The following is a 60,948-nucleotide window of genomic DNA, read 5'->3' on the forward strand; positions in this document are numbered from 1 at the left end:
CCAAGCAGCAGTATAACAACATTAAGAGTTCAATTTTTAAAACATTTAAAAAACAAATTAAATTACAAAATGAAATTTAAAAAGTGTTCAAAATTGTCTAAGCAATACAGAGTCACTTGGAGGTCCTTCACAAATGCAGAACAATTGGCTTCAACCGCAGGCCTTAACTGCTCCAGTTGGACATTACCTGACCACTAAAGCCCTTTGGATGAGCCAGTAATGTTTAAATAATCCACATCCAGACACTGTCTCACACCTTCCTTGGTGGACTGCACTGCAAATGCCTGGTACAATTAATTAACATTGGGACCAAAAACAGAGTCTCCAGCTTCCAAAACAAATGCTCAGTCATGTAGCCAAAAGCACAGCTCCGATGGCATAAGCCAATTTACTCCCTGTTTTATTAAACTTCCACAGTGTTTAGAATCACTAAGTCACAGTAGGTCTGGCACTTCATGTTATGAACCTTGGTGAGCATTTCCTTACCCACCCAAATAGAAATGTAGCATCTATTGCTAACTCTGCTGTCTGAGGCATTTCTATTTTACTGCAAATCATATGTAATGATGTGAAATTTGGCAATATATGTAACGTACATGCCTGAGCCCAATTAAGACATGAATCTGCCTGCATATGAGGATGTGTCTGCTTCCCTTCCAAAAGTTTGAGCATTATTTTGTAGTCTGTGTGTTTCTCATGTCGCTGCCTGTGATCACTCTTAATATACAGGTGGCTATAGAAACTTTCCCATGCAGCCACAATTCACCCTCATTTACTTGTAGTCATCTGAAAGGAAGGTTTCAAACATGAGTGGATTTTCTGGTTTTCCTCTATGTTCAGCAGACTGATGTAGACACCTCTAGGAGGCAATCTGTCCTGCCAAAAGTTAATTGTCAAGGAGTGTCATATGCCCTGAAGTGGCTCATCTCTCTCTGCTGAACATTGATGTAGTCTAAGCACTACCTTACAAATAAACAGACTTCTCAGATAGCATGAATCTCCTGGGACACATCCCATCTCTGCATGCTATTGGCTTGCAAATAATAGCTCAGCTTTGCAATTTCAGATTAGTTTTCCTTCTATAAATAGGAAGAGATTGAAGAAACTATGAAAAGTACATTTCAAAAGTGTTCAACTACTGTATACAATTTAAGGAGAACAACTGTCCTGGTTTTGGGCAAATTTGGGTGGAAACTTCAAAGGGGTCCCTGTAGAATGCAGATTCAATTGGCCCCTTCCCAACTGGTTTGGGAAAAGATTTTTTTAGAGAAAAGTGGAAAAAACTGTTTATTTAACAAGAAAGTATTCACGAGCATAAAAAAATTAATAATATTAAACAATAAAATGTCTCACTGTTCTGAAGAGATGGCAAATTCGGAAAGTCCTTGCCATGGGGTGTAGCTCAGCTCACTCAGCCTCTTATCAGTCCCTCTGGTGCTGGAATGCAGTGTCCCAGGCCCTGGTGGGCCACAGGTGTGAGGTCCCGGTGCTCTTCAGGGTTTTCAGTCCAGAGCAGGGCCAATCAGTTCCAAGTAAAAGAAAACCCCAACTATGGGTAAATTCTGGATATCGGCAAAATTTTACTGGTTTTTACTCTTCTGTAGATGTTCTTTACAGAAATAAGTTTTATTGAAATACTTGTTGGACTCCACACAGCCAGAGGTAAGACCTGCTTGTTGGCCTCTCTTAGCTCTATTCATTCCCTCGATGGGAAGAAGTAATTGTTCCCTAGTCTCCATTGAGACATTTTTCCTTATTCCTCTACCTTCTCGCAAGATGCAAGTGTAAAGAGCATTTTTTAATGAATGTAGAAGAATAAATTTCTTACAAGTTTATGGATCTTACAAGTGTAAATTGATCAAACTTGGAGTCTTAGAACCAGCTCCCCAGGGAATTAGTGACTCCATCCTTGGAAGGGTTCAAAAAATGAGTAGACGTGGCACTACATGATATCGTTTAGTGACCACAGCTGTCAGAGGTTGGAACTAATGGTCTGGGAGTCCTTTTCCAACCTTAATGATTCCATGATTCCATGAGAAGAATGTTTGTATCAAGAGAAGAACTCAACATTATGACTAGCATTAGTTAGATTTCAACACCAACCCCTAGTCACACAAAGTTCCCTTGGCACCTCCTTAGTAGAGAAAAATGAACACTTTCATAATGTGATTAATCTGATATCCTTTAGACTGAGATGAAACTTTGGCCTTTGTAGCAGCAAATTTTTCTCTTTTGATGACAAGGAAGGTTATGGTGGCCAAATCAGCTGTAGAGATCTTTAATACAGACAGAAACATTTCATCCAATCATCTGGTGGTCATGGGAAAAGATCAACATCCTCCATATTTAATCACTTCCTAAATGCATTAAAGCAAATTAAAATTGTAATACCCACCAAAAAGATTTTCTCAAATAGTGTGATTTACGTTGCTACTATTCCTAATCAGACATTCATCTCAACAGACCAGACTATCTACTTTAGGGTGAGCTGATTGGTATTTTGCACTTCATTGACTAAATTGCTCTTTAGGCTGCATTGCCCACTGACCAAATCCAACCTGTTATCTGGGATTGCCTAACAATTTTATGTCAATTTATTTATGTCAAGAACGTTGCAAGATGCAGTTTTCTGTTTCTAAAGCACAGACTAACACAAGAGCATTTTTTTTGGTTCTCTGAATGTTTTAAATAATTAAAAAATCATTCCACCCTCCTAATCCACTAGCCCTTTAAAGAACTCTTTCTAGATTTGCAGAGTAAAAATATGACTCTTAGTTCCCATATATTTAGAATTTTACAGGTTATTGAAATAGCATAAGCTGGAAATAATTGCGGTCAGCTGGCTTGGTGCAATAATTTCATTTTAGTTCATTTCTAGCCTGTACTTGTTTTTAAAGCATCTTGTTGTTTTAACATCTGTCGCTTTTGAGATATAATTATCACTTCAGATTTGTTTTGTTTCAAAATAATCTTGAGCAACAGAGGTTGTTTGTCCTTCTCCTCCATTCATAGATGTAGGTGATTTATAGTAAATCAAATTCTTCCGCATTATCTATCCTCACCTAAGCCAGGTCCTCTGGTTGCCCCATTCTGACAGAACAGCAAGGTCAGAATCTTTGTTTCTGCTGTACAGCTTGCCAGGTGCACTGTCCTGGCATATTTATAAGACTTGGCTTTCTCCTTTAAGTATTTCTACCACACTGTCTTTGACAGCATTTACAAATGGTATTGAATGATTCTTTAGAATAGTAACACTCAAAAAAAAAAAAAAAAAAAAAAAAAAAAAAGAAAGATACTAAAATCTTCCCTGTAGAAGATATCTTTACTAACAGAAGTTGCCTGTTGTTCTACTGGCAAACTTCTTTTATGATAATAAAATATCTTTCTAACAGGACATGTTTCAAAGATTTTGCAGGCACCTCTAATGCATATTTAATGCAAATTCTCCCATCATTAAAACTGCCTTGATGGTATTCCTGAAAGTTGTGTTGGGTACCTGGAGAAACGGAGAAAGTAGGAGAAGAGAGGGAGAGAGTTGTGTTGATTTCTAGCTAGCACCTACTGCAGAGTCCTAAAAACATCCACCGGTGTTCAGATTTCTTGAGAACATGAGACAGTCTTGTAGAAAGCAGAGGCGGGTTGGCTCATCATGCCTCATTCCCTTTTCCATCTACACCATGATGTCTTCTAATTGGTTCTTTAATGACCTCAGTGTTTTTGCCTTAACTATCTTGCCTAGTAAGCCATTCCACACATTTATGATTCGCTGCTTGAAAAAAATGCTTCCTGACATCTGTTCTGAATTTGTTTTTCTTTAATTTTCATTTATGCCCTCTCGTTCTATCATCTGTGTTGGGCTGAAAATAGGAACCCATGTTGACATTTTCTGAACCATTTAAATTTTATGTTCTTTAATTAAAAAACTCCTTTTCAACTAGACAGAAGTCTAACCTGATGGTGGAGAATATAGTACTGTATTTAAAATAAAATAATACCTTTATAAATATAAAAAACCAATAATATGTATAGTTAGTATTCCATAGTTCAACTCATCAATGTCTCCTAAAGAGAAAATTCAAACATTTGCTAAGATTCTCTCACAAATATAAAGAGGGAATGAAAGGCATTGAAAACATAAAAGGGGCCAGGACTTAAGGAGATTTTTTTTTCTGGTTTTGTCTAAGATGTCCTTTATTTTAGGTTTTTATTCTTCTTTAGATGTCCTAATTATATGCACATCAATGGAACTGAAGATTCCTCTTAGTAGGATTTTCACATTACATAACAAATTTTCAAAAATACTAAACATTTTACATTTTCAAAATTAGATTTTTTTCAAAGATATCTCAACTTGAACTGCCACAGATTGGAATTTCCTCCCAGTTCCTCTTAAAAGACGAAAAGAAGAGCTGTCAGTAACTTTAATTACCACAGCTTTGTGGTGCTAATGCTCCAATCCAAGCTCAAATTTTAACACTATATGCTTCTCCAATTCATCGATGCTGTGAATTTATTTAAAATCAGGCTTTTCAGTGTGTTTTTACTTCCGTTCTGTTAGTCCCTCCTCTAATTTTTCACTCATTATTTTTCTCCTCCCCTTTTGCAAAACAGTGACTAAAGTGTCAAGATGACCCTAATTCTCTAAAGTTTCAGTCACCATAGTCAAGAACAGTAGTAGCACTAAAAGTGATTTTAGTTTCAACAATTTTATGTGAGTAATGAACAAATTTCTTTTTAGTCCTTCTGCTTGGCATTCTTAGGCAAATCTTTCCTGCCATAGGTTCGGAGGACCATTGCCTATTCTAATCTGGTATGCAAGCAGCCTCCTTGGGAAGAACAAAACAATAACCCAAACTCTAGTTGTGAAAAAATGTAGATGATCATAGTTCTTCCCTGGGTCTGAGTGGAATTTTGATGCCTTGGAATGTTCTCAAGAGGCAATACTCTACTAGGTAGATTTTATAGCAAAAATTTTTCTTTTTAAAAACATGGCTATTCCTCTTAATACATTGAATACAGAAAGAAGAGAAGAAAAACAGGTGAAGATTGTAAAGTTAAAAAAAAATGAATGAGAAATTTTACCATTCTGAGTAATTTTAAATGGAGTTTTAGATCCCATGCCAATTTTTTGATACCATGCATTTAAACAGTATTTCTGGGAATGTAACTGACTTACAAGAATCAAGTTCTGTCACTTCCCTGGGCGCAGTATGGAAAAGGACCCCTTGTTCTTTCTACGCACATCAGAACTGGCTCAAAAGGCAAAGCATGTGCCATTTGCCTTAATCTGAGGGCCATAGGGGAGAAAATGGGCAGCCACTAACCTCTCCCAACCAACTTAAGCAATAACTTTTTTCTGCTTCACTTTGGTACCTTTCTGCTTAGATCTTAGCTTCCTTCTGCCAAATTCTTATTGCCCTTCTTTTTTACCTTCTTAAAAATATTCTCTGATTTTTTTTTTCTGCCGATGCTCTAAACATGTGTTCAGATGAGGTCATATATTACTATCCAAGCAGATAATAGGACCCAGGAGCTTTCAGTATGCCATGTTTGAGTGTCATATATCCTCCAGAACTTTTCAGTTTGTACTGCTTTTTGGGTCAAATGCTCAGCTGAGCCTGTATCAATAAAATTTCAGAAACAAACACAGAAACAAAGGAATGCAGAATTGGTCTAACAGAATAACAAAAGATAGCCATCTCAAGAATTTTCCAGGGTAATTTGGTTTGATGTTTATGCCTAAAATTCATTTTGTTAGAGTGACTGATCTTCAGGAGAACTGTGTAATGAATGGACAGCTAGGTTAATGTCAACGTGCTGTTACAGGCAGAAGCCAAAAATTCCCTTTAATGTTGTCTCATTAGGAAGCCCCTGTGTAAGCATCTTTCCCGGAATACTGTGAGAATCTGTGTGCCAGAGCTGGTGGGAGGGAACCTCCACCAGCTGCCAAACATGACATTTCTGGACAGGCTGCTGAACCCTCAGCAGGTGACATCTGTGAAGCAGCCTTTCATCTTCCTGTCTCTCAATGGCTGGGTACCTGCATGGGGCAGGGATCCCAGAGAGGCTCTATGAATGCAGCCTGTCTCTTTCTCCCAGCTGGGTTTCCACAGCCACAGGCTGAGGATCCCTGAATTTGAGCTTCCAGTGTCAACATCTGCTCTCAGAGCCTCTTTTGTCCATTTCTCTCTATATGTGCTGACAGCTAAAGCCCAGTCCAGCCAATATAAACTGTCTGTAATCATCAGAACACAATCTACTGACTGTTTACAGCTTACAAGCAATAGGTATATCTTTTCATTTCTGTGGTGTATTTAACTGAGTAGGAGAGTGATTAACCAGCAGAAAGGATTGAGCAGTTTAGAAATTTTTCAATTGCTGTAAGAAATGAAAAGCTTAAAAGCATGATCAGAGTGAAAAGCTACATAGAGATCATATTAATATCAGAAGCATTTAATTTTCTAAAACATTGGTACACAGCTTGTGGTTTCCTAGAAGATCTTGCAAAAAAAACCAAGTCTCTGAGATGAGAAAAATAAAACAAAATGGAAAAAATAAAAAGTGTTTCATTTTTTCCTTTTCACGAAGTCCCCAAAAGGCAAATGTTCTTTTCAAAAAATTCCAAGTGTTGCTAAATGTAATTTATTCATAACAATTAATGTTATCACAATGAATACCAAATGAATTGCTAATCATTGGCCACCCCATTTTAAAGTGTTACCTATCCATCTGTCTGTTTTGCTGAAGGTACTTTTCACAACATATGTTTCTTTTGGCTCTTTGAGTGCCACTAGCAAAGGCACAGTCACCCATCAGAAGGACATTCAAATACATAATAAGCAGAAAGTTGTTCAGAACATTTCCGTGTCTTACATAGATATTTCTGGTTTATTTTTCTTTATGAAGGAAGAAAGGTTTTACCTCAGTGCTGGATGTATGCAGGTGAGAAGATTATTTCTTGTGGCTAAAGGATAAGGATGTAATGCTAAGACATGGTGGAATGGTCTTAAGCTGAAGGAGAGTAAGTTTAGGTATTAGCAAAAATTCTTTGCTGTGAAGGTGCTGAGGCACTGGAACAGTTTGCCCAGAGAGGTTGTGGAATCTTCCTTCATCAAGGTGTTTATGACCAAACTGGATGTGGTTCTGTTGGGGGTTGGGTTTGTTCCTTCTTTCTCTGGGGAATTTTTTCCCCACGGGTTGCCAAGGGGACCGGGTGTTGGATACTTGAGAGTGCTTGGCTGAAACAAAGAGATGGACAAAAGGTGGAAGGGGGAGATAACGCAGGTAAAAGACACAGCTTGAGGCAGCTGCGTGCTTTTCTGCTTCCGGCGTTCGGGAGACGCGTGTCGGCCGCTCCTCGAGGATCTCAGCCGCCGCAAAGCACGCCGAGCAGAAGCTGGGCCGGCTTTTCTGCCTCGCCTTCGGCTCCTTCGGCGCTGCTCCTCTTGCTGCAGCGTGACCCTGCACCCCCTGCCCTGCCGGGACATCCTGCCCGTGCCTGCCGGGACACCCTGCCATCCCAGCTACCAGCCCGGGACTTTTCCACTGTTCCAGCTTGGTGCTCTGAGGATCCTGCAGGGACACCGAAACCAAACTGCCCTGGGTTTTGTGAAACAAAGCCCTCAAGGTTCTTGGTACTGTTGTCGTTTGTCATTAATGCTGTAGTTGTTTGGTGGGGGGGGAGTTTTTTTTGTGTTTGTTTGCTTTGTATTACATACTAGTAAAGAACTGCTATTCCTATTTCCCAAATCTTTGCCAAAGAGCCTCTGATTGTAATTTTACCTAGCAGATACCTGTCTTCCTAAACCAAGACAGATTTTGGCGCCCAAGTGTGGGGCTTGAGGGCACTGAGAAAAGAAAAGGGAAGAGAAATAGCAGTTCTTAACTAACCTAGTACTTTCTTTTGTGTGCGTTGGATATAAAAACCTCATTAGGCTGCATCATGTGGTCTAACTTAGCCTGGTTTGGGTGGCATGTGGTTGTGGCTGTATTCCTTCCATTTGCAGGCCCTTATCTAAACATGGGCCCTATAACTAAGGCTACTGTGACTGTCATCCAGTTTATTTTATGGCTTAATAAGGTGAAGAACTCATGGATTTTTAATTTCCTCTGGAAGGCAGGCACATGGATTCAGGGCTATCGTACACTAACTGTGTGTTTTTGGAGTTACTTTAACAATGGTACCTACTGTGAGGAAATGACACCGGGGGAAGTTTCTTTTTCCCAACCCTTTACCCATCTCTTTGGGTCTGCCCCACCAGTTTTTGAAGGGTTTAAATCCTCTCTGAATGCTAATGATATCATACAATGGCTGGTGCTGCTAATATGCGTATTCTGTTTAGCATTCAGAGATAAGGGAAGATTGACCTGGATAACCACCCTGATACCTAGCCCACAGAATAGGGATGATACCCCAGAGCCTGACTCTGCCCCACAGCCTGCCTCAGAAAGGACCCACCCGGATTGGGTTGAGGCTCTGGTAAAAGAGATACATGAGATGGGCCAGATGCTGAGGGAGTACATTTCCCCAGCTCATGAAAAACCCTCCCCCTGCCCCGAGAAGGCAGAGACTGATGGTGCAGCAGTGGAACCCACAGATGTTACAACTGTCCAGGTTCCAGCTGAACCACAAGGGCAGCCACAGCCAGCAGCAGTCGCCCCTGTGGAAACAAGGAAGTGTAAAGTGAAATCGTCAGATCCTGATATTAAGGGTAAGAAAGGAGGGTCCTCACAGCCCACAGAAGAGCCACAGGTTGAGATCATCACTGAGTCCCTGACATATGAAAGTCTACGTAATCTGCAAAAAGATATTGCACGACGAGGACGTGAGGCTTATACAGCCTGGCTACTTCGAGTCTGGGACCTTATGGGTACAGGTGTGCAACTGGATAGTGCTGAAGCAAGGAATTTGGGACCCTTGACCCAGGGCTCAGGTATAAATCAGGTATTTGTAAGAGAGCAAAGGCCCCTTCCCCTTTGGGAACGACTTCTAATGAGTGTGAGAGAGAGATTTGTCCACAGAGACAGAATGCAAGAGCACAACAATAGAATGCGATGGAAGACCCTTGAGGAAGGAATCCAACAGTTGAGAGAAGTGGCAGTATTGGAAGTACTTTTTGGGAGGACCGGACAGCATGATAATGACCCCGACAAGGTTAAATGCACAGGGCACATGTTGTGGAATCTGGCAACTCATGGACCATCCCAATACGCCACATTCATCGCAACAATTAATGCCGAGGATAACCGAGAGACAGTGGGTTCTGTTGCCAACAAGCTCAGAAATTATGAAAGTATGATCAGTGGCCCAATGCAGGCTCATGTCTCTGCGGTGGTGAAGGAACTCAAAGAGGAGATAAAGGAGGTGAGAGAGGAGATGAGAAGGAACAGTTCCCATGTAGCACCGGTGCGAGTCACAGGCCCCAGAATCAGAGCCCAACATTCCCCAGCAAGAGAGAGAGGGTACACCCCTCGAGCTGACCTGTGGTTTTATCTGCGGGACCATGGGGAGGACATGGGAGCGTGGCATGGGAAACCTACTTCTGTCCTGGCAGCACGGGTACGTGAGCTCAAGGAGAGAAACGCTAACAGAGGGAGTTCCACTAGAATGAAGGTAGCCTCAGCCTCCCATGAGCAAGCTGCCAGGTATTACGGAGGTGGGAATGCTGTGTCAGATTCCCTCGAAGGAACCTCTACCATGTATGTCCAAGAAGGGAATAATAACCAGTGCTAGAGGGGCCCTGCCTCTAGCCAGGAAGAGGCACGGGAAAATCGGGTTTTTTGGACTGTGTGGATTCGATGGCCTGGCACATCAGAGCCACAAAAATATGAAGCTTTAGTAGATACTGGGTCGCAGTGTACTCTAATGCCATCAGGACATGTGGGGGCAGAACCGATTTCCATTGCCGGGGTGACGGGGGGATCACAGGAACTGACTCTGGTTGAAGCCGAGGTGAGCCTGACCGGGAAGGAGTGGCAGAAACTTCCGATTGTGACCGGCCCAGAGGCTCCATGTATTCTGGGCATAGACTTCCTCAGGAATGGATATTATAAAGACCCTAAAGGACTCAGATGGGCTTTTGGAATAGCTGCTGTGGAGACAGAGAACATTAAGCAGTTGAACACCTTGCCGGGACTATCAGAGAACCCATCTGCAGTGGGACTCCTGAAGGTAGAAGAACAACAAGTACCTGTTGCCACCTCGACAGTGCACCGTCGGCAGTATCGGACAAATCGGGACGCCGTGATCCCCATCCACAAGATGATCCGTGAGCTGGAGAGCCAAGGGGTGGTCAGCAAAACCCACTCACCCTTCAACAGCCCCATCTGGCCTGTGCGCAAGTCTGATGGAGAATGGAGACTGACTGTGGACTATCGTGCATTGAATGAAGTGACTCCACCCCTGAGCGCTGCTGTGCCGGACATGCTGGAACTTCAGTACGAGCTGGAGTCCAAGGCAGCGAGGTGGTATGCCACTATTGACATTGCCAATGCATTTTTCTCCATTCCTCTGGCTGCAGAATGCAGGCCTCAGTTTGCTTTCACCTGGAGGGGCGTGCAGTACACCTGGAACCGGCTGCCCCAGGGGTGGAAACACAGCCCCACCATCTGCCATGGGCTGATCCAGGCTGCACTGGAGAAGGGTGAGGCTCCAGAACATCTACAGTACATCGATGACATCATTGTGTGGGGAAAGACTGCAGCTGAAGTGTTCGAGAAAGGAGAGAGGATCATCCAGATTTTGCTGAAAGCCGGGTTTGCCATCAAGAAGAGCAAAGTCAAGGGACCTGCCAGAGAGATCCAGTTCCTGGGAGTAAAGTGGCAAGATGGACGGCGGCAGATCCCCACTGAGGTCATTGATAAGATCACAGCAATGTCTCCACCGACCAGCAAAAAGGAAACACAAGCTTTCCTAGGAGCCATAGGTTTTTGGAGGATGCACATTCCTGAGTACAGTCAGATCGTGAGCCCTCTCTACCTGGTTACCCGCAAGAAGAACAATTTCCACTGGGGCCCTGAACAGCAACAAGCCTTTGCCCAGATCAAGCAGGAGATTGCTCATGCAGTAGCCCTTGGCCCAGTCAGGACGGGACCAGATGTGAAGAATGTGCTTTATTCTGCAGCCGGGAACAACGGTTTGTCCTGGAGCCTTTGGCAGAAGGTGCCAGGGGAGACCCGAGGCCAACCACTGGGATTCTGGAGTCGAAGTTACAGAGGATCTGAAGCCAACTACACTCCCACAGAGAAGGAGATCTTGGCCGCCTATGAAGGAGTTCAAGCCGCCTCAGAAGTGATTGGCACAGAAGCACAACTCCTCTTGGCACCCCGACTACCAGTGCTGGGGTGGATGTTTAAAGGAAAGGCTCCCTCCACGCACCATGCCACCGATGCCACATGGAGCAAATGGACTGCCCTCATCACACAGCGTGCCCGTATTGGAAACCCAAATCGCCCTGGGATTTTGGAGATAATTACAAACTGGCCGGAAGGAGAAAACTTCGGTTTCACGGACGAAGAGGAGCAAGTGACACGAGCTGAAGAAGCTCCTCCATACAACCAACTGCCAGCAGAAGAAACACACTACGCTCTTTTCACTGATGGTTCCTGTCGCATCGTGGGAATGAACCGTAAGTGGAAAGCAGCCGTATGGAGCCCCACACGACAAGTTGCAGAAGCCACTGAAGGAGACGGGGGATCAAGTCAGCTTGCTGAACTCAAAGCTGTTCAATTAGCCCTTGACATTGCTGAAAGAGAGAAGTGGCCAAAGCTCTACCTCTACACTGATTCGTGGATGGTAGCCAATGCTCTGTGGGGCTGGCTGGAAAGGTGGAAAAAGGCCAACTGGCAGCGTAGAGGAAAACCAATCTGGGCTGCTGATGAATGGAAGGACGTTGCCACTCGTGTAGAGAAGCTGCCTGTGAAAGTCCGCCATGTAGATGCCCATGTTCCCAAGAGTCGGGCTAATGAGGAACACCAAAACAACAAGCAGGTAGATCAGGCTGCCAAGATAGAAGTGTCAAAGATAGATTTAGATTGGCAACACAAGGGAGAGTTGTTCCTAGCTCGATGGGCCCATGATGCCTCGGGTCATCAGGGCAGAGATGCCACCTATAAGTGGGCCCGAGACCGAGGGGTGGATTTAACCATGGACAGTATTTCTCAGGTTATCCATGACTGTGAGACACGTGCTGCAATCAAGCAAGCCAAGCGGGTGAAGCCCTTATGGTATGGTGGGCGGTGGTCCAAATATAAATATGGGGAAGCCTGGCAGATTGACTACATCACCCTTCCCCAAACGCGCCAGGGCAAGCGTTATGTGCTAACCATAGTGGAAGCCACCACTGGATGGTTGGAGACCTACCCTGTGCCTCATGCTACTGCCCGGAACACCATCCTGGGCCTGGAAAAACAAGTCCTGTGGAGACATGGCACCCCTGAGAGAATCGAGTCGGACAATGGGACTCATTTCAAGAATAGTCTTATAAGCACCTGGGCTAGAGAACATGGCATTGAGTGGGTGTACCATATTCCTTATCATGCACCAGCAGCCGGGAAAGTTGAACGGTGCAATGGCCTGCTTAAAACTACCTTGAAAGCACTGGGTGGGGGAACCTTTAAGAATTGGGATACTAATTTAGCAAAGGCCACCTGGTTGGTGAACACTCGAGGTTCCACCAACCGAGCAGGTCCTGCCCAATCTGAGCCCATGCAAAAGACAGACGGAGATAAGGTTCCAGTGGTACACATGAGAGGTATGCTGGGAAAAACTGTTTGAATTAATCCTGCCTCCAGCAAAGACAATCCCATCCGTGGGGTTGTCTTCGCTCAGGGACCAGGTTGCACCTGGTGGGTGATGCAAAAGGATGGAGAGACCCGATGCATACCTCAAGGGGACCTTGTTTTGGGGTGAACTACCCATGACAATGTGGCTGCATCCATATTTGCATATATATATATGTATTTTTAATAGTTAAAACTCAATGTAATATGTTTGTATGGGAAAAAAATTCGGGGTGGATAATGTTGGGGGTTGGGTTTGTTCCTTCTTTCTCTGGGGAATTTTTTCCCCACGGGTTGCCAAGGGGACCGGGTGTTGGATACTTGAGAGTGCTTGGCTGAAACAAAGAGATGGACAAAAGGTGGAAGGGGGAGATAACGCAGGTAAAAGACACAGCTTGAGGCAGCTGCGTGCTTTTCTGCTTCCGGCGTTCGGGAGACGCGTGTCGGCCGCTCCTCGAGGATCTCAGCCGCCGCAAAGCACGCCGAGCAGAAGCTGGGCCGGCTTTTCTGCCTCGCCTTCGGCTCCTTCGGCGCTGCTCCTCTTGCTGCAGCGTGACCCTGCACCCCCTGCCCTGCCGGGACATCCTGCCCCTGCCTGCTGGGACACCCTGCCATCCCAGCTACCAGCCCGGGACTTTTCCACTGTTCCAGCTTGGTGCTCTGAGGATCCTGCAGGGACACCGAAACCAAACTGCCCTGGGTTTTGTGAAACAAAGCCCTCAAGGTTCTTGGTACTGTTGTCGTTTGTCATTAATGCTGTAGTTGTTTGGTGGGGGGGGAGTTTTTTTTGTGTTTGTTTGCTTTGTATTACATACTAGTAAAGAACTGCTATTCCTATTTCCCAAATCTTTGCCAAAGAGCCTCTGATTGTAATTTTACCTAGCAGATACCTGTCTTCCTAAACCAAGACAGGTTCTCAGTAACCTGGTCTGGTGAAATGTTCCCTGCCCATGGCAGGGGGTTGGAACTAGATAATCTTTAAGGTCTCTTCCAACCCAAACCATTCTATGGTTCAATGGATTGAAAACATAAAGTCTGGATACTTCTCTTACTTCTGCCACAGGCAACCTGGCCCTCATGATCTTTAGAACAGAGCAAGAACCTAAGTGGATGTTTACAAGTTGAAATGGTATTCAATTTCAAATTGAATTTGGATCCTAAATCATCTGGAAATAAATCTACCACTGCTTTTGAGTATTTCGTGTTTGATATTTGTAAAATAAGCATCCCAGCAAGCCTGTAATTGTGATAACTGATTTATAGATATACACATTGAATATTGGGAGCCTTACACTTAAAGGAGAACAGTAACTATGTGGTATTACCACCATCATGAAGTTCATCTTCTGCCACTGGTGAAACAGTGCAATCATTTTTTGCTACCACTTATTTTCAGGTGACCAGTGCCAAAATTTGCTAAAACATGTAAAAAAGTTAATATGGACATGGCAGTGCTTGATAGGGAGCATTGCCCTATGCACCAAATGTGAGATGGACATGGCTGAACACCTGGCCTAGCTCTTCAGCAGGGGCACCACTCTCAAACCTTTGTACCTACAGCCTGTCTCAACAGCCACTGAGAGCAATAAAGATCTGACTTGCAGCCTGAGGGGAGATAGAAGCCTGAAATATACACCTTAGAAGCCAGCTGTGAGCAGGCAAAGGACCAAGAGATATCTTCACTACAGGAAAATAGTGAGTTTCTACTTCAATATAGTTTAGAAAGCAAGACCAAACCACTGGATGACGTATTCAATATGAATATGTGACAAGATTTGTAATCCTAACAAATAATTTAGATTTATGTCCTTGGTGGAACATTCAGAAATCTTTTTTCAGTAACTGTATATGTATATATATATGTATATGTATATGTATATATGTATATGCATATATGTATGTATGTATGCGTGTGTGTGTGTGTGGATAAGTATTTAAAAATTAATTAAAATTTGAGGGAACTCAGAGTACCTGGTTGTGGATGTAGATCATGAGCACTTCTGAGTCTGTACCCACTGAGGCTTTCTCTGTGGGTACAAGGCATGGGTGAAAGTTGAATAGTGTGTTGTGAATAGTACAGCATATAAACACAAATAATAACTAATAGCTCTACACTTAGCTACTTAGTTGTCATTCCAGACTATTTTAATTATGAATTAATCTGCCAACCAGAATTTTAATGAAATGTCAATGTTACTAGATCCTGAGAGTATTTCCAAAGAACCATCAACAAAGAGCCAAAATAGACCTGATTTTTGTCACTCTAAAAAAGTAATTATTGCTCACAGTAAAGCAAGACCTCATAACTCAGAAGGAAACACAATCACTCTCTGGATCATCATCCTGCACTTTGCCAGGAGTGTTTGCAAAAAAGACCAAAACAACAAAACACAAAAAGCAATGATGTCTCTATCTCCAATACTGTGGGGAACACAAACATTAAAGAATAAAGGTATAATTCTGTCTTCTTTAGCAATTATATCATGTAGGTAGCCTAGAAAAGTGTCATAAACCTTTCTAAATTATATTGGTGAATCAGTTATTCGATACTAATAAATTAATGTCATCCTCCAGAAATGTACACAACTGAGTCCTCTTTTGTATCGGTATTTACATTCAACCGCATATATTTAATGTCAGATGTCTCTTAAATTTCCAGTTCACAAAACCAATATCGTGGTTCATCTCTTTCTAAGTGAACAGATTCTCTGGAGAGCACTGACAGTTTTTTGCATAGTGTTCACCAGCATGAAGGCAGGGAAACCACCTGCTTGTGTTTGAAACTCTGCTTTTCAAAAACTGTCATTTTAAAATTATATCATCTCAAATTCTTAGAGATTCTTGGAATGAAAATACTCTAATTTGCTGCAGATTTATTTTCCTAATGACAGGTATGCAATTATTTTGTCATTTCAAAGAGCAGAAAATCAATGCTGTACTAAAAAAATTACAAAAAAAAAAAAAAAAACAAAAAACAAACAACAACAACAAAAAACCAAACAACGAAACCCAAAAAAGAAACCAAAAACAAACAAAGAAAAAAAAAAAACCAAGCAGTTAACCAACCTGAGAAGGAGGAAAAACACCTAAAGAACAAAATTATCATTTGTGCAGGATAATAAATAAACTGCATTTTAAAAGTGCTGGTTAGTGAAGAGCATCCTCTGGCCAAGGACAGGAATACAAATTGAGACATATGAGCCTTGAACAAAATTTCCCTATGAATTTATTGGCCAAATGTACACACGTTTTTTAAAAGGTTTGGGTTTATGTTGTTTGGGGTTTTTTTCTGTTATTGTAAAGAATTGTTTGTACTATAATCTTTGTGGAAATAATGATACCTTCCATATGATTCTAATTTACTGTCAGAAAAATGTGAAGGAAGAAGGGCAGAATCTTTTAATGTTTATTTCTGCTGTTTGAAAACGCTCTGAAAAAGGCACTGTGACTCTGGTGGGGGCTCTTTGATGGAAGTTTTTATGGAGTTAATGTTGCAGAGAGATGGTCGGAAGCCCCCAATAAGCGGACTGTGGCATGTCGGACGGTCAAACGATTCCATCTGTAGTTAAATCTGCTACTGGAAGCATTTATCAACCTCCCAGTTGTTTAATTTGGGATCCTGCTGCTCCCACACTCTATCTGGATTTTGTCATTTACTAGAGCTGCACCCTTGTTAGGTTTGGAAAGAAAAGCAAAACCATACAAATGTTTCAGCTGCTTCAGACACTCTTCAGAAACCAGAAATATTGAAAAATCAAACACTCTTAAAACTTTTCTCATATAATCTATTTTGTAGATAAGTGAGCAAGTTTTGAATCAGGGATTCTTTGAAAAATTTACTTCCAGTGTTATTTAAACTTCACTAACTTCAGTCTAAGCCCAGCTTTTTTTTTTTCTTTTTTTTTTTTTTTTTTTTTTTTTTTACTGAAGAGACTCAAAGCTGAACTGCAAATGGGAGCCATCCTCTCTTGAACTTGTAAAAATCTAAATCTTGATTTTATAGCTTCATCCTTCTTCTCCAAACAGCTCAATCTAGCAGACCACATATGACTATTTAACACTTCATTTTTCTCTCCCTCACCTGCACCATTCTTTCAGTGCCACTGCTGGCCTGTGATATTCTCAGTACAAGGGCAACTTAGAGCTTGTGCTCTCAGACCATTTCCTTTCTGCCTATCAGCTTATTCTAAAACTGCAGCTGAGATGCTGAGACTTGTTGGCCTGAATAATTAACATATTATTCTTAAGCATAAGGGAGTCTGGAGCTCCAAAGAGCAGTCTACGGTCTACTCCTCATTGCAATATTCCCTCTCCTTTAACATATCGTGAACCTTAAGTAGCTTAGCTGGAAATTATCTCTTTGTTATGTTCTACCAGTGCACTGCAGCCATGCTGCAGGATCCCTCCTAAGGGGAGAAAGTTTCATTACAATTTGCATTTCATTCTTTTCCAAGCAGAAAGGGGGCATCACACAGAGCACTTAACTGTGAGGAGGGTCAGCACACATGAGGGGGATGTAGAGGTGGAAGGAGCCAAATTTTGTTATCCAAGTCATGTTAGCCAAGAACTCCAGCTAAACATTCCTGCTACTGGAATCAATACTTCTAGTGATGCTGGATTGGCAATGTTTTAGGAGAGCTGCAGAGACCAGAAAGAAAAGACGAATAAGTCAGTGGACACTTAATAAAAATGAACACGTCATCCCAAAAACAGCAGATGAATGAGAAAGAGGGAAACACAACAAGAGAGGAAGTGGGAAAAGGTACAAAATACAAACCCATGTACATGACTTCTGGGGGGCAACCATACCAGGTATGGTTTAGAACAAGTACATTTTTTGTTCTAGTGTTGGCAGTGTAGTTAGAATATCCCTTTGAACAATGTGATCTGAATGCCCATATCGTACTGTTGGAAGCATCTACAATAGGAGCAGTTTCATACTATTATTTTATTGTGGAACTGATAGTAGCAAGAATTAATTGCACGAATAACCTGCCTTAGTGTCAATTATGTTTGATACACTTCTTCCATTCAAACTGTTATAAAGGGAAAGAGAATAAGACCAAAGAAAGCTGAAAGGGGAGGGAAAAAAAAAAAAGAAAAAAAAAAAAAAGAGTGAAGAGAGGAAGGAAAGAAGGAGAGAGAAAAATTACAATAAAATACTATGGTGAACTTACCTCAGCTACCACCCCAGAACCAACCAGGCACATGCTCACTCACCCCTTTCTCTCCCATACACCTGGATGTGGGAGGAGAGAGAACGAGATTGAGAGATTCCATGGGTCAAGGTGAAGGTAGTAAAATCACTTGCTAAGTACTTTCACAGGCAAAACAAACTCAATTCGAGGTATTTAACTTATTGCAAATTGCATAACTATTTAATTAGTGGTTAGAGCGTTGCAAAATAAAATGAGACAAGCATTAAGCTCTTAGGGGGAAAAAAAATCATCTTTTCTTCCACTCTCCCAGGAAAGGAAGATTCCTGTCCTTCCTCCTTCCTTGCTTCCACTTTACTCATTCAATTCAGAGTGCTCTCCCCCCTCATTATTGATACAAGTTACACTCAGTCCCTGCAACAAGGTAACAAGCAGCACCAGAGGTGGAGTCAATTACACAGAAGCTTTCTCTGTTTATCACCCTTTGCCTATGCTCCACCGTTCTCTCAGCCACATACCTGCTCCCCTCCTCTGATTTGGCTGTTCCCTCTTGTTTCTCATTCTTTTTTTGCCTCTGGTGCTTTCTGCCCTTTCTTATATGTGTGTTCACAAAGGTGCCACCAACTCAGCTGATAGGATCAGCTGCACCCTGTGGTAGGTCTGCTTTGGAGATACTGGTTGTATCTGACAAAAAGTCAGTCAGTCCCACGTTTCTTCCCCCAAAGACCACCCCCACAGCCCTCTCCACTGCCAAAACTTTTCCATTCATACCAAATACATTTATGAGACATTTAGATCTATACTTTCACTGATACTTTTGATGGGAGTGTCAATCAGTGTCACAAGTGAGAGAAGACCCATGCCAGTCTATACTTTCTTCATGTGTGGAAGGATGCAAAAGAGGTGCAGAAATCTCAGTGGATAATTCCCTTTGTTCCAAATCAGACTCTCTATCCCCGAAGGTGCAAGAATTACTGTAGATTAATACAAGATATGATGGCAACTTGCACTATTTGCAGTTGATAAAATCAAAGAATATGCTAAGTTGGAAAGAACCCACAAGGATCATCAAAGTTCATCTCCTGCCTCTGCATAGGACAGTCCTAAGAGTAACACCATGTGACCAAGAGCATTGTCCGAATGTTTCTTGAGCTGTGTCAGGCTTGGAGCTGTAACCACTTCCCTGAGGAGCCTGTCCCAGTGTCCAAATACCTTCTGGGTGAAGAACCTTTTTTTAATATCCAACCTAAATCTCCTCTGACTCAGCTTAGGTTGTTCCCTTGGGTCCTCTCACTGGTCACCATGAAGAAGAAATTAGTGTCTGCCCCTTGCTTCTACTTGTAAGGAAGCTGTAACTTCAATGAGGTCTCCCCTCAGTCTCCTCCAGGCTGAGCAGACAAAGTGACCTCAGCCACTCCTCATACAACTTCTCCTCAAGGCCCTTCACCATCCTCGTTGTCCTCCTTCGGCAGCTTTATAGTAGCTTTATATCTTTCTTGTATTGTGGCACCCAAAACTGCCCCAGTATTGGAGGTGAGGTTAGTCCAGTGCAGAGCAGAGCAGGACAATCCCCTCCCATGTCCAGCTGCCTGATGCCCACAGGAGAGGACTGGCCCTCCTGGCTGCCAGGACAATGACATCAGCCAGGACCCCCAGCTCCCTTTCATAAGCACTTGTCTCCAGTGTCTCATTCCACAGCATCCAGGATTGCTGTATCAAAGGAGCAGAATCCAGCACCTGCTCAGAGCTGACCATGTGTAAAAAAAAAAACTGCCTGCCTTACAGAGCCTGATATTTCAGTCTCATATATTCAGTGAAGTCACACATGAAATTAAATTGACTCAAGTCATCAGAGCTAGAAAAATGTTTGTATTTCCTTCAGTTGCCAGATCCTATTATTTTCCCAAATCAGCTTCCATTAAGCAACCTCTATACTAGAAATGTGTCCCTCCTTCTCCTTTTTCTTCCATATCTCTACTTTATCCTCTTTCAAGCACTAGTCCAGGTATTTCATATGTGTTCTACTGGAACTGATTTGACTCCCTATGAATCCAGCAGGTCTGCCAATCTCAATCTACTTCAGAGTAGGCTGTGAATTTGCTTGCTTAATTTTCAAACATGAAAATGGCTAGAAAGCCAGTTACCAATGAAAACTGAAGCAATTTGAATTTTCTAACATTATATTCAAAATACCCTTATGAGGTTTGTATCCCCAGTTGTCTGTTGGGTCTCCATTGGATATAGCCCTTTGTGCCTTTGGTGTTGGGTCTGGGAGCAGGGGGAAGGGAGAGGCACGCGGTTTGTTTTCAGAAACTTTCCTCCGCTGGCTGGCCTTGAAAGTCAGATTCAGCAACACACGGTGAGGGATGGAGAGATTTTTTTTCCTTCAGTAGTTAGTTAGCTAGTTAGGCAGTAGCTAGCAGAGGAGGAGAAGCTTCACTATTTTTCCACTCCTCTTGTTTTTTGGGGTTTTTTTCTTCTTTTTTCTTTCCTGTTTTTTTTCCTTTTTTTTTTTTTTTTTCTGTCTTTCCTTGGAACTGTTAAAATCTCTCTGCATGAAGGACTTGGGGGAGTGCCATGGGGGCCCGCACCTGGAACCCACCAAGATCCATCCTGCGCAGCGTGTCCCAGCGCCAGAGGGACTGAGACAGAGCAACCACCTCCAGGAAGGACTTCTTTTCTTATTCTGTTATCTCTCCAGAGTGGCACGAAGTTCTCGTCATCTGGTATTGTCGAATTTTTTGTGCTGGGGAGTGTCTTGTCTGTTTAATAAACACGGTTCTTTCCACTTCTCTCAGAGGAGGTTTTTTATTCCCTGAACCAGTTGAGGGAGGGCCCCCTTAGGAGATGTCCTCCCAAAAAAAAATCTGCCTTAAACTTCTACACCTTTTTATCTAATGCATAGCCTAATACTATGAGCCTGGTTTACAGTGCAATATCATCCTTAGCTCAGACTCCGGTTAAGTAAAGAAGTGAAAATGAAGACCCATTCCCAGATCCTTTTCAAAATTAAAGCATTAACGCTGTTGCAAACAGAGCTTATAGCTGCTTTGTAGCTGTGGAAACAGCAATATAGAGTAAAAGCCAGAGAGCCCATATATTAGGTGCCCCAAGACAGAACCAATAAGTGGTATAAATGCATTCTATATGGCCTTTTGTAATTAGTAATTAAATGCCTGAAATAAATCCAAAGCCTTGCAAGAAGTCAGCTTTCCTTAGAAAACCTGTTTTCAAATGGCATCATACTTCAGCATTCTTCAACTTTGTGAGTTCACAGCATCTGCTGCTTAAATATAACAGCACATATGGCAGCATCATTTTAGAGAGCAATGTAAAAAAAGACTGAAGAAACTATTATGAGGACTGCTGTCATGCTCTTGGGGCACAATTGCAATCTTGTGTTCCCATACGGCACCACTGGAGAAAGAATGTGAAGTTTTAATAGGGTAGATAGGGTCAAATACTGTATAATAAACTGACTCAAATGTTCCTTTTTGTACTTACATTTTATTAGCTCTAAATTAAATACACAATATAATCTAGGTCCTGACCTTTTTTTCTTGGACTAAAGGATGTTCTTAAAGTTTAGACTGAGCCTAAGTGCTGTTTTGAAGCCTAAATTAGCATTCATGTAAATCCTAGCAAATGTTGACACTCTAACTCTGGCAATCCAAGTGTGTAATTAATTTGTAGATTTATACATCATACACCACTTTTGTGAACTGGTATCACCATCTAACTGTACTTCCAGTGGGCAAACGTGTGACTTTTATCAAAGATGTTTTTTCTGTCTGACTCATAACAGAGTTGTGTCTCTCAGGGACTAACACATGCATCTGGAATTCTACTGATGTTTCATTATTAACAGACTTTTATAACATGAAAATGATGAGGGTGAAATTATGCCAGTTAGGGTCATCCTGAAACCAAAAGGAGAAGCATGCCCAAAAGGCTTCTGAAGATATAATTATTTCATGAATTTCTGGAAATACTATTGCCATTTAATGCTATTAAAGAATGGCATTATCCCCATTTGAGGGGTTGTGTATCTTTGGGAGAATGTGAAAGAAGCTGACCCATCTCTTCTGTAAATAGTCACTATAGTGTATAGGGCATAGTTACAATACAGGGATGATGCTTTCTTTCTGTCCCGAACCACACATAGTAATCTTCAAGGGTGTGGAGAAGTTTTGAAAGAACAACTGGAAGTTCAAGGTCCTAAGTGAGCTGAGAACTGGGAATCTTTAGCAGAACCAAGCAGAAATAACCCATCCCTTCTCTTGGTCCATGGAATCCCATTCGATTTGTGCCGTGATGGCTGATATCACTTGTGTTCTCCCACAGCAAATGAGTGCACAAAAAAATATAATTACTAGCAAGCAAACAGCACAAGGAAAGTCACTAGGAGATTGATATAATCGTGTACCTTCTCTTATGCTACTCACTTCTTGGATGTAATTTTAGTAGTGGGCAGAGGAACTTCTTGTCAAAAATCATTAGTGAACTGAGCATGAATTTCAAAACGAAAAATGAAATTTAGTGGCAACTACCTCTCTTTGTTTCTTTTTTCTCTCATAAGCAACTTAAAACTGTACTTTTTCACTCATTATTAGGTTATTTTTAGGTTATCCTCAAGTAATTTTATAATAGAAAATAAAATCCTAGAGCAGCAGAACAGCACTTCATGTAATTACTGGCATGTTCCTCTTCAAATAATACCTATATTTCCTTGTCTTTCTGTGAAACAATTGCATTAGAAAAATTGATCTCCCTGCAGCTGTCTAAAAAAGCCCAATTTTTACCACTATAAATGCTATGCTAGAAGTATGATTTCTTTAAGAACTATTTCTCATTTACTGGCTCTCCTCAGAAGTGTCAAACTGACATTTTTAGCTCAATCCATGACATGTAGGTTCATTTAGAAAGCAAGGGTTTATCTCATAGTCTGGTGGGTTAAAGAAGCATTTGGACAGTGTTTTCAGAAACACGGTGTGATTCCTGGGCTGTCCTGGGCCAGAAGTTGGACTCAAATCCTGTGACTCCCTTCCAACTCAGCAAATTCCATGATTCAATAGTGTGATCATGAACCTGGTAGTCATCATGAAGTTGTAAACTAAATTCATTCCAACAGTCCACTCTGCAGGTTCAGCTTGCAATGTAGTTGTTCCACAATCTGGTCTGTAGTGCAGGAGACATACAGATTATCAGTTTGTTAGAAAAGGGATGCGCACCTAATGATTTCTTTCCTAAGGCCTGGACATGAGACACTGTACACTTCAAGGGTTGATTCTCAGAATAATATTATGATTCCAAAAAGGATTTGCTTCCATACCATCATCCCTGCAACTTTTGACCACATATGGGTAGAGAAAGAGGTATTCAGTGTCTGTGTCCTGTTTTCTATATAAATTGGTACCTACCTGAGCATTTCTAAAGACCTCAGAACCTAGGACCATATTTTGATAGAAATAAAGTACTGGAAAACTGAAAATGTTTCATAAATTCTCCAGAAGAGAAATTTAGAGCAATTATTAGGAGAGAAAGTAACATTTTTATTTCAATAACCGTCTGAGGAAATCATATAACATCTTAAAAGAACTCAGTATGTATTTGAGAAATATCAAGAGCTGAGAATATTTTAGACTGCTTTTCTCCTTTTCTTTTTTACTACTTCACACCTCCTTCCTTTGATATATGGAGTTTGTTTTTTATGAATACAAAAACAGGAATTTCATGCTGTGACCCAGATTTCTATCCCTTCACATACGTTCCCCTGTGCATCAAGTTTAAAAGCTAAAAAGACCCAGAGTTTTGCATGAAATTTGCAACTTTTATTTTTTCTTTTCAACTTTTAGATTTTTTTGAAAGTGAGTCATTTTATAGCAAAGGAAAAAAATTACATTTTTCAAATATGGCTTCTATGGAAAAATGTTAGGAGAAATTCTGTGTTATAGACAAGGAAAATCAGAAATCTAATCTAAAAACATATCTAATGTTAGAGAGATCTTTACTTTAGTTTCAAATCCTTTGTTTCTCTAGGTTTCATTATGATGAAATTAAAGCCCATTGTACTCCAATTGCACTGTTCCAGAAGAGACAGAGACTTTGAGACTGAGTTCAGCCAGGTAAAAAGATTTAGAGAAAATTCACTACAATAGCAGATTGTAGCACAAAAGAGCAATATTTATTAAGTGATTGTACAGAATGACTTTTTAAACTGTCCTACAGCTATGATTTTCTACTAGCAATCTTTCCTCTAGGCTTCTGTTGTGATTTCTTTCCTTCTACTTCATGTGTGACTGTACTTGTCATTTATCTTCTGAAACAAGTCTTCCAGAAGATGCTAACCCACCTTGTTGGCAATCAGTGACAGTTAAACAATTTTCCCCCTAAAGGATAGCTCTGATTCTTAACATATTTTTCAGAAATAGGTCAAAGGATAGCTCTGTTTCTTAACATATTTTTCAGATATAGGTAAACTAAATAGCAGTCGTAACCCCATACATGACATTCTGTGTGGTCTTTTCTTAAAAGGCACCAAATGCCTAAACATGGAATCAAAGTTTACTTGAGGGGTCTTACAGCAGCAGTCTTATGTCTATCTCTGTGTTTGTCTCAGAAAGTGAATGGCGACATTGAATTAAAAATCCCAGGCATTCCTTCAAGAACTAGAGCCTGTATCTTCAACCAAGAAACACCAAATGAGATTTTGTTTTGATCAAACCAGTACAACTCATTATTTCCTTATTTTTAAGAACTGGGATTCTTCCATGTTCAATCAAAAATAGTCTCCTTTTCTCAACACTTCCCTTTTGCTTTTCTTTTAGAAAAAAAAATCTTATAGCTTTCTTTACAAAGTACATTTATAGAGAATAAATGGTTAGACTCTCATTATATGTCAGTTCTCCTAATTTCACTAGGACTATTTATAATTTTTTAAATTTATAGAAAAGAAATCAGGGTTTGAATCTGAGTCAAATGAGTCACATTGCCTCCAAGACAACTAATAAAGATGCTCTGCTGTTTATGAAGAACATGAGAACTGGTATAAAAACTGGTCCCAATCTATGACTTTACTAATTACCAGATTTTAGGTCGCCATACAGATCAGATTCTCACAGTCATACAGTTCTGGCTTCAAGCTTAATCTCTGTTTGCCACAAATGTCCAGCGTCAATAACCTTGTTTATTGCACTACACCCATATACTAAAATGATGAGTACATTGTAAGAATTTATACAAATAAATTTGCTTCTAAACCAGTTAGACTATTTTTTCCCCTGGACAAAACTATAAGTATAAAATAATTTTTTGTCAGAACTGGAAATTGTACATTGCCAGAGTCCTGAATGCTGCAGAGCCATTAGTGAGAGAATGCCATAGCAGCATTCTGCTAGGAAAGAAATCTACATCCTGCCTGTTTGGGTAATAGTTCTTCCATTAGAGGCAATATTAGAATTTCAGCTTTTGATCTCTCCTTGTGGACCCCTTAAAATCCAAGCTGTGAAACAGCAGCTGATGCTTTACATACTATCACAACAGCCAGCAATATACGAAACCTGGAAACGGCATGCAAGGGAAATTAATGATGGGCTGTTAAGGGATATACAGTAACTCACGTTTGCATTACACAACATACAGCAAATTAAAGCTGCCTTTCCTTTGTTGTGCTGGTGATAGAACAAATAAACACCAAGCAGAAATGCAGAATGGCAATATTTGAGATCACCTTTAATTTCTAGAGAGCCCAGGAAAAAGGATATTTTTTATCAGTAGTGCAGGAAAAGCTCAGAAAGTTACACTGATCAGTAGACAGAAAATGAGCTTCATGTCACCCTCACTAGCCTGAATAATAGCATATGGTACAGCAGATCCATAGCAGCAAAAGCCAGATAGATCCTGAAATACTTATTTTTCCAATTAACAATTGCTAAAAGCACAACAATAACATAAGTACATTTGTTTCTTTTGTGTGTATGTGGGTTTTTCTATATTTTTGCATATGATTACAAATAAGAAGCAATGAATTACTTTTTTTTTTAATTCACAAGGATTATCTTGCATGTATTTTGTCTCAATGAAAAGAAATCCATGTTGCTAAAGAACCAGGACACTGTAAGTACAATGCAAAATGAGTAAATTTGAGGGCTGAGCATTTATTTTCTTAATATACCATGGGTTACACAGTGTTTGTGATAAGGGTGGCATTTCAAGTTGGCTTTGAGAGCAAACATCTAGTGACTTCTGCTTAATATTTTGTTCTTAAGTGCTTTCAGGCTAAAAAAAAAGTAAGGATATTTTCTATGGATTCTTTAAAAAATGTGAGCGCATTTAAAAGATTTTGTCTTCATGGACCCTCAATTTCTATTGCATGATCATATCTTTAATTAAAACAAGTTTGACTTAATCATAAGCTTAATCAATAAAAACGCTTTAAAAAATCAGGTGCTTCTTCACCTAAATACAATTCAACCTTCACCCAAATACAATTTATAGCCCTTCTTCAAACTAAATTATTGTTTTCTGTTGGAGCCTTTCAAAGTCTTCTACACTGAATTTCCTTAGCTTGCATTCCCCTCAATGGATGCACAGTTAGACACAGGTGAATGTACTCTCAAAGCAATCTCGGCCTCACTGAGGGAGTGACATAAAACAAGGAGCCTCAAACAGAAGGGCTGGTTATTAGCATTCTTCTTAATACTATTATTAATACTATTTTTACAAATGTTCAGTAAAAAGCGATGACAAGCTAAAACTCTCTATAATGGTTGTGCTGCTGCAGCCATGAGAAAGAAAATGCAATAATTTTTTTTTCTGAACAATGTCACAGCATGACCATGAATAAAAAGTGTTTAAAGTCTGCCAAATGAGGTTTAGAAAATGTTACTATGCCTCACCAGGACTTCTGTAAATCATTTTGAAGCCTAAATTAATAGTAGGAGGAAGAGGATGGTGTGAGAGACTGAAAAGTTAATGATTAATGGCTCAGACAATCAGCCTTTGCAAAAGCAGTGGTGTTTGATGATAATGTGAATTGTAGCAGCTCAGGTGCAGGGGGTGTCAGCACCAGAGGATGACCAGGACACAACAACATTGATTTAGCAAGAACTTGGGTTTTGAGCCAGGTAAAGGAGGAGGCTGACAAGAAGCACATCCTGTGAGCTGGGAAGGTGCTTTTTATCATGCCAATGTCCTCTGTTGCACAACTGTCTCAGGTGTGAAAACTATTCCAGGGGAGGTATCGAGACATTCAAACAGGTCTGAAGGTGTTATTCCCTTCTGATGGGACAAGACTGGCTCAGTTATGCTGATGTGAGAAGCAGCTCTCATGTCTTAGAAGTGGTCATACACCATCACAGACCCCTGAAGAGCCCTCAGATTCACTCCTGAAGCCTTCTACTGAAGGACTGCCCCTGATCCACAGTGTTGCATCATATAATGTAAAACTCCCTTCGCCAGGGGAGGTCCATGGTGTTCCTACATAAACCTAAGCATATTTTACACCATTGAACTTTGTGTTTTGTGGGATTCCCCTTAACCCCAACAGATCAAGACTACCATCACTTTGACCAGCGGACATTGAAATTGCAGCAATTAAGCCTCGTTTCTGGATCAGTGGGTGGTAATACCACAGAATCAGAGAATATGCTGAATTGGAAAGGACCCACAAAGATCATCATGTCCAGAACCTGGCCCTGCACAGGACCATTCCCGAGTGTCACACCATGTACCCAAGAGTATTGTTCAAATGCTTCTTGAGCTCTTTCAGGCTTGGTGCTATGACCCTGAGGACCCTGTTCCAGTGCTCAAACACCCTCTGGGTGAAGAACCTTTTTTAAATATCCAACCTAAACCTCCCTCAACACAAACACTTTCTACTCTTATCCTTGCTTTCTCTTTCTTTCTCTCTTTCTTCTCCCAGCTTTTCAAAATACATTGTAACCCAGACTAAAGAATTCCAGTCAATGCCTTACAACCTGCCTTGTTGTGTCTGGCCAAGTTAAAGCTGGGCAAGTTTAAGTTTGTTAAGTTAAAGTTCATGAAGTACCTTACTTTGCCTGGATGTGGTTTTAAATTTTGCCAAGTACCTTGTTCTACCTTAATGTTCTAAAGTTTGCAAATAAATGTTTGTTTAGAACCTCTTGAGAATTTTGTTTTTTTATTCTATGCACCACCCAGAGTGAATCAAACAACCGTTCCCTAAAACTGCCAAGTGGAGGGGAATAACAGATGGGGCACAGCCTTGTATCCATGTACATAAGCAAAAGTAATCTCCTGTCTGTCTGAATTCCCATCTCATCACTTCACCTTGCTGGACAACACTGTTGATGGTAATAATGAAGAAACATCCCATCCTCCAGCCATGTAAGCAGGACATTTGCAGCACCATGTAAGAGTGCTATATACCAGTCAGTCCATAGCTGGCACTCTAAGGTGCAGAGCACTAGGAGAGGAGCCCAGCTCACCATGTGCTGTCCCCTGCACTCATCCCCTAATTCCTCTATTTTGTCTCTTACCTGGTTGTTGGACACTAAGAGAATCCATATACTTCTTCCTGGCGGAGTTCTTGACAGAGTTACCCAAGGCAGCTGTAACTAAGCCAACTCTCAGAACAGAAACAATAAGGTCAGTTGGTGAGGTGCCCTACTTAAAGTTGATGACCCTGTTTAAGAGGAGACTCTTATTACCTCGGATTGTCACACTAATAAAATTACACTGCTTTCAGGTACAAGGACATACTCTCACTTCAATGTCTATCTCCTGTCCCATTTGTCCACAGACACATGCTCTGGTTAGGGTTATTTAGAGCAGTAAGAACTGTCAATATTTTATTCTCTCTGCAGCAGAAATGAATGCACCAAAGAAATTATACTGACTGAAACACTATGTCTCAAAAGATGGGCAATAGCTGCAACAGAGGGAAGATGAAAGTCAGGGTCTGAGAACATGAGGTTTAACTTCTATGACAAGATTGGCAAATAAATACCATCTTTCTGTGGATCTGTTTCTTCATATGTGATCTCCCCTGCCCTTGTTCATAACCTCAGTCATAGCTGTGCAGGAAAAACTACCCTGAGAAGATTTTGTTATCATTTATTTTATGTTACATTTATAATCTACCTATCTTAAGGTATTTTTATAACTTAAATTTCATAGAAAGATTGAATATGTATTTAAACTGTGTCCAAAGCTGTATGTTTAACATGCAAGCATCAATTCAATAAATCTGTCAGAATCCACACTTGACACTACTGCTGCATCAAAAAAATAAAGCTATCCTACTCTAAATGATATTCAAACAGACTAAATTATCCTTTTCCTGTTTCAGAACAGGAATTCAAACCTTATTTGTTCAGGATGTCAAATTGCTGGCAACGAGTACTTGGCTTGGCACAGTGTAAATCCTGTACTTGAATGTGATACCTTTTGACTGAAAACATTCTGCCAATTTTTAAGGCATACACAACTAGGATTAAGAGACTAATAGTGCACTTCTTAAAGGTGTTGCTAGTCACAAAAGAAAAGCAAACCTAGACAAACTATTTTAAAACACTACAGATTGGTCTGAGACATTGGGACACTGTGACTGGTTTGTACTTGAGGATCCCAGAGTCTGACCACTGTGTCTTATCTAGACATTTATCATGTAGCATAAATGGCACCAAGCCATACCTTCATCTCCCTCCTCATGCAGTTTAGTCTGGTTCAACGCAGTCTACTCCAGGAGCAGTACTAGACTCCCTACTCTTGCTAACTCCCCATTTAGGCATTAACAGAAACAAAAAACATCCAAGCACTCTGTTCATACACACATCCACATACACACATATTGCTGCACCAAGAGCATTTACATTCATATCCCCAATTGCTCAAAAAGTGTCAGCTAAGATTATTCTTAATCAAAACATAGAAAAAATGCTTAACTTTAGACTTCTACACTGCCAATAGTCTACATAAAAACTAATCCTCTTAAAATCCATCAATTTGAGTTTCCTACATAGCAAATGAAAATAAGAAGGCACGTTTATGGTGCAGTTTATCCAATCTGTCCTAGATATCTATGTGAGGATCATATTGACTGCACTCCAGAAGTATCTAATAATTTTAATTGCTTACCAAAGAGCTAGCACATGCATAGATGATGGATAAGGGGAATCTCACTTTAAATTTCCTGCGGTTTCAATATTTGCAACCGATACAATGAATCCCACCTTTAATATCTTAGTCCTACACGCAAAGCTTCCAGGTGATGCTCCTACCTGCACCTCTAAAAATTCCTCCTACTTCACAAATACTTGTCCTAAGATTGGATTCCTATCTTTAATTATACCAAATGTTATAAAGCTCATATACTTCCATCCCCAGTTCCCTCCCTGCTTCGAGGGCCTCCTCCATTCTCTTTCACAAGAGCTTTTAGTTCTGTACTCCATTGTGTTGAACTTTGTTTCCAAATCCTTGATAATCGGCAGTTTTAGGAAGAATTTCTTTTTTCCTTATGAACACTAATCTCAACTAGAATAACTGCTGCAGCTTCTCTTAATGTAGCATGAAGTAAATTTAAGCAGAGAGACACAGCCAGGCCTATGCATCACTTTAGATGCTAAGTAGGCCTTGTGCTGGCTCTGAGAAGTGAAGTTCACCCTTTGGGAGGAATTTCTCTCAAGTCAGAAGAGAACAGAAGGAAACTCTGTTCTCTCTCTCCATAGAATTATATTCCCCTTATAAACAAACTTTGAATGTGAGACGCTCTGTGATGCCAAGACTTCCAATTTTATCACAAGCCCAAACACAGTGGATTTCCCCCACACACCCCCATTAAATCCCAGCTCCTGGAGTCATGTGAATACCCAAGGAATTTCAGTTGTCTTATAAAAAGGCTGCATTTCTGGCCCACACAGAGGCAGAGGAAACCCTGCAAATGTGACCCCATTGCACCCTAAACACTCAAAACCAGAAGGCAAATAAAAGAAGCCAAGTACATTCAGTTGTATGATTTTCAGGCCAATCTCATGATTATTTCAAGCCTGATTCAAGATTTTTGGATGGTTTGGGTTGGCAGCACTGAAGACTTCATTATAGTTTCAAAGACTATAAAAAGAAAAAAGTTTCCAAGCTGTATAATTATCAAAATGATGGAGAGTCTGAAATACAGCAGGAATGACAGGCACATTTGGGCCAGCATTTTCAAATGGGGCCTGATAGAGCGTGCTTCAGCTATTTCATTGCCACATCCAGACACAGTGGACCTGATTAGCCTAAATATAGCTCTCACTGGAAATCAATTGGCTTAGGCAGGAGTTCAGCCACACAGGTCTTTTTCTTGACAACTGCCAGGGATGAATTTCACCCTGAGAAAGTCACACGAGGAGGGAAGGACTGCTGACCTTACTCAGACTGTGTCTTGAGAAAGCAATTTGTACAATGCAGGACAGAGGTTTATTCAAAAACATGTGGAAGTGATTTATGGATTCTATTGAAGCTTTCTGGTATTAAAGAGTTGAAATAAGTGCTACTCCCATACTTTGGTTGTAATAAGGGATATATTAGGATATTTCATCTTGAAACAGAATAGGCTTTAAACTAGCTTTCTGAATTCCATTGTCCTTTTATTCTCCTTTTCTGTTCTGCATTTCCTTGATTTTTTTTGATTTTTTTTTCTTGATAGTCTAAGCTTTGACTATAAGGCAGGCTTCAGAGAGTAAGGAAGTACATGCTCTGTCTATTCTTATTTGGCAAAAACTTTCTGTCCCTCTTCATGTTGACTTTATTTTTCCCCAAGCAGTCCTGCTGACATTAACAGGCATTTTCTAATGCCAGTGTGGCTATAATATGGAAGAAGAAAAGGAGGGTGAAACAGGCAAAGAGAGCCAGGAGGTAATTTAGAGGATGTAATGAGACAAACAAAAGCTTGTAATCTTTCCATGGATTTTTCCATGGTGACTTATTTCTTCTTTCATTTAAGTCAGTGGGAAAATTCCAACTGATTTCAGCAGCAATATACAATGTTTCTTTCAGCCTATAACCATTATTATGATATTGCATTGCCATGTTGAAATTTCCTATTTATAACAGATTTTTTTGCCTTTAAATTTAACTCTTAATTTAGTAGGAAAAATTCTACACTAATGATTGAATTCACCATGGTGTTCATGCACTTCCTCAACTTTAGTCACACAAGCAGGTCCACGGTTTTACTTTAAGAAAATTCACCCTCAAATCAGCCCTGGTCATCACCAAACTGAAACCCTTTTTTGTTTATTATAAATAAATATATTTGCAGAAACTATTCCCTCATCCCCATCAGCTCTGCTTCCACACAACACCAGAAAGCATAACCCACAGCAAAATCATTCTTGGTGGCAACACCAACGAGCAGTTTGCATATCACCAGTGAGAGAAAAAAATGGAAAGATGCAGGAGTTCACGACTTTCCAGGGCCAGAGATTTAACATCAGTTACTTAATACCATGTAAAGAGGAAAGCCTCTTCACTTATTTATTTATTTTGGGGAAAGGAGGAGGGGGTGAGGGGCTCCTTCAGAAAACCTGCAGGCAGGAGGCCTCACATGGTGGGGGGAGAGGGGGTGATTTCACCTACAGGCGTCCTGGTAGCTATTCTACCTTCTTGAAACATTTTCCTGACAATCTTCAAAAGCAAAGTCCCAATTTGCATTTTTAATACTGTAATGTAATACGCCGTTACCGGGAGACACCCCTGAGTGTTATTACTTATCACTGGGCCATTATAAACAATCATGAAAGATTACAGTTGATCTGCCTGGCCAGATGCATTCTTGAAAACCCAGAAAGAAGGTTAAATGAGAACCAACATATGTAAAAGATTCACAATGCTATATTTCAAATAAGAAACATGTCGGGAATGGAAAAAAAAAAAAAGCCAAAGAGCACAGTGGTTAAAGAAAAACTGAAAGAAAAACACATAATTGCTTTTAGTCTGTCATTTCCCCCCACAGAGTAGTAAATAAGCGCTTTGATACATAAAAGCCGTTATCAAACAGTAACAAATTAGTTCTTCACCATCTGTGATCCACGCGAGGGGGGTGACAGTTATAGGCAAGATTTGAAAATATGAAATCAACTATTTATGAACTGGCTTCAGAGTCTTGCTGTCTACTTTGCCTCTTAAAATGTGGCCACAAGAAAGAGATGGGTTTTCGAAGCTAACAAAAAACAGCCGTTGTGGTTCCACTGTTTAAATGATGCTAATTGCTGGCTGACATTTGTAAACAAGACGTTTCCTATCATTGTCTACCATAACTCATTGTCACTTTCAAGAACAATATCTCACATGAAAAAAAGAAAAAATCATTACTCTGACCTTACCAAACCCTATTACTTTGAGCTTCTTTATGTTACACATAATTGGCCCATTATTTCATGCTAGACTCACCGCTTCAGAAATATTGAAACTTAGACGTAATTTCTTTCTTGATTCTTTACCTTCCTGCTTTCCTTCTTGCCCTCCTTCTCACTCTCTCTCATGCAGGCACAGTTTCTCACTTTCTTGCTTTCTGCCTGGCTTCTTTTCTTTCTCTCTTTCTCTCTCTCCTCTCCCCGTTTCTCTTTTCTCTGCTTCTTTTTCCGTATTTTTTTTTCCCCTGCAGAAACACCTTCCTTTGGAGCTGTATTGATGAACAGATATTTCAGCTCCTAATTTTAATAAGGAAAGTGCCAAATTTTCCATGATGTGAAAATTACTACGTATTAATGGACAAGTAACCCTAACTTACTTTAGGAGAAGGAAAAAAACCCTCAAACCTACTCATTCTTTACTGGTGCATCTAGCATTTTCTTTTGCTTCATTCCTCTGTGCAAAAGGGGTGTTTTTCTGGAGCAAAAGCAATTAAATCTCAGAGAGATGGTGGTAATTTGTTTCTGCTTGGGAAGTGAGTGCTTTTGAAAAAATTAGTTTGAATTGATCTAGGGTTTTTTCCATCTCTTCAATGGAAGAAACAAAACTGAACTAAAAGCCTGAAATGTAAGGAGGCTCCATTACTTAGAAACTGCTGAGAATGGTTAGTATTATTTTTTTGAAAACAATGTTTTTTCTTGCAGTTTGGGGTAATATGAAAAGGAAAAAAATTGCATTAACATGATGTGGATTGCTGTATTTCATGGGACAATCCAATATCTTTGAAGTGTGTCGTTTTTACTTTCAGTGAAATACAATGGACGTTTTCAGCAGGAATACAAAAGTGAAGGATTGACCTTATTCCCACAATCCCACATCCATTGACTACAGTGCCAAGAATCTTTCATTTAGATTAAGAGGCTGTGACTGACAACAATATATTTCTCTGCTGTCATCATTTTCTTCCAAGACAATAAAATATGCACATGTGGTAAATAAAAAATACTATACAAAGAGACAAATCTAGATGCATCTGCTTAGGTCCTCGAAGAGAGGAAGAAATAGAATTTTTTTTGGTGCCCTAGGGTAATTGATAATTGAATTATGTGAATTATATGAAATAAGCTGAATTTCTCACTAAGATATCGGCATCTGTAGTGGCATCTCACCAAATGTAAGCATCTATAATGTACAATAAGCATAAGAGCCGCCTGTCTTAACCCAGTTGAAGCAGATTTATCACATGATAACACATCAATATCACTGAATCTGAGACTGAGATAGGCAAACAAGCAGAAAGTAAGCAGAAAAAGATGCTTCTACAAGTATTCAACCCACATAAAAATAGGCACTAAACACAGTAGACAAACTGTCGTGTGTTTTTCTTTCGTTGGAAGAGAAGTGTGGTGTCAGTCCTCAAATGCAAGTGTGGATGTCCAGCATTCAGTGAAATGAATTCTATCCCTATAGTCTTAAAGTGATGTTAGGCAGAGCCTAATTGACCTCAATCTATAGAAGTAGTGGTCAACAATTTTCAAGTCCAGCACTTTTAAAAGTAAAAATGGAAGAATTCCTTTCATTAAAGACACAATCACTTTGCTGAGTTATGAAAAATGTTCAGTCTACGTTGCTGTGATTGAAGTCTTGGTAGCACCAGTAGTATGGTAACATCAACATTAAAATGTAACCTTTTCAATTCCATTTGTAATACTTAAATGATTTTAGATAGCAACATTTTGCTATTATGACATAATTTATCTAAGGGATCAATATATTTCTGAGATGACAACATTTTGCCATCAAGACACAATTTAAATTCACTGCATACCTTGTTAGGATAGTCACGACTCAGAAATGAAAGGGCTAGTAGGCTGCAATCTCAGCTGGAAGCAATTTGTACTGGTAATTTCAGTGCTCCTGGTATTTATAATGATGCTTCTGAAAAGGATATAACGTGCTTTTACTTGGACCATTAAAAAAATCACATTTTCAACTTTTTCTTCACTTTCAAGAGTTATCTGAGATTTCTCCAGTAATTCAAGTACATCTCACTAACTCCTCCAGTACTATTCTTTCTCTGTTTCTGCAATACAAGAGTGTGACTCTACTGAGGCAGTAATGATTTTTGCTGGCTTCCAGCTGTTCCTGTTTGGTCTCAGGTGGCCTGGCTACCAGCCTGGACAGCAGTTTTCTATGTCTGTCATAACATTTCTGTTTCTTTTGCCTTTCAGCTGGATTTGGAAATTTGGTATTTGCTCAAGTTTAACCCTTGTGAAAAGAACAGCCAATTAATATCTGTGCAGGAGTAGGCACTCTTAGTTCTTTCCTTATATTTAGCAACATAAAGAACATTTTTTCATCTCTGATTTCAGTTTCTTTGAATATATAACTGAATAATAGTGTTCAATAGGATAAAGCCAGTAAAACACTTCAGTAATGCCTAATTTCAGAATGAGAATATCTGCAGTAGCTTCAACACTTTCAGTTATTTTCCTGCTTCAGAAACCCTTTGCTTTTTTAAAAAGCTAACATCTGGGGTTTCCTATGCAGAGCAGTTTTCATTTTGATAATAACTAAAGCTTCCATAGAGAAAGGTATAGCCATGGTTAGGCATTTTGCTCAATATTACTGTTCTTAATGTCTCAATAGTTTCGAAAGAATTTGAGGAATAAAACCAGACCAGAGTTACTCTATTAGGTAATCAATTCTTTTCTACGCATTGATCTTAAGCCACAGTCTGCTTCTTTGGGCAGATAACGTACAGTTGATACATATGAGCAGTTTTAGAAGCCCCTTCACTTGCACAGGCTGTTCTATACAGAGGGACAGAACAGGAAACCACTTTTCAGGAGCACAAATGGATGCTTCATCAAGTGCTTTAAGATTTAATCAGAGGCCAAGCTGAAGCAGGATCATCACTGATGAGAACATATTGAAACTCCTTAATTAATCTGTTTTCTGAACCACATGCAGATTGTTATCTGTGAATACGTGATCTGATACAATAACTAAATATATCTTCAGAGAAGTAATGTCCTAAAATCTTTGAAGTAAGCAATCACAATAAGTAATAAATAATGACAATATATTTATGTCAGTACTGGCGATAGATTACCAAATTATTGCTGATAAATACCAGGCTGGATTTAGTTTTCATCATTGCAAGACCATAGAACTGAACTGGTTTAATCTGGATCCACAAGGATTCTCAGGTACTGTTCTTGTTGTGCTGACCAACAGTCAGTCTCCAGTTTGTACTGGTGCACAGTATTGGGCTTTTTCCCAAGTGCAGGATTTAATGCTTGTTTCTGTTGAACTTCATGAGGCTCCTGTTCTCGGAGCCTGCTGAGGTCTGTCTGCACAGACTGTCTCAGTCTTGTTCTCCAGTTATCAGTCTCACTCCCCTGGCCTGGTGCTGCCCTCACACATGCTATCTCTGTGAAGACTTTACCAGCCCTTCTATCAAACACAAAGTGACATTAGCCTCTAAGCTCCCTCAACACGCTCATATGCATTCTGTCAGGTCCTGGAGTTTGTGTGTGTGTGTGTGATCAGCTCACCTAAGTATCCCTAAGGTGACCCTCTCTAAAGCTTCAACGTGTCTCTATCCTCCACAGATTTTACTTGGCATGCAGATTCAAGAGGCCTGTGAAAGACCTTTTCTGTGAAGGCTCTGAGCACCTCATTCATTTCCCAACTCTCATGAGCTTGCCTGCACTATTCACTAGCAGCTCTACATCTGCCCCAGTGTTTCCTTCACTGATAGGAAATCCTGTAGTGGCCATTCATATTGACCTTTGCATCTTCCTTCACCAGTTTCCACTTAGCCAAGGTCTGGCTTTTCTAACTCTCACAGAGTGTTTGGGTATATTCCTTCTTAGTTACTTTTCTCCACTTTCCACCTCTTCAAGTCTGCTTTTGAATTCAGTTTAAGTCCCCCATTCAGTCAAGCTGGTTTATTTTACAGTGGCGGGGATTGTTCTTGTGTTTCGAGGAAATTATATATAGGTCATCAAGCTTTTAATGGTTCCTTTGCTCTTCAAGGTATCCTCATAGGATCCCACTCATCTTCAAAGACCAGTTATTTCATTTTATAACTTAATCTCTTCAAAATGTGAGGTTTAGGAGTTCAGGAACCGAAATTTCTTGAGCTAGTTAACTTATAGCCTGTTCTGAGATATCTGGCATGTTTTCAGGGTAAATAAATGAGCTGCATAGACATCACAGTGGGAAACACTCTTTTTCCTTAGTCTTCTCCATTATCTAGAGTAACTTCTCAGTGTCTCATAATTGCTTTAAAATTCTGACAGTTTTGAAGCTCTGATATGTGAATTTTGTATTTAACATTCTTATACCAAAAAAAGAGAGAATTGTTTTCTATACTGCTAAATGAATCTGCATGTTTTTATTAATTCCTTTCCATTTAGCATTTCATGTGGCAGTTGCAGATTTTCTGCTTCAGCACTAGAAGTTTAATTCCACAGGAAGATAAAGACAAAATACTATAAACAAACTTTAGCTGCCTTATGACCTCCTTGAATGAAAGAGTTTTTCTCCTTCCATACATTTAAATAGAAAATAACAACTTACAAGCATCGAGATATTCTTTCCAGCCTTTCTTAACGATCTTTCCAGGTAAGTGCTGTCTTTGTCTTTATGTCTCTAAAATCTCTTCCAAAGTTTTGACCCAGTGAGTTGGTGAATTCTAGATTCAGGCCACATTATATAAACACCAATTACTCCCTTTCTCATCCAGATACATTTTTTCTGTTTAGGGAACTATCTCAGTTCAAAAAACAACATTATTGTATGTGTTTTCCAAAACACCTGTTTAGCCCAGATATGCCTTATTTTAGCTACTCCCTGAAATACAAACTCTAACCATTTAAAATCAAAATCCTAAAACTGCAGTAAGAGTTAGACTGATTTGATTTGAGTGGCACCTAAAGCTGCATTAAAAAAATGCTAAGACATGCAGGTCACATCCAGATAAGTATTTAAACAAGGTGCTTATGATTATTTCATTATACTTCTTGCAATGCTTGCCATTCTTTGCTTAGGAAATTCTGCAAATGCCATAAGGAAAACAAATACCATCATGTGATAAACAGCCAATGTTTATGATTGTTTCCTTTCTTTGAAAAAGTTTTGGGGATTTTTTCCTTAGAAAAAAAATGCTGTAATGATCCAAAACAGTGTAATCTTGTTCTACCACAAATGTTGAATACTGCAGTGTGTTTTAAGGGCCCAATCTAATCATAGATGTTTGTCTATACGTATGACAAGCCCCTTTCCAATAGTCTCAAAAACATATTTCTTAAATTTCTTCGGTATGCAGTCTGTATTTTCTGTAAGTAAATATAAAGTATGCTTCACACAAGCAATGCTCAGAAATTATGCAATCCAGCAATCTATTACATGATACCAATACAGAATTGTCCCATAAATAGATCTCTTTATTGGCTGCAAGGGGGTAAATTCTAAAGTTTTCATATTTGTGTTCGGTTCAGATGAGTGCCAGTCAGTTTGGATGCTTATCTGAATACTCTCGTATTTGAAAATTTAACTGGAAACCTTAAAAGAATCTAAGTACTTCCTGCTCTAAATCAAGCCTGAAATAGCTTGAGCACTGTCTTTGTTGTGGTATTTGGATACTTGCTTTTCTAGTCTCAGACAGAAACCAGAAGTGCAAAAGCTTGTAAGAACTAGAATTAATTTGTTAACAAAACACTAAAAAATGTATGATTGATTGGAGGTCTGAGGTACATATTTTGGGGTATTTGCCATTTATCTATCAAAGAAATATTCAATATTCTTTTTCCCAAACTTATGACTCTGTCTGAATACACTTCTGTCTGAACTGTATTACATTATATATTTTAAAATAAATATATTTGCATACAGTTATAAGCTATTTGTAAAAGCAGGGGTTCATTACGTCTGCGTTATATTTATTTTCATTACATTTTCAATTGTGAAATTATGTGAGTCAACAAAAGATTAGTTCAGTGATAACAGTGACAATTACTCTTTAGAAAGGAGGAAGACAGAAGAAGCATTGGGAGACAATTATCTGCCTCCAGAAAGGTTTTTAGCTGCCCAGATTTGGACTTGTTGAACAATGGCAAGTTTCTGTAGATTTCAAAGTCTGATCTTTGTCTGTATTTGGTGGACAAGCCTGAGGGCCTGGTCCTACCAGAGCATCCAAGCAGCACTTGTCATGGATGGGAGAAAGTGTTAACCAAATAGCTGAAGGAAAAAACAAGTGTAAGACTTACTAAAGCACTGCTGTTTGTTCATAATTAGTTTAGAGGGAAGTTTACCCAGAAGCACACATATTGAAGAATGCCATGGCTCCAGACAAAATATTTCCCTGGATTCCCAGTACCATATACCCATACTCAGATAAAAAAATGCTTAAGACATTAACCTTTCTAGTACTAGGAGGAAAGAAAAGGCCAAATCAAAATTTTCAAAATTAAAAGTTATACTTCTGAAGTGCTTTTACTGAAGAATATAGGGAGAAAGAAATAAACTATAGTTAAAATATATATTAACTAGCACAGCAAGCTCAATGTTTGTGTCCTCTGATGTTTCATAAAGAGTAACACTGCTCTTTCTACAGAGTCATGTTCTCATTTACTACTTTGTCATTAGGGAACAGGACTTTTGACATACTAGTGGATCAAAGAATTTATTTTAAAACTACTGGCTTAATTAATAGAAATGTTTGTAATATTTATATTGTAATGAAATAAGTTATGAAAAATTATTACTCATTCATACTGCCAAATGACCCTGAGTAGAAGTCCAATGGTGAAAGTCCTAAGGTATCAATTTTTAGAGCTACCCAAGTCTCATTAAAAAATGTTTATATATCTAATGTTCATCAGGTATTTGTAAATTCAATACTTAGGTCCTTGCAAAGACTTTCAGAGTTTTTGCTGTATCAAGGGCCCCTTGAATCAAATTCAATCTTTTTTTTAATATTTTAATAATTATTTTCTCTTTCAAATCAGTGATCCAAATGCTCAATTCTTCACCTATGCTGTCTGTACTGTAGGCCCACTTATACCCTCTGCTTCTGAGCAAATCCCATCCCCTGACCTCAACTAGAGATGTATTATGGAAGTTTAGTAGGAGCTAAAAAATCCCTGGATAACATGTTTGGAGGGGGGACACCAAGAAGAACAGTGATGCACTTTAACATCTCAGAACTAAATTTTCGAAGCAAAGGAATGTGGTCCTATAGATAGCACAGAGAAATTGAAGAATGGGAAGATAAAGAAAGGGAGAGAAAAAGAGAAAGAGAGAAAGCAAGAAAGTGAGAAAGCAAGAAAGAAAGCAATAAAGAAGAAAAGAAAGGATGTTTTTCCTTGGAAATACTTCATCTGAAAAGCTACTGACCAGTCAAGGCCACATTCGTCCTTCCCAGTCTATTGCTCAGTTGAGAAAACACATAAACATAGGGAAAGCATTGCATTGACTGAACTGCTGTCCTCTGTGCCCTCACAGAGTCCCTATCTGTGCATTAAAAGCAGTTCAGGATCCATTGCTATGGATTAGGATGAGCAAGAGTTCCATCACAAGCATGGATGTGACTTCCCATGCTTGGTGGCCATGTTCACTGAGGCTTGACTTGTAGCCCTACCTGCCCGTTCTACATGTGAGTTCTTTGGTCAGAAAACTCTTCCCTGTTTTTCAGCCACACTCCATTCCCAGTGATAAGAGGAAACAGGCACGAACTGAAACACGGGAGATACTGTCTGAGCACAAAGAAACTTTTTTTTTTGGGGAGAGTGACTGAGCACTGGAATAGGTTTTCCAGAAATGGTGTGGAATGTCCATCCCTGGAGATATTAAGAAGCTGTATGGACATAGTCCTGGGAAACAGGCTGTAGGATCAGGTCACCAGATGACCTCCAGAAATTTCCTCCAACCTCAGCCATTCCAAGATTCTGTGATTCTGTGTGCAACATGATCCTTCCTTGTGCCTTCTTCCAGCACAGAATGATATGTGCTTGACATACAGTGGACCCAAGAGTTAAGAGTCCTGTGAAGTCATTTTCAGTTGAAATCCATTTCTGTTATTAACTGTGCTGGTTTAGGGCAAATTTGGAAGGGAACTAAACTGTACTGACTAGGCTTTTATTCTCTACCTTCTTTGAAGCAAGGTCAGGTTTCAGGGTGTTTGGTGTTACAAGACCCAAGCAAGTAAGAAGGTATTCTTTACCCTAGATAAACTTTGAGGTTAATATTGAGGTTAATATTGTATTCAACCTAATGATCATTGCACTTAAGTTTTGATATATCTTTCTTAAACTAACAGGAATAAGAACGCTTTTGAAAAAAAAAAATTGTCATTGTCCTCCAGCTGGCCAAATTTTTGTCATCAAAAGAGTTTTTACATATACAAAAGAGAAAAATTACATAATATTTATTCTCACTTCCTGTGTCAAGAATACTTTCCAAAGCAGGAAATTTTCTCAGTATTTAGCATTTCCACCTCTTTCTCTTCTATATTTTAATGGCCTTCTGGAAGGTATGACATTTCCCTGTTTTTAAAGATGAAACAAAATATTTCATCCCTTGCTCATTTTGAGCTCTTCTCCTTCCGGTAAGTCTGCTGTTTTTTAGAAGTGCCCCAGAAAATTTAAGTGTCAGTATTATCTTTTTCTTTAAGAGTCTAACAGATATTAATAGTTAATTCATTTCTGGACAAATTCTAGAAACCATGAAGAGCTCATTGTGTTCCATAAGTAAAAAATTAGGAGATATGGTAAAATTTCAGATGTGAAATTCCACTAAAGGTTCAGCTGTCGACATAGCTGTAACATGTCCTCTATTACTTGCCTGTGTTTTACATCTATTGCAGGGTTTAGATATTTTTTGTTAGAATTTTGTACAAACATAGCAAAAACAGTGGATTATGTAAATTGAGATGTTTTGTATTTAGTTACTGAAGAAAGTTAAAATTGAACTAGGAAATTATGTCCAGATCTCTCTTTATTTTCACGATCATTCTTCATGCAGCATATTTACTACCTTTTTCAACTCAGAGCCTTGAGTAAGCATACGTTAGACAGTAATTAATTTCTAAAACATTTATAACTTTGCAATAATTGACATGCTATTTCAACGAAGAATTTCTACCACATGTATTTTTCTTCTTTCAGAATGTATACAGATAAAGGCGTCACACATTTGTAGAGAAATGCAATGCAAATGTCTCTCTTATCAGTTAAACTAAAAATGCAGTGGGTTAATTTTGGCTTTCAAGTTACAAAAATAGATTTTCAGTCCCTACAGCAGCATCAACATGCATGTAAATATTAAAATAAAGCCTCCCTTATGATTTGAATCATCATTGAACTTCACAAACTCTTAATTTTTTTAATAATGTGGTAGAAATACTATATATACCTTTTAATTCATAATAGACTAATATTTTTCTCATCTAAATTAAATTACAGTAGGTGATTATTTAGTTAGACTCTGGACCGGGATTCTTTACCATCTAAAGGAAAGAAAATCCTAAGGGAAAACTGTACACAGTTAAGTGTTGGGCTGGTTGAAAAATACTGGATTTCAAATGTTTTTGATGGAAAGTAAGACTTTTCAGCCAGTATGATGACCAAAAAAAATCCTTTTTACACAGAACTATCAGCTGGTCTGCAGGCTAGAGCTAATCCAGCAGCATGTGCATCATACTGTAGATACTAAATCTTGGCAGCAGAAATCTATGTGACAGGATTTATTGTTCTTGAGCAATACATCCCACGATGCTCTTTGACACTGGAGTTTTTTTAATAGGATCAGTCCCAGATTCTTTCTTCCAGACTCTCCTATTTCATTGCTCACAGTGGGTTCTTGGAAGTTCATTTTCTTACATGTGACTTCTTCATAAATATGAGACAGAAAGGTCTTATTTTATTTGCCATCTGTTTATACTCCTTCAATGTTCCTTTTCTACATTAACTTCCACATCTGGTTCCACACTTTCCATAGCAGGCCAAAATTATGGCCACATCCACTATCTTCACAATCCCCTCTCCATTTCATGAATTCATCCGCAGTAAAAATTGCCAGAGTAACAGTGTAATTTGAAGTCTTTGGGGAAGTTCATTCCTTTTGGGTGCTTTGACTTCAAGCTTCTTTCCATTTTTGCCAGACTGAGGAAAAATTGGGAATATATGATTACTTCTAGGAGTTACCATACCAATACTGTCCTTATATCCCACTTGGAGTGTGGAGGGTGTGCCAAGTGCCATGTGCTGTCCATTGTGAGGGTATGTTTAAATGCTGAGGGATTTCCCCACAGAAAGGTGACTGAGATCTATCACTCATTTCATATAATTTCTGAGAATAAACAGTTTTTACTGTTTTATAGTTTTATGGCTATGATTTCCCATCCTTGTTAGCTGAGCCAGATTTGCAATGGTGGCCTAGAAATAAGTGTGCCTACTGTGCCAAGAACAAGAAGTCAGAAAATCATTGTTTCCTTTTCCATCATTCATTGTAATTGTTTTGGATTCTTTTGACTTTGATCAAATGAGACCAGTAAAAGTTTTGCAATCTGACTGCTCACGGCTATTCTTTTCAAAGCTCTCAGTTTTGTCAAATTTTTATTCTAATCTTCTTTTCCTGAAAGCTAAAAAATGACAGGTCCCTCCCACTGACCTCTTCCCTTGTGTGCCTCACCCAAATGCTGTTCACACATGCTGCTCATGTGAAAAAAATACACAGAGATCTGAAGTGGAGGTTAGGATGTCAGGAAAAAGTGTTTGATGGAATAACTTGACTGAAGGTGATCAGCTGCATCAGCAAGACACCTGAGACTCTGAGCATATTCTTTGTCCCCTCACTTTGTGTCCCCTGAATGCTTTCCAAGGATTTGAGAGCTGCAGACATGTTACCTGAGCTCCCTTTTTAAGACACACCACCGAGGTTTCAATGTTGTAACTGAGCAGCTCCATTGCCAAGGGGTTATCCTGATGAAATGTTACTATTTTCTGGTCTAGGCTTTTAGTTTTAGTAGCTTTGTGCTACCTCTATTTCTATAGGATAATTTTAACTCCATAGCCAGACTTTTTCTGGAAAGTAGCAAGGCAATCAAGGTAACTTTTCATTGCTACTCAAAATAAACAGCCTATACTTTCTAGCAGTTTCTCAGTGTTTCTTTCATTCCTTAGTGATTTCTAAACTTCTCAGTTTTCTTTTAAATGCCAAAACAGATTGCCAGACTCTGGGGCATTAATTGCACCCTAGGTGCCAATCATTTTAAAATAACCTGCCCACAGATGTTGCAATGAGTATTGCAAAGTTCCATGAGTACTTCAGAAATGTTGGCCTTTTTTCAGAATCAAGCAAAAAAATCTGACCATAGGATCTTTCGAAAAATTTACCTTCACACATTGCAAAGTATATTTTCACCTCCCTGGGAAGATTTTGAGACATGCTGCATATATATGTATATGAATATATATATATATATGATCTTCTAACGCCTCCATTCAATGTGTGTTCAAAAAGTACAGCATGTTTCTTACTTCTCTGAATTTATCATAGGACGAGGGGGAGGAAAATAAAGAGTCAAAATTTGGTGCTTTCAAGAGAAAAGAACATTTGTGACACTGTGGAAACAGGAAGGAAGGAAGTTCTCATTTGTTCACTCAAAGGTAAAAAAGCTGGTTTTGATCCTGAGAGCTTCTAATACTTAGAATCATAGAATCATAATTTCTATGCTAGACAAGGCATTAATTCTGTGATTTCATGATAAAGTTATTTAGATTGAGAAAGACCCTTAAGGTCGCTGAGTCCAATCATTCACCTCAAAGTCTGTACCCAAAAGCCACATTCATATGTTTTTCAAAAACTTCCAAGGATTCCACTACTTCCCTGGGTACCTTTTTCCAATGGTTAACCACATTTTCAGCAAAGAAATTTTCCTAATACCCAATCTAAACCTCCTCTGTGGCACTTCAGGACATTTCCTCATGTCCTGTCATCTTTTAGGAGAAGAGATCTGGGTACACCCTCCTTTCAGGCAGTTGTAGAGAACGATAAGGTCCTCCCTGAGCCTCCTTTTCTCCAGGCTAAACAACCCTAGCTCATTCAGCTTCTTCTCATAGGGCTTGCACCTGATTGCCACTACCAAAAACAAGAGACAGAAAAGGACAATGAAAATGAGCAGATTGATAGCTCTACATCCATAGAGCCCTGATAGCCAAGCCCCAGTTAATCACGTTACCTGTGAGGTTATTAACACCATCTGCAGTGACCAGATGAATACAGATGACTGAGTGAAAAGATCAATTTCAAATACATCCTGCTTTATTTTCTGTTGGCAGCTGATTATTTTCTACCCTAGTCTGGCAGTGTTTTTGGTAATAATGAAACTGTCTTAGGGAATGAGTGTTTCTCAGCATTACACAATAATTTGAGATCTTTATCACAATTAAACTTTGTGAACGAAATCATATTCCTTCAGCGAGTTCTACATGACATTACGTCAATTACAGTAATATAGGTATATTTTTTTTAAAAAAAACTTATTAACTATTTTTCTTTTATTTTCTGTAATTTTTGAGTGTTTTCTTAACACACACCAGTGGAATTATTATAGAAATCCATGGAAATATTGTGATGATAGGATGTATGGTAAAAACATGTTCAAGTAATTTCTGGGTGTCATATTTTCATAAACTAATCTCTTGTATCATAAAGGGAGCAATTTTCACCTTTATAAACAGGAAAATATTACATCCAAGATCTGTCATATAAGATCTGAATTAAGTTTTCTCTTTTATGGAGGATCCAAATAGATTTTTTTTGTCAGTTTCTCCAAACCAATGTGTTTGAAAGGAAAATTCAAACCTAATATACCATTCTTTTGTAGACTTGACAATGTTTGGCCCTCAGCTTTGAAAACAACACTGTTTTGTTGGAAAAAAAAATGTTTTCAGATCTGGTACTTTTAAAGTGATGTTGAGACATCTCAAAAATACTTGGCGTTAGCTAAGCTTTGCTCCAATTAAAGTCAAAAGACGTATTAACACCTCCTCCAACAAGCACCAAATAGAGCCAGCAAGTCTCACTTTTCAAAATTTTATTCAGAGTTTATGAGGTAAAAAAGTACTTTTTAAAAAAGATAAACAAATATTGCCTGGTCTGCCAACCACTCTGTAGACTGAGTCAAATGGGATTATTTCTGACTTTTGCCACATCACCAATACCAAAATATTTTTCAAGCACTTTTTCAACTCATTAACTTTATGCAGCCCCATTAAGCTGAAGAAGATTGTATAACTCTTAGTGATGATGACAGAATCACCCCAGCGACTAAAGCAAAGTTTCAACATCATGTTGATGCAAAAAAAAGTAGTGTCTCACACACCTCTTTAACAAAACTGTGTGTTCCCTTTCAAGCAGATTAGCTCCAAGTATTCAGAGAAGAGATAATGTTTACTGATAAAACAGTGATTGTAGAAATCTGTCTGTTATTTCTCTCTGTGAACAGAATTCCTCTTAACAATAGGAACTCACACATTATGGAATAAAACAGATGCACACATCACTTGTAAATATTTGTTCGTTGTTTTCAGAGCAACAGTACTGTACTTAAGAGTGTGATATAAAGGCCATACTGTGCCAATCCAGATAAGATTTAAGGTGTTGCCTTCTTCTCACCAGCAGTCGGAGCATTTAGCTCATGCTGTGCATACCTCCTTGTGAATAAGTCCCAAAGGTGTGTTGTGCAACTTCTCTACCAGACTCTAGAAGTGGCCATCACATTAATATGTGATTGCCTTTGTAGGGGTTATGTCTTTTTCATAAATGATTCTCTGAACAGAGTCAATACCCACCAGTTCTGATACAGCTCCACCAAGGCCACGCTCATCAGCGATGGTGGTAGCATCTCTGGGATAATGTAGTTATCAACAGCCAGAGAGAGGAGTGAGAATATTTGAGTTAAACAGCTCTGCAGACATCAAGGTTGGTGAAGGCGGAGGAGCTATTGCTCCAGACACCAGAGCAGCGATTACCCTGCAGCTCTTGGTGAGGTAGCTGTGCCCCTCTTGTCCCTACAGAGGTTCATAGAGGAGCAGAAATCCACTTGCAACCTGTGGAGGATCCCACATCAGAGAAAGGGATGCCCAAAAGAAGCTGTGACCATGTGGAAAGCCCACACTAAAGCAGGGTCCTGGCAGGACCTGTGTCTCTTTGAAGAGAGAAGCCCACACTGGAGCAAGTTTGCTGGCAGGAACCAATGGGGGATCCACACTGGAGCAGCCTGTTCCTAAAGGACTGCAGCCCGTGGAAGGGACTCATACTGGAGCAGTTCATGAAGCACTTTAGCCAATGGGAAGGACTCATGCTGGAGAAGTTTGTAGAGAACTGTTTCCTGTGGGAGGGACCCCACGCTGGAGCAGGAAGAGAATGTGACTAGTCCTTGCCCTGAGGAGGAGGGAGTGTTAGAGAGAAAGTGTGACAAGCTGACCACGGTCCCCATTCCCCTTCCTCCTGTGCCACTGGGATGGAGGAGGTAGAGAAAATCATGAGTTAAGCCTGCAAAGAAAGGAGGGGCCTGAAGCATTCACATTTGTCTTCCAGAGCAAGAAGACCTACTTCTAGGGAAGCAGAAGTGAACATAGAAGTAGAGAACAAATCTTTAGTTTTCCTTAGCTTCCATGCTTGCCCTTTGCTTTTGGTTTATGAAACTGCCTTTACCTTGACCCACAAGTTTTGTTCATCTTATTTTCTCGCCCCCGCCCTCATGCTGCTGAGGAGGGAAGTGATAGAGAAACTTGATATACACCTGGCATCCAGCCAAGATCAACCAACTACAACAAACTAATATTTTGATGAGATATTTCCTACTCTTTGGGACTGACTCCTTTTTCAATGATGAAAATTCTATCATATAGTTTTAAAGAAGCATTAATGAAATATTGCATAACCCTTATCCTCAAATACATGCAAGCTACCTCACACATTACAGAAATTTAAGTATCTCAGTGTTATGAGACACAGTTCTTGTCACAGCAATCTCTTTTGACTATATTTTTTTGCCATGACACATTTTCTAAGCTTATTTTAGTGCCTTTCTTCAGGTAAACAGTAGTACTCAGTAAATATTACAACACTTTCTAGTTTTGAAGTCCAAGGGGTTGAAGAACACACTTTCAGTTAGGAGAAGAGGAGAAAAAAATCAAACCAAAAGAGCTTTTAAAGACTTTAGGGTGTACTTTCTCATGTACCAGGAGATTATTCTGTCCCTTGCATATTTGATACAGCCTTCTGCCATATCAGACAAAGGTACTGCTCTCGACTGAATCCCGTGGAGCTGAAGTGCAGCTTAGATACACAGGCAATGCTGGATTTTATAAGATCCAGGGATTTTCTTCCTCCTCTTCTCCCGTTGTGTGTGCCAGTGGTCCCCTGCTTCCTGTCTCCAGCTGATAGTGGTGGGATGGTGGAGGGTCAGGGAGAAGGGGAGGGCTGGCAGTGTCTGACAACTGAAACAGATGATGCCGCACACCACCTATGTAAACAGAAATCGGCACTGGGGCTGATGGAGCACAGAGATATGACCCTGCCCATAGAGCCGCTGAGTCTAGACTCCAGATGTGTTCTCACTGTTACCAGGCCAATTCAGATCCAACTGGTAAATATTTCTACCAGATGACAGTGGGCTCAGTTACAGAAATGAGGACAAAGGACAAAAATAGGCAGAAAATGAGTACTGGGCATTACTGCTGCTTAAAAAAATATTCTGCATAGTTTTGGAGATGTTAAGGGGCAATTATTTGAATAGATAATATACATTCTTTTATTTTCTTACCATGTTCAGCTGAAAAAGTTCCAAGTCAAACTGAAGGCTATTTAGGCAAATTAGTCACTTAAAATGAACTGAAACAGAGGTCTGTAAAGGATAAAATAAAATTTATACTAGGACTCTACCATATGGACAAAAAGAAAAGAGAAAAAACCCATAGTGTTGATAACCTCAGGCTGCTAAATACCAGTTTATTGGGAAGTGAGTGTTATGTGATTTATATACAGAAATGAGTGGTTATGGAACAAGGACGCTCTGCAGAAACAAAATTCAGGACAGAAACCCCTGTCTGCTGGTGTTTCATCACCCCATATGTAAGATTGTGACTCTTGGTTCATGTGGTGTTCAGAATGTCGTAAAGTGTGTTAATTAAGCAGCAACCAAGCACCACTGATGAAATCAAGGCTATGACAGGATTTAATATGTTACTGCTTTACATCTGCCTCAGAAAACTAGAGTGAAAAACAGAGCTCTGCAGTGATCTGGGCTCTTTTCTTCTACCTTCTTCTTCATATATGGTATCATGCCACATAACCACAGGCTAATGATTTGTCTATACAAAGAGCTGCAGCTCTAGACAGTATATGCTAAGGGACTGTAAGCACAGGAGAATATTATCTTTGTGAAGACATTTGCAGTTTGCACAAATATTGTAAGGTCCTCTGTTTGAGTCCTGTGTTTGCAAGATGACTGCCAATAAGTGGATTCAGGAGGAGATGTGGACAGAAAAAGACACATGGCTTTAAAAGGTCTCTTTCACTAATTGACAAAAGTAGGAGTCCTGCTTTTCACACTTTGGTTGAGCCTTCTTGAGATTGTCTGGCAGATGAGTAGAACAAAAATCACAGTACATCAATGGAGGTAAGATACAGAGTTTCAAATATAAAAGGACATTAATAAACAAAATAGATTTTAAAATTTTCTTCCATTTAATCAGAAGTTTCTATGAATGTTGTTATACTGTTTTTTAAACTGTTTATTAGACTAAAGATGTCTCTTGGCATGTCTCATACTGAACATGTCAGTGAGAAATATATAACCTCAGCCTTGCAAGAGTATTTTGGGGGTGTTTTTTTCCTCACCCCAATAATTGGTAGCCAAATACTTTTATGGCACATATATATGGGCATGCAAAAAGCTTCCCAATCAGCAGAGATTGGAGCCATGATATCTATAAAAGCAAAGTTAGAAATGGCTTAGCTATTAAAATGATCACATTAAACAAGGAATAGCTTGGTTCCTCACTTTGGACTCATAAACCAGCAGCAGGAGCTTTGAACTGAAGAAGAAAGGCTCCCTAATCTAAATGTTCTTTAAGACCTTTTAAATAGTTAACCTAGTTATGTTATAACTGCAACTTTTTCTGTGCACACCTGTGAAGTGATTGCTTTGTGTTCAAAAGACAGACTGGATTTACTTACTAATTGGCTCTCCTTGCACTATGTTCCTTTGCTTTTTCTCTTCCCTCTCATCTTCCCTTTGTGTTTGAGGAGCTCTAGCCAAATGTTAAATATTCCTGAGGAGAAGTTTGCAAGCAGTGGTACAAAATGGTTTGGCTGAATGCTCAGAGAATATCGGTATATACTCTCTGGTGAGCAGTAGTGTACTGTGAAATTGCAACATTTAATTGGGTTACAGCTGCTGATCATTTTGTGCAGCTATACTGGGGATTTACTAACAGATTATCTCACTTAACACAGTTTCTTTTCTCACACCTTTTCACCCATATACAAAGGAAAAGAAGGTACAAGACTGAGAATATGTGACTCTAGACAACTGAGACACTGAAACTCTGTCTTTGTACAAAAACACAGTGCTTCATCCTTCCAGTGGGAGCACACTCTTAGCATTTATAGACCTAATGAATTGGCACCGACCTTCATAGTACCAAAAATAAACAATTAAAAAATGAAGCAAATTAGACATATAAGGCCTGAGGACAGAGAAGACACAATACAAAGTTTTGATTTTGGACGAGAATATGGAACATTACACAGACCTTACAAGAGAAAAAAAAAATCTTTTTGTTTCTTTCACCAGAAGATGCCTTCTCTTTCATCACTGTCAGTTCTCAACAGGAGTGACATCTAAGAATTTACCCCATTCTCTAGTCCTTTCTCTCCTGAGATGAGCTTTTTAAACAGTGGATAACTCTTTGATCTGCTGGTTTCCTGTAGCTATTCACACCATGGATATCCAGCAGCTCCACCCCTCTGGCCAGGTCAATGAACATACTTGAAGCAATATCACATAGTACTGCCTACAGAATATTAAAATATTTTAAGTATTCACCTTCCACAACCTGTCTCACAGAAAATCTGCTGACTACTCAGCCTTCCTCCCCATGAATTAATCATCTATTTTTGGCTGACTGGGAGTAGGTGAGGACCCCCATGCCCCAAGAGTATCAAACTCTAAGAATGGAATGGCACATCCCATGTTTTATTTATTAAGGGAAATGCTAAATGTTTTCAGCATCAAGGTTAAATTATCCCAAAGTTGTACACAAACATTTCTAATCTAGAGCAAAGTGCCTGGAAATTAAAGGGTGAGAGAAATAGAGATAGAAACCCATAAGATAATATAAAGCTGAGAATGGGAAACAACTGACATTTTCATGTACCATCAATACCTTTCCAAAATATCCAAATTGCCACAATGGTTTCAAATATAGTTACAGTTATAGTTATAGTTTCAAAAAGTGGTTTTAATGTAAGAAAATAAGTATTTATTTCAAGACAATTCTAACCTAGTCTCTGAAGAAAGTAGATTTTGTTGGAAGATACTATTGATAACAGTGATGAAACAGATTTTTTAAAAACTGCCCGAAATAAACTAGTCCATTTTTTCAGTTCTGCACATTAATGTTTGTTTCCCAATACAAATGCATTTTTATATACGCACATACTATCTTAAGATACCGTCTAGACCATATAAAAGAACTGTTGCATATTATAATCTCCCATCTTTTCCGTTTTCCTTTTCTTTCCCTTTCCCTTTCCTTTTCCCTTTCCCTTTCCCTTTCCCTTTCCCTTTCCCTTTCCCCTTCCCTATTTTAAATCAGTCTCCTAGGTTTTTATTTGTACTTTTAGACTCAAAATCTCTTTAGACATCCAGTTGTGTGCTCATGTACAACATTTAGCTCAATGTTCCTAGCATGTGTATTTCTTCATTTTTATTTAAAAGTTTTCTCCCAGTCTTTGGTCACTATTGTCATAGAATATTAGAAGAATATTAGAAGGCTATTCACAAAGTAATAGTGCATTTAAGTTTGGGGAGGGGACAAACATATACATATATGATTTTTATCCTGACCAAAAAATAAAGTGTAAAAAAATAGACATTTATTTTAGCTTAACTCATTTTTATTTGCAAATAAGACCTCTCACAGTAGTACTGCATGAGATAATACTTTTTTTTAATGGCTAAGACATCTTCTGATTCTTTTTAGAACAGTTGCATTTTCCGTGGATTAAAAAAGGTTGAGAATCTCTTCTCCAGAAAATCCCCACCAGAATGATGGGTAGGTACAGTATAAGGTAATTAATGGCTATATTCATTAGATGGTTAATATGCAAGGGAGAAAGCCTAAATCAGAAAGTAATTTAATTTGCAAGGGGAAAAAAAAACAACAAAAAAAACAAACAAACAAAAAAACCCAAAACAAAAACAAAAAAAAACCCACCACACAAACCCTCAGAAAGTGCAGAATTTCCAGAGGCAAAACAAAGAAGCCAAGGCACTGGCAAGAATATTCAAATTGGGCCCACACAGGAAGTTTCTGAGCAGAAGACAGGAAGAGATGGGAATTCAGTCATTCCTAGTGGGAGTCAGGAGAGAGTTTGGGTTCACTGAGGAACCAGCCAAATTCACGATGAGTTATCCTGGTTCAGAGATAAATCTCTTCGATACTGGAGAAAACTCATGCAGGAAAAGGATCCTGATCTTCAAAAAGCGTCCAGGAAGACTTGAGCACAAACCTGAGGAATGATCCAGACCATTAAACTGTTGGCTTACAGCAGGGAAATGAGGATAGGGACTGCATTTTTTGCTTCTATCTTCTGAGCTTCTTTTACTAAAGCATTACAGTTTTATCCTTTATTTTTCAATTAATACAGCCATGTTTAAAAAAGAGAACACAGGTCTGAATGGGTGGCACTACACTTATAAATTCTGCAGTGCTTTCCAAAGGTTGGCAACTGTTAACTTACACTGCTAAATAGCTGAAATGATCCCAGTACATTACTAGTCCCATTCAAGAGAATGCCTGGGTATGGTGTAGGAGCAAGAATGGGCCAAGCACTCCGGTAGGCAGCTGGGATGGGGCCATCCTGTTTGGAAGGTAGGACAGATGAACAGTGTGAATACCAGTCAATTCATTCCAGTCTGCCTCAGTGCCAGTGAATCACACAACTGATTTGCTCACATAGATATAGACTCCGTGTATACATATGCTGTGTTTATCATGGGGTCCCAAAAAGGCATATCATAAACTGGAAATATCAGTCCATTTAGTAGGATTATTGAAACTGTATGAGAACTGCAAGAAGTGTGGGGGGTGGTTTTCAGGGCTAAAATATCAGTATCACAACAAGAAAAAGATCCTTGACTGTTGGAATTCTCACTCAAATCAATTTTACTGAATCAGAGAGTAGATGAGGTCAGAAAACCTCTTTGGATATTGACTAGTCTAATCAAGGAGAATCAAGGACAGCAGGCTGCCCAGGACCATGTCCAGTTAATTTTGAATAATAAGCAGAGAGGCTGTGCAAATTCTTTGGGTCACCTGTTTCACTGCTCAGAAACTGTTATAGTAAAAGAGTTTTTCTAATGTTTAAATTGAATTTCCTTTATTTTGGTGTGTTCCTATGGCTTCTCATCCTTTAACTGGATACCAGTGAGGAGTGCCTGGCTCCAGCTGTCTTAGTCTCTCTTCATACATCAGATGCTCCAACTGCTTCTTGGTGTTCATGCCTTTTACTGGACTCACTCCAGTATTTCCATATCTTTGCTGGGGAGCCCAGCAATGGACCCAGCACTTCAGCTGTATTTCACCAGGGCTGAGGAGATGGGAAGGATCACATCCCTCAAATGTCTGGCAAAACATCAAAAGAGGAAAAATAATATCTCAGGAGAATTATATACTGATTTCTAGATCCTTCCACAGAATTATATCAAAGTGGAAAATAGTACTTAGTTAACAATGGGCTTCTAAATCAACTTTATGGCCTCTTGTGATTTTTTTAAGTACAAATTTTTCTGCTTTTGCACCTGAGACTCTTCATTAGATCTCCTACATGCTCATTAAAGGAAAAGAATATAGAGATATAAAATTATACATATTAAGGAACAATGAATAAATTTGTATTGATAAAATTATGCTAGTAAAGAAGGAGGATGGATACTCATGAAGAGCTTTTCCAAGGGAGAGCTCATGTAACTTGAAATCACAGTCCCACTTTTCTAGCACAATAGTCTATACAAATCATGGAAACAAATTATTAATATTTATTACTACACTGCCTGTAACAGTCTCGAGCTACGTTAACCTTGATTAGGACTTGCATACTTAAAACATGGTTTAGATTGAATCAAATGGTATTTTGCCACAGTTTTGGTTCATCTTTTCAGTTACGGTTGGCAAAGACACAGCAGGATGATCAGTATTTTTTGAAGTATAAGTATTTTTAAGCAAATGCATGGATTGCCTCTGGCAGTGTTTGAAGTCATTTAGAAAAAACCTGAGGACTAAAAATTTGGTGCACTGTCAACACTCATTTCCTCGCAACATTTAATTTGGCACATTTCATTTATAATATCAAACTAATGCATTACCACTAGCACAGGGTAACTGGAAGATAATTATCCCTGGATGCCATGCTTGTAAGTCTCAGTTGTTACTAGAGGGGATCCCATGGTGTTTCCTGCAACCCTCACAACCACATTGACCAGATTATAACATTTGCATCACCATGACTGTTTTCCATCAGGTTTCATCTTTCCTAGACTCCAAGTGTGGATAGCAGGGAAAAACAGTGTGCTCACAGGTCTCACCTGGTAGGAAATCACAATGCAAAGGGAACATGACTCCAGCCCTCAGAGTGAGAATTGCAAATATAAATCAACATGTGCAATGCAAACAACAGCAGACCATAAAACCCATGTGTTAATTTGTCTAAATATTCTTATCTGGCTGTGCTGGAATACCCAGGGTTTCACTGGCAGAGATACAACTCCTTCCTAAATCTAGGATCAGTACTTTTCCATCACAGGCAGATTTCCTGAAGGAAGGACAGGGAAGAAGATGAGATGTACAGGACTGCAAACACCACAGTGTGTCTCTCCCACATACCATTGGAGTACACTCGGACCAGGGCAATGCTTCAGACACTTTACTGCATCTCCAGCAGTAAATGTAACAGGGCCAAAGACATCATGCATCATTCTAAGTGCTGGCACATACCTGGAATGATCTTGATCCATGCCTAGCTGGTAATTCCTTTAGGAAACCCCCAGCCATGGCTAGGTGCCAGAGATCACTGTCAGGAGACAGTCCAGCCAAGACTAGCGAGTTCAGCAATAGGAACACCAGCGCTGGTCATGCTTCCTGCCCAAGTACGGACACAGCAATCGTAGCAACATCCAGTCTTGTTCCAGAATATCAGACATTTACATAAAAGAAAGTTTATATAAAATAGCCCCACCCACAAGCCACTGTTGATAAAATAGAAAATGGTGGGAAAGGACTGACAGATACTTGCTATTAACTTTTTTTTTTCCTTAGTCCACTGTTTCTGTGGTTCTGTGCAACCCTATCTGAACATGGCCCTAATTTGGAGATGTTGGAGGCTCCAGTAAAAATCATGCATGTAGATCAAGCCACACTCTTTATTTTGTCCTCTAATTTAATTGCAGTGTTCTTCAGAGGGCTAAGAGTTTGCAACTTTGAAGACTTTTTCCTTCTGAAAGCCAAACTGATATAAGGGTGACTAAATGCATTATAGTAGATTATTGATTTTTCCTAAGCAACTCTCCCTACTTTTCATGCAAATTAAGACAAAAATTGACCAACCTGGTCTACTAGAAGGTGTCCTTGCCCATGGCAGAGGGGTTGGAACTAGAAGATTTTTTAAGATCCTTTTGAATCCCAAACCATTTCATGATTCTAAGAAAAATGAAGCTTTATTGTGTTTTACACTGTGATTAACTGACATCTCCTAGAGCAAAATAAGTAACCTCTACAGTTTCCTTCCCTAAAATCTTGCAGAACATAACAGCTGTATTCTTTAGTCATTCAGTTTTAAGTCATGCTGATAGATTTGTGTCTTTCAAGAGAGCATTTTTTCACAGGATTGTTCTACAAAATAGCTGAAATCCTTCCAGGTAGTACTTTTCTCTCTCTCACTTCACCATCAACTTTCCCTTTGTTTTGCTCAAAAGTCTTTATGTCATCTGTCCTTAGGAACAACTTCATTACACAGCAATTGAATCCCCAAGTTATAACTCAACTTTATAAAAAGAAAAATATAATTAATTTGCACAAGGAATGTTATGGAATTTAGCTTAAAGATTAGCAGAGAAAACGACATGGAAATTGCAAGCCCAGCCATTTAGCAACTGACTAGGCTGACCAGACTTGGCACACAAAAGTGATCTGGCTGTAATCTATGAATTTGTTATGTCTTGCACAATGCTTCTTCTGCCTTTGGTAATAATTTCTGTATTGTGATAAAGAAACTTTGATAGAAGCTGGACACCCTTGTGCTAGGCCTGTGTGCAAACATTCAGACTCCTAAACTGCTACACAGATGCAGAAAAGAGAATAAAATGTTAGACCAATGTAAGTATTGGTTCCAAAGGTATGTATTCCAGTTTGATCATTTGTCAAGCTGAAGGGTGGTCTCCAGCTTGCCATTTTCTACAGCAGTGCTACATCCAGCATAGAGACTGCCTTCTAAATGCAAATTGAAAATGTTTTAAACAGATTTCAACTAGGCAAGGATGACTCTACCTCACTGAATTGTCACTTCCATTGTAGTAGTATCTGGACAGTTCATTCATACACATTAGCACAGTAAAAAGCCCCAACCACTTCCTGTTCCACAAGTTTATAGTTAGCAGTGAATAACTGATTTGAATTATTAGGCATTCAAAATCATAGTTAGAAGGAGTAGAACTTCCTATTTGGGAAGAAAAAGAAAAAAAGAAATCCACCGTGTGTTCAAGGCTGTTTCACAAAAAATGGACTAATTTCCAGTCAAACACAATTAAAAGCCCTAAAATGTTACATCCATTTTATAAAGACAAATTTCTTCAGTCATATAAACTTCTGGTAATAAATGTAACTTCTGTTTTAGACTAATATAAAATTGAATCTGCAAAATAATTCTCTGTATAAGGAAAACTTCCCTGTCACTCTTTTTCTATTAAAGCTTTTATAATAGAGATCAGATAAAGTGTAGTCTGATGGAGGACAACACTTTATTGTCTTTTACTGAAAATAACACTGAAGCATGAAAGCACTATCTTCCACAAGATGTGCATTCATTGGAATCATTTGATAGAGATTCACTGATTAAAAACACATGTAAACCCATTTCACATCCAGTATGCTGTTGCATACAACCCACCAACAGACATGACATTTGTTTTTGCAACCTGCATTTTGGTCCAGTTTTGTGCATGTGCATCATTAAGAAATCTATGATACCAGTTTCCTGATCTGTGCACTGTTAAACACTTCAGAAGAGCTTTTGCTTTATAATTTTCAATTGAAAAAGCTATAACTTCTAGAAGTCCATAGGAAAAACTCTATTCCTCTATGGCGTAACAGACTGAACATTTCCTGTTACATTCAAGAAACACTGAGTCCAGAAGGCTGTGGTACATTATTAGGCACACTGTTTTGTTAAAATAATTGTCTAGTGTCCATCAAATAAAGCACAAAACTATAATCATGCCTTGACACCTAATGGAGCAAATGGCTTTTATAATAATAAATATATTTACCAAAAAAAACCAAACCAACCAAACAAACAAACCTCAGAAACTGATTTTCTGGGGTTTTTTTTCTTAGTTGGATTTTTTGTTTTATTTTGGCGGAGTTTTGGGGAGTCTTGTTGCTATTTTGGTTTAGGGTTTCCTTTGCCAATCCTTCCTTTCCCAATCTACTGTAGAGAATGGAAGCATTGATTAATAAAGGTATCTTCTAAAAATCTTAGCTCTCAAAAAACACAGGTAATCTCTAAATCTTTAAGGTCTGTCTCACACTTTCTTCAATACTTTCCTGCTTTTATTTCCTTTAACTGAGACTTGGGAAGAACTTCTTTGGAGTGGAGAGCAAGTCAATTCATGCAAACCTGTGCAGGACCTCATATCTTTGTGTGCAGAGTACTAGCTCAGAGTAAAACCCATGTGCATTACTTTTTCTTCCATAATTAGAGCAGAATAGTCATAGTCATAGTCATGCAGTGAAGTACATCAGCTCAAATTTCTACACAGGCATCAAGAAAAACTGGAGTTTCACCACTCAGGGAACCTATATAACCCACACACTTACTTTTCCCATTCTGCAAATTTCCAAATTACTGAATGAGGCGTAAATTTTGAAGTCACAAGGATCAAAGAAAGATAAAATATCAAAGGCTTCTAGAAGACAAAAAAGTTAGCATCATGGTCTTCAGCTTTGTCTCCAGAAAGGTCAGTAAGATATCAGTTTCCCCAAGCTAAGTGGTAGGCATGTAGGTGGTTAAAATCTATTTCTCCTTTTATTGACTAATGGAAATACTTAGGCAATTGCTAAGGAGACACTGCCAGTGTTTTAGGTGCAGATAAGGTGCATTGGTCCAGCCTGGAGATATTTCCGCCTTATTATTGTTCCATTAACCCTTGTATTTTCAACATTCATTTTAATGGCATTTCATTGCAGTATGAAAATTCATTAATGTATTTTCCTCAACTTTTCACTGTAATCTTCTGAAATAATAATATTTATAATAATATTAAAAGAAAGAGAACCAAGATGTAATGCCCATGCAAACCAACAAAAAATATTCCACTGCACCATCAAAGGATCTGATGTCTCCTTGTTCTAAGGCACGTTTTTGGTGGAATGGGAAGATTGAAAATGGAAAAGAAATGGAGGAAGGTAGATCATCACAGGAAAAGAAAATATTTAGAAGTAACTAAAAAAAGGAAGAAGTAAGTCACTCTTCTTACAAAGCCGATGGAGAAAAACAGAAGAGAGAAAGAATCACTAGAGGGATGAATTTTTTATCCAGACAAATATTTAATTCTCTGTATACAACTTTGTAAATGTCTACAGGTCATTATAATTAGACCTGTAATATAGGTCTAAATACTGTTGTTCCCTTTGCTTAATATTCATTATTCAAATGAAAGTTTTTAGAACCCTTTAAAACAAAGATCATCCTACTTCTACTAACCTTTTCCTCCTCGGCATCTTCACACAGGGAACATTTTAAAATTATTCTCAGTATAAATGTTGTCCCTGCAAGGCACCTCTGGGCTTCTCCATGCAGTGAAGATGTGATTCTTCAGCAGTTTTTCAGCAGTCTGCATCTCCCAAATGTGCCTGGAGCAGAGGACAGAGAAACAGTATTTGACTGAACACTACCCAAAGAGGGAAGGCTAAAAGTCAAAGTGGAAAGACAGAATTGGTTTTCTTGGGGACACACCCATTTTTTCTTTGAGGAAGTCGCTCCTATATTACTATGATTTACAATGCTGACCGTGGTGCTACAGATACTACTGAAACAAATCATTATGAAAGGTCTATAACCCTTATATATCTTATATTTTAACATTAGCTGTGACAGTCACTCTATGACTAGCTTTTTATCCCAGGTGCATTTCTGTCTGTAGCAAGAAAACTGCAATTTAGCTTGCAATAAGCATGAGCCACTATAACAGGTTGATTTTTAAATTTTCACTTTAGATGTAATTTATGAGGATTAGATGCTATACATCATGGTTCGTAGAAACAATATAGAAAGGACAATTATTAGAACTAATTAAAAATTCACACATCTGGGACTATGGAAAAACACTTCAAAATAACTATTTATCTACCCAAATTGATATCAGACACAGTGAGAATACAAGAAAGACGGATGCTATGTTTCTGGGAACATTTACACTGCTAGTGGGTAAAATAATTTTGCTCTTATCTATGTTTATAGTTGTAAAAAACCAGCCCTCAGGTTCCAATAGAGAATGACACAAAATGCGACTTGTGCAAATGTAACATGTTGGTGCAATTGAGAAGACCTCACATATGTTGAATTGACTACAACATGGCGTAAGCCACTCGGGGCATTTGGTTAATGCACTTAATTTAGTACAGTAATGACTCTATGAGAGCAAACAAATATCCAAGCTATTTCTTATACTGTGCTTAGGACTAGTTATTTTCCTTTATTTTACCATGTCCTATTTACTTTTTCTTTTTTTTTCTCTCTATCTCATCTTTATTTTAAGGAAGTTTTCTGTGACTAGTAAAAAGGCTCTCTGCTACACTCAGACATAGGAAAGTGCTCTTTTCTGACTATGGTTTCTCAGGTTCATGAAATTGACTGCACTGTACTTTGAGCAATCCAGCAGCTTTCCCGTGTAATTTTTTTCTGACATAACTTGTTTATTTGTTAGAATTAAATCAGCAGAAATTGTATCTGCTTGACCACATTAGTCAAGCCAAAAGAAATGCTCTGAAGTAACAACAATTTATTTCATTAATATTTATCCCATGAAAACATTTGTCTAACAACTGAAAGTACTGAGTAG

The 60,948-nt window shown here is 39.1% G+C and overlaps 1 long non-coding RNA gene across 1 annotated transcript; it reads right to left on the reverse strand.

The window, feature by feature from the left end:
- Window positions 1-16,010: 16,010 nt before the first annotated feature.
- Window positions 16,011-59,734, reverse strand: LOC136287293 (uncharacterized). The gene is made up of 3 exons (XR_010720136.1): window positions 59,592-59,734; window positions 17,958-18,019; window positions 16,011-17,418 (listed from the first exon to the last, which is right to left on the reverse strand). It is a non-coding gene; the product is annotated as an uncharacterized lncRNA (long non-coding RNA).
- Window positions 59,735-60,948: the final 1,214 nt, after the last annotated feature.

Source organism: Chamaea fasciata, unplaced genomic scaffold (assembly GCF_029207755.1).
Source record: "Chamaea fasciata isolate MVZ Bird 193981 ecotype frontalis unplaced genomic scaffold, bChaFas1.0.hap1 SCAF_3, whole genome shotgun sequence".
In the NCBI taxonomy this organism is placed as follows: domain Eukaryota; kingdom Metazoa; phylum Chordata; class Aves; order Passeriformes; family Sylviidae; genus Chamaea; species Chamaea fasciata.